Below are 72,089 nucleotides of genomic sequence, written 5' to 3' on the forward strand. Positions count from 1 at the left end.
ATGTCCCTAAGTACCACATCTACACATCTTTTAAATACCTCCAGGGATGGTGGTTCAACCACCTCCCTGGGCAGCCTGTTCCAATGCTTGACAACCCTTTCAGTGAAGAAATTTTTCCTAACATCCAATCTATAAGGAAAAATTTAATTGTGTCTTTATGATAGGCAGATCCTTCCCTAAAATTTCTATTGGATGTTGTTGCTACTTTCAAGAAGGCAGCAGCAGTAACTCCAGGAAGAAAACTGGATTGAATGATCAATCAGAGGACTATCTGAGACAAGCCTGCCTTGCATGAAACTGAAAACTCTAGGTTTCATTTTGTTCACGTATATAGAAAGGCGTTGGTCAAAAATTATCCATTGCAGCAGCTGACAGTGCTGGCAGCTTTCCACCCTCTCCCTTGTTTTCTCTTGTGTCAGCATGATTTAAAGACAGGAAGTCAGCTCACAAAGGGAGTGTCAAGACTGTATCTCCTAGAAGTTACTGAATGACTATGTAATTTCAATGAGAGATTGAGATTAAAACCAATTTCTAAATTACAAATTACCTTATTACAGCTGTTGCAAAGATTTGAAGTGTGATTTGCAATGCACACCTCCTGCATCCAGAGACTGGTGCACTCAGCAGTGCTGAAAAGAGTCTAGAAATGCTCAGCAGATGTCTCAAAAGGAAATTCCTTGCTTCTAAAGGAACAACAAAGCACAACTCTACAAATATCAAGATGAACGGGCAATGATCAATGATCATTGACAGGATAAAAGGTAAAAGATCTGTCCAACTCATTTGCCTGATTCCATCTGTGGCCCTGCAGATGGCTAGGGAAAGCATTAAGAGCAAGACAAGCACAGAATGACACTTATCCTTTGCAAAATATGTAGAAGTGTGTGTGTGTGTGCGCGCGCGTGCACACATATATGACATGTGTACACAACAGCTAGACAGAGAGACTTGGAGAAGGACATCATCATGAGTAGCATCGTGTACCTGAGCAGAATTGCAGTATGACAGCTGATCTTTTCAATAAGCAGAGGAAATTCTTCTACCTTTGATGTACTCATGAACCCATTACAGACACATGCACACAAGTAATAAAAGCAAAGCAGAATTATTTTTTTTCTAACATGCAGTTTTACGATGAAATATATACTATTCACACCTTCCCAAAGTCTGTGAGAAATAAAGCCTGTCAATGAAATTAAACAGTAACAGACTTGAAATTGGTTAATTTATAATGTATATTGTGTAAAATTGACCTCCAGAAGTCTCAATAGGTTGAGAAGTGGGATTAAAAACCTGAGACATTTATACGAATAACAAGAATATTTGCAGTTATATTAGTGCAAAATAAGCCACACAGGCATGAAGGCAGAAACTGCCCATTAACTGGCTGGGGCTAGGAAAGATATTTCCCTTCTATGTATGTTAATGTATGATTTTTAATGATAAGGATTACACCTTCCTCTGGTGCGGTTGGTACTGGCAGCTATCAAGAAGCAGGATAATGGATTAGATGGACCTTTGGTTTAATCAGTCCCCGGTTTCTTTTGCTTCAAAATCCCCCTTCCTGATCTACAAGGGTGGTCTTCTCCACATTGGGAACAAGCCTGTGCCAAGTTATTACATAGTTATTTATTTTTCAAATGGCTTTAGAGAGCAGATGTTCCCATGCGAGCATTAGAGCTCTTCCTCTATGGAGGTTTGCAGCACAAGCCGAACCCTGAATCTCATCCAGATATCACTCAAGTCCATAGCAAAACTCCCACTGAGCTGACCAAGATGAAGATTTGGCCCACTGTGATCGTCTGTTCAGCTTCTGTCCCCATTGTGTAGGTACCAAGGACCAGACAGATGTTAGCATTCATGATGCTATTATTTGGGCCACCTGATGTGTGAAATCACAGATATAATCCTTGGTTGGATTTTTTCCCTTCCTTTCTGGAAGTTACTGTTACAATGAACAAATCCCTAAATGTTGTGAGTTCAGCTTAACTTTTCAGAATTCAGAGGCTTATCCAAATTTATCTAAAACCCCCTATGTTTTAAAACTGGACACAAAGGCTCATCGGAACTTTATTTCAGAGGAGTTTCAGGATTTCAGTATTTCCTGGTGGCCCAGAAACAAGAAGATACATAAAACTTATCAAAAGGATCTTAAAGGAAAGGAAATTAAGTCATTGCCTTTTAGTAGATGGGAGCCTGGTGCTCAGGGAAATGATTCTGCCCAGCATCACACAGAAGTCAGTGGCAGAATCAGTCTGCTCACTGCTTCTCCTTGTGAGAAAAACAGCCTCTCTGCAGGGATTTCAGGTCTTCTTCCATACCCACATCCCTCTGGGAACAAGTACAGAGGCTGCAAAATTTTTTAAATATGTATTTTTCCCAAATTAGCCAAATTTTCCTGAACATCTCCAAAAGCCTGTATTTAGAACTATGGGCAGAAATCAGAGGATGTCACTGTTTTATGTGAACCTGCTCATTCACAGCATATCTGCTTTTTTGGTCCTTCCCTCTCTGTTTTTCTCAAAGACCCTGTACAAGTACTGAAGTGCTGTGTTTATGGTTTCATTTGTTTCCAGTTGGTTTATTTCCCTGGGTCTGTTTTGCAGGGTTTTGTTTGGTTGCCACGAAGGGACTTTTCTTTCCCTTCAAATCGTCGCATTGTTCATGGTCAAAGCTCTCTTGCAGATTCATACCAGAGATTTAAAAGGGACTCTTGGGAACACGGGTAACAAGATCATGATCCCTCTATTACCTGAACAATGTCAACCATCTACATCCTTGTGGCATACCATAGAAGAAAGTCACCTCTCTACAAGACCGGACGTCTGCATTATTTTAAAGGACTCATCAAGAGATGGTGCTGAAGAGTATATGGCTTGCTTTGTGTTATGTTCTGAGTACTCTGGCTATGTTGCACTGGAACCAAAAGCCAAGGAAAGAGAATAGCTGGGACATTTGTAAGGCCAAGAACAGTTAATAGTTGGGATATTTATATGAGAATATGGCTTGAGTTCACACCTCAAAATTGGCATTTCGGCATTCTGGGCATCTTTACTTTTCCTAATCCAATTCAAGTTCCTCTCCCTGGGAGCAGGTCACATTTGTGGCAAAGATCTCTCATGCCAAGAATTTTTTCTTGTATTTTATTCCACTCGGTTAGTGACGATTCACTCTCTCCTGAAATTCTCCAGCAGGAAGGCAATCCTTGCTCACACCAACGAATCCCAATGACCCAGATGGGACTCACAGCAGAAGCAGTTACAGAATAGGATCGTATATTTGTTCAAACACATGGGCCAAGACACAATACAGAGAATGTGTGTACGAGTCCAGCAAAAAAAAAAAAAAAAGAGAAGTAGCACCAAAATTTCTCAGTTGCAATGCCATAAATAAAACTTGGGATAGTCTGCCAGATAAAGACTTCACCGGGAATGATGTCTTGTCAGAGAGACTAGGAAACCTGCTGGTTACAACCTTAGAAGACAGTCAGTGATTTGTAACCAAGCAACAGATTTGCTGGTCTGCTTGAAATGAACTGGTTTATAGCAAGGCAAGAGGCTTGTTTAACTGAGGGCTTTGGGGAATGGAATATTTTCTTTAAAGAAACATTTTAACTATAAAAAAGGTAAAGAGAATTTTGTTTATAAAACCTTTTTACAGTTTATTTCCTATCATTAATTTCTTAAAATATATATATATAAAAATGAGGATCTGACTAAATGAATCAGGACGTTAAATGATAAAGTTCCGTCCATGTAAACAAATAAATAATTATTTACAATCTTTGGCAAAACAAAATGAAATTTCATTGATCTCACTCTCTCTCACACACACTTGCAAGGAAAAAAAAGAAAAAGAAATTAAAAAAACATTATAAATAATTTACATAGAATAGGAAAATTATGATACAGTCCAAATATTAACATCTTCATCCCTACACTGATGTCTCTCTCTGACAAAACAAAAAACCCTACACAGCCATTACAATCATTACATTTAATGAAGTCACCCTCCCTTCTGCTTGGGACTTGAGGATACAATTTGAAACACCAGAAGTAAGAAACGGAAACATTTAAAAACCTCATGAAGAGGACTTGGGAAAAAACCCCCAAACAACACACAACAGAAAATTGGGAAAAAAAAAAAAAAAAAAGCCAAAACCAAACAAAATAGATTTGATAATATGAACACTATAAAATGTGCAATAAAGCCAGCAACTGTGAATTCCTTTCTAATGAATGAAGCAACAAAATCTATTTCAAGGGCGAAAAAGTTGATTCAACATTTAGCTCACTGTGCCCTATAAGAAGGCAGAGGTACTGTATGATTCCATTAGTTAACCCATCTATGAATAAAATTACACCAGCGTGTGGTTTTTTTGTGAACAAAGCTCATACAACTTAAACAAAACAAAAAAAAATGTTAAACATGTTTATACTATTGGATATCTGAGTAACTGTTGTATCTGTTTAAAATAAACACTGGTATCCCTTCAGCATTATTTAAGAAGTTCTATATACAGCAGACATAGGTAACAATACAAAACATTAAAATTAGGGTAACTGGATATATATTAAGGTTCCATTTATAAATCCCTTATTATTATTCATTTAACTTTAAAGCATACATGAATATAACCCATGAAAATATACTTAAGTGTATACCATGCTTTGACAATATCTACATATTGTGATATGCTTTTAAAAATAGTTTTAAAATATCATTATTTGTGAATGTATTACTGATGCATTATATGACATGCTTTAAAATAAATTATCAGCGAAGGTAGCTCAGTGTGATAATAATAATAAATACTAACAAAATATTTATAAATGGAACCTTAAGTTCATACGTTACCAAATTAAGTAATAGTGGTGTTGCCACCTTTTCAAAAACCCACATCAGGATTCAGGATGTCAAAGTGCTTTTTGCAGCAGAGGTGGGAAAGTGGTTCAGGTTCATTTTGTTTACACACGGTCATGGTATATTCTTTATTAAAAGAGGATGCAAAATATGATGGAAACAGAACAAATGGAAATAATTTTCTTTAAGTCAGACAATAGCGATAGCTTTGGGTGTTTAAATGAATAACTATTCCCTTTCAGATGGGAGTTTGCAGTTCAATTCTATTTGGCCAGAATTCAGTCTCTACTAGACAATGCTTTATGTTGCAAATTTGACATTTCTGCCAACTGTAATTTTAATGGGTGTTATTAAGAGCATCCTTATAAGCTAAAGAACATCTTTTTGGATCAAGAAATGTTCATAATTGACCTTTACTTTATTATCCAAAGGCATTTTCATTATTATTATAGATACCGTTGGTGCGGCCCTCCATTACTTTGCTAAAATTAGACCCAGAGGCTTTGTGTTACTGAAGTCCAGTCCTGATCAGAGCAAGGAAGTGTCAACCGTACACCTAAAACGTTATTCAAATGCATTCTTCCTCACTTAAAGACAATGACTGATAATCATCACCCCCCTCTTTTTCTCCATATATATATAAATACATTAAGTAATTACATTTTTATATGTAAACGTCATTCCTTAAAAAAGACAAATAAACAAACAAACATGTTTTGCTAAGTTTTCACTCTACAAAAGTGTTGTAATGTATCAATCTGCTTTTGCTTCAGTGGTGGGTCAGACGCTCACGTTTAGGTTTCGTTAGTCCTGGCTGTGAGAAGGCACTTGGGTGGAGGGATGGCTGAGGCACTCCTGGCAGCAGGGAAGTACCTGGTGAGTGGAGCACGAGGACAGAGGACAGGAGGTACACAAAAATAGAAACTGGGAGTACCAGGATGTACTGAGGTGTCTAGGTTGCATAGCATTTACAGTACTTTGCTGGTAATGCAGCAACCATTGCTCAAGCATCTGAAAGAAATGGGAAAAAAATACATTAATTGTGGTTGTTTTACTTGGTTAGAAAGTCAATCACACAAGAACAGAGCTCCATCGTGATACAGTATAAAGATGCAGCACAATGTTTCCTGTTCTGCATTTTCCTACAAATGTGAGGACATTCATATAAAAATAGGTATCTGTCTATATAGACAGAGACACACACATATGTGTATGTGCACCTACCTATCTAAATGTATATAAAAAATCATATATAAGAAAATCTGGGAAAGCATTTTCTGTATTTCAAAACATTTTGGACAAGGCACTATTGACAGACATGCTCATTAAAAACATCCGCTCTCTCCTTCATGCCTCGTGAAATAGGGGTGATCCAGAAGTAGCTCTCTGCCCGCAGGACACACTGAAATAGTCTACAAAGGAAAGTGGATATACAGAGAGAATTCTAAGCACATATCTCACTCAGAGATTTCTATCTCATTTTTTCCAGGTGGGTAATATTAAACATCTGGGTTTTGTTATTCAAAATGAGATTACTATAGGGGAAAATGGTATTTCAATAAATCAAGGTTTACTACATGCTATGATATTACAGATTGCTTTCAGTAACTAGAGGATACTTTTCATTTCCATATTTCATGCTTCCTCCACAGGTTATCAAAGGCTTCAGCATTTTCCAGACATTTTCTGTAACTAACCTCTGCATTCATATTTGAGGTCAGAGAAATAGACCATCTCTTGAGAGAAGACAAAAAGACCTAGTCGTCCACCAGCAAAGGTTGTATCATAGATCGGTCCAGAATCCACCATGACTTGTTTCCCCTCATACACTAAAACTCTGTAAAGAAGAACATAATTTAAATTAGACAAGGAGGATAATGCGGAGTCCAGTGCTAAGGGCTGGTGACAGTTCCCAAGAACTGAAACAGAATTAATTTTAACAAGGCACCAGACAACCCAACTTCATTGTAAGGATTGCTTCTCATCTCTATCTCACGCCCACCTGGCTGGCAGCCATAACACATTAATCAGAAGCAGTGGAGCTGTTCCATAAGTAATTTTATGCACACCATCTGCAAAAGATTTCCCAATTCTTTATTTAGAACAGTCATGTCTCCTGGAATGAACCATGTCATGTACTAGCATTCATTGATAAGCCCCTGTCCCTGTGAACTCAGAGGTTAGCACAAGACCTCGCCACATCACTTAGCAAAGTCATCTTTACAGCTGTGTGAATGGCTGATTTATTTATCCTTAGGTGCAAGGGCCAACATCAGAAATTGGAAGAACCATCCCTTTAGAGTTAAACAAAACATTAACTGGAGACATGCTGAATCTCAATTTCAGACATTTTAAGAGCTTAATGAAAGCTGGAAGGATTTGGACGCAAACAGCTAGACCAATAATAAATTTGAAAAGAAGAATTTATTTTTTTTTGGGGGGAGGGTAGTTTGGGGTTTTGGGGGGGGGCGGGGTTGTAGCGTTTAAGGCATCCACCCTAAAGCCAAAACACTTGTAAAGACATCTCTTCATTTTCCTTCTCTATCAGACAGACTGCAGTTCCTTGAACTTGGATTCTCCACTTCTCATGGGAGACCTTGATATAGTCAAGGTTCTTAGGCTCTCAGTCTCTTAAAATAGGCTTTGGGCCAAATGAGGAATGACTATAGTCTGTTAATTAGAGCAGTCTCTGGAGGAAGGGATTATGGTCCTGCTTCAATTGGCAATACATTAGTTACACAAAACAGGATGGCTGCACTTGAGGATGAACACACTTGAGCAACTCCAAGGGTTAGGGACAGTTTTCTACTTAGGCAGAAAGGCATGTCCAACACTTACTCTACCTTGAAGTGTTTTCTTTTCTGAAAGGTGCCCAAAGACAAATATGAAACTGCTCACTGAAAACAGTATTTAAGGGATGGTAAAAAGAACAGCAAAAATAATGACAGGTTTTCATGTTCATGTAACCCTATTTAACATAATTCTTAAAATTTCAAGAACTCAAAATGCATGGGAAGAGTTTAATAAATTACTCATCCAACTAAAAAATTACACAGCTCTAATCATATTAATACTAAATTTCTATTTCTGTATAAATAAAATGGTTTCATTACTATATTAGTGAAATAATTGATTTTATTTATTTATTTGCTCTAAAAACACCCTAAAGAATGAAGGAATTTAATGCCCTGGACCATAGAATTTGTCATGTTTGATTAATCTAATGGGATACCAGTTGAAACATGCTTTGTCTGACACTGAGTAGATTCTGCGAAGGAAGATACAGGTAACAGCAACACGAATGCTTTGCACTGCAATACTTTGATGCATAAAGAAACTCTTTTCTTTCCAAGAAACAGGTAACAGTCTATCTAAATTTTTCTACCCTTTGTCTTTCACAGCCAAATGAAACTCCCCTGCTCATAAGCACAAACAAGACCTTAGAGGTAAGGTCAGACTCTGCCCCATGAAAAATGTCCTTTACAGTTACAATAGTTAATAGAAGATAAAATCGACCCGGACAGTTAATGCTCATTCTTTGGAACATCAGGGAAACAGCTGGGCTCTAAGGAAAGTCATATGCCTTAGCTCCTTTTTGTGTGCATTACAGATGTGCTCATGGCTACTTCTGCAATATGTCGTATAAGCCACTATGTGAGACAGGATGCTGAAGTAGACAGGCCGTTGGCCTACTTCCCCGTGGCAGTTCTGATGTTTCTAATTAATTTCATTCACTCAAATTCCAGAGGCTGGGGAGGAATCTCGTGTTCTAATCTTGATTTGAGTTTTGCTCAGGAATTTTTGTTCCTTTTACAGAAGGGCTATTGAGAATTTTATTTTTTTCTTTAATTTAAGAATACTTAGCTGATGTAAATATTGAACCATCCAGGCTAAATTAAATACATCTGAAAAGGAAAGTAACTTCTTCTAAAGATAATAAAATGTCCCCAAAATATTGGAACAAACTGTCACACAAGTATCATCATTATCAGAACTAACAAAGAAACTGATAACATAGCTCTTACATCAGAGACAGAAGTTTTGCTACTAGAAAATACAGAGGTGCAGAAACATTTCTTACTTTATTAATCCCGTTTTTGGCCTATGAATCAAATGCCACCTGTAAGCTGTATAATCTTTCCAGCCAATGTTCTTGGGATCGTGCCACAAGGTACGCACCTACAGTAGGAATACAAATGCCTTATTAGAAACAGACTGTGCTCCAGTAACTGTACATCCACCATAGTAACCGTACGTGCAGCCAAAGCTTATTTGCTGCAGAGCATGAAACTGAAAATAGTGTTTAACATTTGATGGTATGATCAGTAGACCTCTTTCATAGGGTGAGAGTAATAAAAATTTCTGTCTTAAATTATTGATCAGTTACTCATCTGTACTTTCATAGCTGGAGTCACTGAAGACCATTACAACATCGAACCTGACTTCCCTTAGGAAGTCCTGCCCCTGTTTGCACATACACACCCACGCTGCCAGAGTTGATGATACTTTTCCTATACGTACGAGTGGCTCTGCTGAAGGAGAGGGACGGCAGCTTACGCAGATGTTACTGCCTGTGCCCTGCTCCTTGAAATCCCTTGCAGTTACTCAAGGTCCTTTTCCTGCAAGGAGCTCCAAAGTGCAAAATTCCTATCCACGTGCGGAGCCCCACTAACTTAATTTCCAAAAGGCACAAGTTTCTTCCATGGCTGGGCCCTATTTGGAAAAGCAGCAGTTCTTGTCTCAGTGTTTTCTTTTCTCTTTGGCTGTCACTGGTTACTGAACTCTAAACCACGTATAATTCAAACAAGCTGGAATGCCGAAGAAGCAAGTGCCAATACAGAGGTCACAAAGGATTTGTGGATAACTGAGACCTCTCACTCCTTTTTCTTTGGACCACACCACATCTTCCCTTCTATACATGTAATTTTTTCCATTCATAATTTTTTATACGTGTAATGTTTTATTTGAAACACAACGCAAAAGTTGTTATTATTAATACGAGTAATATGGGAACTGAAGAAAAGCTGATAAACCTCTGCAAAAAATTGAGGTGTGAAAGGAAATTATTTTTGAGACACCTCCCTTCTTTTTAAAATATTAGTCGTGCATTGTTGGCCCGAAGTTTTAAATCTCTCACCTGTCCAGGGGTGTTTCCTGTGTGCCAGAGAGCATTTCTCAAGTGTTCACCAGTACCAGTGGTTGAATTCACTACTTTGAGTGACACACCAGAATAGCCGTAAGCCCTGGTGGGTTTGTCCTCCCAGTAGGTCTGAGTGACCTGCTTCCACATGAGAACATAAAAACGACTGCTGGACTGGTAGCCAAACACAAAGCCAGCATAGTCATCATCACGATCTGTGTTAACGTAGAACGTCCCACTGAAGTCAACGGAGCTGAACTCATCGTAGCCTGGGCGAGGACGAAAGAGACAAACCATCGAGTTACAATGCCGGGTCTGGCTGCCCACACCCGAGAGTCCCAGCTCTATCCTGAGTTTTGCCAGGAGTCATAAACATTCTTTTTCAGTTTTCTTCCCTATAGGAGAGGAGGTAATTGCGCTTGCCTACCTGTTGCATGGAGGCTTCTGAGAGAATTAAGTTATTTACAAGGGGTGTTGAAGACAGCAGGCACTATACTTACATCAAGTTCTTCAACTGGGTATTTTATGTGTGTTACAGTCAGTGATGAAATGAATGGTCAAAAAAGGCAAAGAGCATTGAGCTGTCCCTGTGTGTCAGTCCAAAGCTTGGAGCACCAAAAAGGTGTGTTTATCTATTTTTTTTCTTCTTCTTATCACTAGATCACTGGTTACTTTTCCAAAGATGATAGCTGACATTTGATACTCACCTACGGCTATTCCAGGATCAGAGTTGGCAGTCTGCACCAGTTCCTTGCCTTGGTGGCGAATAACCCAGTTGGGATCAATCTGAGCTGTTCCCTTGGGGTCCAGGGGGACCATCTGGAACTTTCTGAAATCGGTTTCACTGATGGCATTGTTTTCAGGGCATACATCATAAATATCCGGGACATTGTCATTGTCAAAGTCATCTTTGCAAATATCACCTCTGCCATCACCTATAAGCAACGCGAATAAGCAAATGCAATTGTTAGCAATTTATGCAGCCTTCCTAACCCCCACCAATGGAAGAAATTTATGATATATATGAGTATGTTATTCTCTCGTTTCTCAAAGAACACTCCAAACGACTCCAAAAAAGGGTTCATTCTCTGAAAGTCCATTTGAAATGTTGCTGGAAGTGACTGGAAGAAGTCATCAACTTAGATAAGGGCCAAAATTGTTAATAAAACTGTGCTGTCAGTGGTTTATGACAGTGATCAATTTGGCCCCAGTCTATATGCTGCTTTAGAATCAGGGTGGGAGAAGTTGGAAGTTTGCTATGTCGATGTAATTCACTAATGCTTGTATTACATTTTCAGTCTGATTTGTCCCAGATGTGGATACAACGCCACATTTTAATATGTGCAGTGTAAATGAATTCAAACAATAGCATTAAAATCTTAATCTTCCTGCACATTACTAAATCTTTATATACTATTGAAGATAATTTTTTTTTCAGACTCTTTTATCTCTATCTCAAGATTCCTTTGGCAACAATCCATCTAAGGTGCTTCAGATTGCAGAAGTGTCACCTCTATGGCAAAAGAAAGTGGGGACAGTATTGCAGTAAAATAGGCATATATGCTTAGTTACTTTCAATTGTAGGTAGAACAATTTGTCTCATAAAAAATGTAGCGCTTCAGAAAAATGTAAGAAAAAAGAAAGAAGCACTGTATCCAACAGGAGTAGCCTTGGAGGAATGGAAATATCAAATTTTGTTATATGAATTGCAATAAGTTTTTTAGAGAACCTAAAAATACATCCATATAGCTCAGCTACGGTTGTACTTCTGCTCAACACTTTTACTATGCTCAACATTTTTTAAAAAATAAAAAATTATTCCCTTTCCTAATTTACCCAAAATATTGGTGGAAACCAGATGTGACTTGCCTTGAATAGCAGATGGTGAAAGGAGGCATCTAAAAAAAAAATATCTCATTGCCAATGCCACTGTTATTCATACTTGAAAATAAAGTAGAAAAAAATGGCTAGACAAGTATAGCAACAAATTCACAAATGGCTCTGACTTTTACAACAGAAACCACTGGATATTATACAGGGTACTAACGTAAAACCAGAACTGCCAGCTAATTTGTTTCTATCCTCAGGTATCTGAGCATCTGCTTTTTTTTAAGCGTTTGTGACTGCTCTAAGAACATGGGAATTAATACAATGGGAAATAGCAGTAATCCAGCTCATTCAATATAGACCTACTACTAGATGCTTCACAGACACATGGAAAGCTACATTACTATGCCTAACCAGCACAGCATTATCCAAGTATGAAGCTTTCAGAGGGAAAGCAGAATGAGCTTTAGGAAACAGCCAGAAAAAAATAGTTAGCAAAAGCTGAAGCATCCAATATCTCAAAGACTTTCTGCAGTTCAGCTACGTGGTAAAATGGTCCCATTTTCCACCCGGGCAATCAGCCATGGAGAACTCCAAGTCCTGACCAGCTGTGTACCCCTGCACCTGTTTGTCTTAGTACTTATTGGAGAAAAGAGAATGAATTTCCAATTTTATTCCCTTTGCCAATATCAAAGAGGCAATTCTTGAGTCACAGGAGAATCTAATTATTCACTGAAAGTCCTGCTGACGTTCATTTGGTACTGAGCTGCTGCTGACAACATTGATTCCCTGTCAAGGAAAGTTAGAAATTGCTTGTTTACCCAGCCACGTCCAACAGCTCTCTCAAGGGCCTCATCTTCATATGCTATAGCTCACATCTTCAAGAGCGTGGGAGCATCTTTTGGCTTTATTTATCACTTTTCCAAGATTTCTGTTGGACCTGCCGCTAATGACAGTGATTAGCTGGCTAAACTGTTTAAATTTACGTTTTTTGCGAATCCTTACTCCGTACATAAGCAGTCTCCCTTGCAAGACTCTGTGACGTATGACTATAACAAACTATCCCAGTTTGGGGGCACCCTTATTCTGGAATATTTCTGAAATTAAGAGGCTATTCCAGTGATTGGCAAGTACAAAGACGTTAAGAATATATCATCGGACTGTAGGGTTAAGTAATTTAAGAACTACTACTAACTACCAACCAGAAACTTCCTACTGCCAGCAGCTGTCTTACCAGGAAATCAGTCACAGCTCAGGATTTTATCTTTCTCAATGTACATAAAACCATATTCTGTAGGTACTAAATTCTGCTTTCAATCTCACCAGCGCAACCATGGAATGACTCCAGCAAGCTGTATAACTCAGAACAGAAATTGCTCACCTGTAATTATTGCAAGGGCCATTACTTGTAGACGTACTATGGTGGTTTTCAAAGGATCATAAATGTTTTCTAAATTACATTTATGATTGTGAAACTATCATTATTTCATTACTGAAATACTGCCAAGCATAGACAAGGACTGTCTGAGAGTGACCAGCAACATTTTACCATAGAACTGTAAAGAACAATTATGCATCCATTTTTTAAACCGTAACATGTACATCATCAAGACATATTTAAAGCCACCTATAAAGCAAATTTGAGTAAAGCTGTTCAGAAATCTTTGTTACAAAAATAGTTAAAAATTAACAGAATTTTAGACTTTAGTCTGTTTTTCAAAATAAAACAGAGCAGTAAACCACAGCTTTTTCCATTTTAATTTTCAGAAGATAACTTGTTTTGAAAGCAAAGCATCTCATTTTTCGTTTTTTAAGACATTTGAAATTCAAGGTATTTGAAAGATTTCCCCAGATTTTTAATATTTCAATTCAAAGTGAAAATCAGAAGTATAAAAAAAAATCTGATTTTTTATTTTTAAATTTGTTAAAGGTGTTCTACTATAAATAAGTATGTGTGTGTCTTTCAGCCCCTGTCAAAGAGGTTTCCTAATGCTCTAACCCTGGCCCAAACTGGCCAGTTCAGTTCCACTGAAGTCCATGGTGTCTCCAATGTCAGAAGAAGCTCCGTTTGATCTGGAGTCTCCAATATCAGAATTGGATACTAAGAACTAAATGAAATTCGTAAGACATTGTTCTTACCATCAGAGTCCTCCTGCTCAGGGTTGTATCTGAGGCGACAATTGTCCCTGTCATCTGGGACACCATCATTGTCATCATCAGGATCACAGGCATCTCCTTTACCATCTTTATCATGGTCAGCCTGGTTAGCATTGGGGATGTAAGGGCAATTATCCTGGTTATTCTGGTGGCCATCTTCATCTATGTCCTCATTGTTGTCACACTGGTCACCAACAAGGTCATTATCTGCATCAGTCTACCCAAGAAAAATTTAAAAAGTAAATTTATTATTGTTACTAAACACAAAAGTATGGATAGCCTGGCACTTAATTTCTCAACACTTCTCTTCAAGGATTTCTCTGGAGACGAGTGTAACATGATGAGAACCGTGCTTAAAGCAGAAACACAACTTTCAACTAGTATGGCTACTTATTCTATCAATGCATAAGATCTGGTCCCCAAGACACTTCCAGGGCAGGTCTTTGGCCACAATCTTCATTGCTCTCATTCTAGAGATCATAGGGGAGACTCAGTCTGGGCAGTATATTTTCTGATTGCTTCTGTATACTTGATATTATTTATCTGCACATGGACCAACAAACTCGGGCGTACCAAATGCAACCCTGAGGCCGTACTCACTTGCCATGGGGGAAGAAAGCAGTTCACCAAAGTCTTGAAGATGGATTAAAGGCATCGTCACTCTACTTCCCTTTCATCTGATACAAAGGAATCTGACAACCTGAGATGTGAAAATGAGCAATACAGATCCACCTCTCTCCAGCTCTACAGTAAAGATGGACTGATAGCAATTCCTGTGTTCTTTTCTCCACCCTTGCTCTGACATTACCATTACTAAAACTGTACCTAACAATTACCTGGTCTGGATTATGCATCAACGGACAATTATCACACTGATCACCAACTCCATCACCATCTGTATCACTCTGGTCTGTGTTATAGACGTAAGGACAATTGTCTCGTTCATTAAAAATGTCTAGGAGGAAAAAAAAATAAATCACAAAAGACTGAAGAAATCAGAATGATATAGCATCCAGCACAGCCAGCCACGGATTGTAGGAGTCACCAGTAAAGAAGCAAGGCTTTTCAGAGGTTCATTGCTACAACATTATTGCTACAACATGAGACAGTGAAAAGACTAATATCAGAAAGAAAAATTATGGTATCAATTCCACTTTTCTTGCTATGATAAAGTCTTCTATATGTATTTTCCTAAAGGAATTTTGTTAGAGTAAGGGCTGACTATGTCTTAAGAATTTAGCCCTTTTTCATAGAATAACAGATAAAGAGGTGGGTATTTTTCTTTTTAAATAATTTGATTTGGATTTTCTTCCCACGCTCTAAGAAATGGCACAGAATGCACAGCTATATCACGGTGGAGTTGCTGAAGCATTTTGTATAGGAACAACTGCATTAATGTCCAGCTGCCTCAGCACTAAATAATTTCATTTTAGCAGAATATTTGCATAATTTATTGTACAGCATGCCAAATTTTCAAAAGAAACTGTTCCTCCTCAGGAAACTTTATTACACAACGAACAGTCTCCTTCAAAATCATAATATGTTGAAAAGAAATAAAATCAAGACAGGCTGGCATGTCTGTCTGGAAAGGATACAAGGACCCTTTCCTACACTATATGGTCCCTGGATATTTGCATAATCTTTCAGCCAGTAACATATGATTACATTTTTCTTCAAATGCAGAACTACCATGAGTACTACTAAGAACATGATGATGAAAAGGATAAGAGGACTTCAAAATGTTCAAAAGTTCAAGTCAGATAAGCATCTAAAAGTTTAACATGTTTCTGAAGGAAATCCAAAACTAGATTTCTTTGACCTCTAGTACGTCTCATAAATTTGAAATGCTGCATAAATTTGAAAGACATTTAAGTGCTTTTCCCCCTCCTTAACTCTGATCAAATCTGGGTCATATAGGCATGTACTGGTAGATGAAATAAACACCTTTAATAATATTTTAAGACACACAAAAATGTGTATTTGGATTATTGTGGGCTTTGCATTACGTTCATAGAAAAGCAGATTAATTTCCTACAGATATTGTCTTAACCGCACAGACATTCTGATGTTCTTTTCCCTCCCTAAAAAGGAAAAAAAAGTCAACAGAAGTGTTATATTAGACTCTGATTACTTTGGAACACAAATGAAGGAAAGAATTCTTTTTTAAGATTACACTGAATAAAGACTTGCTGTGATTTATTCTTCAATAATATCCACTGTAGTCATTTAGAGACTTTATGGACAGCTATACTACACAGGACAGACAAACCTCTGTCCTTTCTTCTCCTGCATTTTTGAGCTGCTAGACTAAATTTTATTCCACATATAAAAGCAGGTAGCCCATCTTACAGGACATAAAGCAATGTGTACTTCTAGAACAGCACTTAATTCTCAAAACTGAAAGCATACCATCTCCGTCAATATCCACAGCACATGAGTCTCCCTCCCCATTATTATCTGTGTCAATCTGAGCAGGGTTGTGCACATAGGGGCAATTATCACAGCGGTCACCAACTTCATCCTTGTCATAATCAAACTGACGAGGGTTGAACAGAAGAGGGCAATTGTCCTGGTAAGAAGAAATAGAAGATTTCAGAATATATATCACAACTTACAAGAGCTTAACTCTTCCTGTTCACCTTGGACAGACGTCAAAAATCAAAATATTAATCTTTTTTTTTTTCAATGGACAAGGTGTACCTACACTGAAGATCTTGGTGGTAATGGGACAGCATCTAGACAGCCTGGCTCACTGTCTGTTTTTGTGGTTTTGTACAAGGCATGTGAAATGTGTTCCATATCTCACTAGGAGAGCCACAAGCATTTCAAATTGGATCTGTACTCAGATATTTCAACTAAAGCGTATCACTGGTACATATGTTTTTTTAAAAAAATCAGAATGTGTTGCAAAATCAGGCTAACTTCAGCTGCATATTATATTTTTTGGAAAAAAAAAAAGAACTGTTACTCTTTTTTGGAACAAACTAGTATCAATATTCTCACTTTAAAACCATATATTTTGATTTTTCAATTTAAACAAGAATTGACTTTTTTGTGGGTTGTGTTATTCTGCATATGATAATAAAATGTAAAAAATTTCAAAAAGCAAAGTTAAAGTGAAATACTTTGGGTCAATGAGAGTATTTTTCCCCCTGAGACCATTCCTTTTAGTGGAATTTTGAAAATTTCATTCCAGTTTAGTCCCTAATTTGAAAGTCTGCTAGAACAAGAATTCTTATGTTTCACACATCCCCAAATTACACACGGACTTCTGCACAGGCACGTGAAAGTACTCAGTGTAGAAAGCAAAGAACAAAGCCAAACCAAAGCACTGGGAGTGAGGGCTACATCAGCATCATGGAATCTGAAGGGAGGTCACATGGAAAAAAAAAAATCTTTAAACTACTTTTCCTTTGCTAAAGCAAAAGACATTAACTAGGAAATAATGTTTTTAGCACAACATTTTAAATTCCTCAGAAATGCATTTTATATACTCAAGGACAAGATATAGAGACAAGTCAAAATTTTATACTGCCCATAAAACAACTTCTGGCTAAATTTTTTCAAATATGTGTACTAAATCATATTATTTTATCAAATGATTCTTTGAGTTTTGAAATATTCCAAATATAGGCTGCATAACCACAGTCCTAATCCAGCTTTAACCATCTGAAGCTCTAGAGCATCTAGGCTCCCTCTGAATGGAACAGAGGAACAGTAAATTCCTAAAACCAATTCACTCTTCCTAAACATGTTCAGAAAAGGCAGGGTGAAGCCCACTCTGGAGGTGCCTCTGTCCTTTTGCTGAATGTACATGGACAACAGTTTAGACTAACTGTCTATCTTTTAGGCTCTGCAGGTAAATAAATTTCAGTCTTGTGGGTAGATCTAAAGGAGGAAAGTATGAACCAGGCTAGGTACATTCCTCCCATCATTTCCCCTTGATGCTAGCTGTGTTTATAGTTGTTATTATTATTCATCATACTTCAGATATAATATTTACCAGCTTTTCAAATACAATTGATCTATCATTCTCCCACTGCAAAATAAAAAATCCAATACCACTTTCTATTAAACTGTTTTCATGCACACAACTGAACCTAGAACTGATACGGAGAACAGAATTCAGCCCCAGTTTCCCCAGGCTACTTTGCTCTGCACAGTGTTACTCTCCTTTGACCCAACATAGTTTTACACTGCACCAGATATCATTCAGGGAAGGCAGTGCAGAGTAACTCAGCTGAAGCTCTGAACAATAAAGCTCTCATCTATTGTAATGGTTTTCCTTAAAACCAGATGTTTAGGTCAAATGTACTGAAGACACAGAAATGCATCTTACTTTGTCATCTTCAACACCATCATTGTCATCATCCTCATCACAGGCATCTCCTTTGCCATCTTTATCAAAGTCTTCTTGGCCAGAATTAGGCAGAAGGGGGCAGTTATCCTGGCCAAAAGAAATAATCAATACATTATGTTTACATTATGTCAGAATGACTTGTCTGGGCAGAAGAGTAGATATGGTACACCAGAGGCTATAAAACAAGATCAATCACACATACTCTTTAAAGTGCCTGTTTGTTCGCTGCCAAATATAGTAGTTCATTTGCTGCTTTCATATTATAAAGTAAGTGAAATGCATCTGCAAATCATTCTGTTTCCCAGCTCTCCTTCTGTTAAAGGGATGTTTCCAGTAAATTTTAGATGAAACTATCTAGCAGAGAACATACCACATGCACACACATGCACTCTTACATCAACTTTTTTACAGGCAGCTCATGAAGTATGTTTGAAAATTACATATAAAATGACCAGGTTTGGTTGCCAGAAAAACAAAGATACAAGCCAGGAGATGGTCTTCAGAAATAGTTGATCATGTGGAAAGTTACTGGAATGAAGTAGTACACAGCAAAGAAGGGGAACACTAAGAAAGGGGTTTGAGAAACGGTCTTTATACTGTTCTGCAAAACAGTATCTTTGCACTCCCATGCTCCCATGGCTTTGAAAATAAAAGGCAAATGTATCTCTTTATTTTGTATAACAGCTTTGTAAAGAATGATTATTTTGAATGAGCAAGTTGTAGGTTACACTGAAAAAATAAGAAGTTAAATAGTTTGCCAAACTTTTAACATGTATTCCTTTTTAAAATACTAAAATCAGCTAAAAATGGGTTGCAGTTCTACCACTGGCTAAGAATAAATACATCTATAAAAACCCACTGTGTTATTCTCACTTTTTCCTCACATTCCGTATCTACCTCAGACCAAAACTGTATCTGCCAACAGAGTGCAAAAATATCTTTTTTGTAACACATACCCTAAGAAAATGAATATTATGGTAAGATTCCTAGCCCTGTTTTTAATCTCAATAGTTCTAATGGTAGAGATAATTTAAGAAAAAGAGAACTGGAAAATTTGTGATAAATATCAAAACCCCAATGCAACCCCAAATTTTTTATGGCATTTTTTAGCTAAATAACAGCCTTGACTGTTCAACTGAACACTGGTTACCAGCGATACAAAAGAAATTTTTTTTAAACAACCAAAGAAATTAGTCAAAGCTTGCTCAACTGCTTTGTATGTTTGTATCTATACGTTTTTCTGTCTGTCTGTATTCTCTATAGATTTGAGTCCAGTTTCATACAAATCAATGAGTAAGGTCGAGACCTCATAGGTAGCATGTTCCTACAAACTTTGCAAAAAGAGGTAATGGAGTAGAGGAAAGAGATCCTACCAGCGCACTCTAAAAGTTTCTTACTAGATATTAGAAAGAGAACTTATTAGACGTCATAGCTTCAACCTGGGAACTCAACCTTGAGGCATAACCCACTGGAAACTAGGCTTCTTTGGTTCACCTACTGACAAAGTTGCGTGTTGGTATGATAATTCTTATGGAAAAAATGCTACTTAATGAATACAATGACCTGAAAATACCTGATATTTTTAAGCGTGGTTTTTTTTTTTGGAGGGGGGGGTTCCCCTTAAATGAAGTATTTGTGCCTATTATATCAACACATATATTATAGAAACCATGAATCAACCTTCAGAAACAGTTTTTTCTGAATGGGTTCAGCATGTTGGGTCTTTAATGAAAACTAATCATTTGTGTTGCATCTTGAGTCAACATGTTGCAAATTCTGATGACAGGAACAGAAAAAGAATATATGAACTTCAATTGCTGAATTGGCTGCATCCACAATGAACAGACATCAGCTACAGTGAGGAAGATCAACATTTGAGGCTCAAATTTCCATCAATGTCTGAAACTCTTCTGCTGATGAGGCCCAGATTCACAACTTCAAGTGGATTACATCTGAGTGACTTCAGATTCTCTCAAACAGCCTGACTTCAAATTTTCCTAGTCTCTTGATCTCTATTTGTTTTTTTACCACTGTAGTGGTCTAGAATTTTTTAATTTCTTTCCTCATTTTTTTAAGCAGAAGTTATTGTGCTAGAACTTCCTAAGAGTTTAGAGGTAGATCACTTTATCATGGAGAAAGAGAAACCAAAATGCTTCAGGTCTGAGGGGAAAAAAATAATTTAAAAACCTCAGACAAGAAAGTATTGCCCTTGTAGCCACGACAGATTCAGCAAAATACTTGAGCACCTGCCCCAGTGAAAGCATGTAGGTAATCAATCCAGTGTTGTCAGTGGTCCCACGGGTACGTGTTTAAAACTGAGCACTTGCCTATGCCTTCTGCTCAGATAAAGCTCACTTCATCCCAGTTGCTTAATTTACTGCTGCAAACAGTGTATGCCCCTCTGTACTGTGCCTGTCATTCAACCGTCAGTGAGGCCACCACTCAGAACTGGGAACCAGGGAATTACCTGTCAGGGAGTGCCTTCACCCCTCAGTTATTTGGGCCATTGTTAAACTGGTGGACCTGGAACGACTTTCAGCCTGGTTTTGCACAGCAGTGTAACTGCATCAGGATGAGACATCCAAGCAGGCTCACCATTTTTGAACAATTTCCACTGGAAGAAACCTCAGACCATGGAGCCGAGGACTTACAGCGCACTTCAGATGACTACAGAACCAGGTCCCAGGGAACATACCATGGTAGGCACCACTGCTAAACCTACATACCACCATTTTTAGGGTCCCTGATGTTTATTTTCTCCTTGGTGTAGTAATGTTTCATTTTTCACTACAATGGCACAGCTGTAGCAGCAAGAGAGGAGAACAGTCCCCTGTCAGGTCTAGAGCCAATGGTGGCAGGCAGGTCATTCCCCTCGGGAGGGTGAGAGCTGGGACTCCACATCTCCGAAGGGTAAGAGAGGCTGAATCTCCCATCCTCTCCCATCGAGCTTTTACAAAAAGAACTCCTCTGTCTGATTACTCGTATTCATTCCTCTCTTAGGTTCCTATTGCCAAAAATTATCTCGGGCTCTGAATCCAGTTTTCACTGAGTGTGACCTGCTTAACTCTTTAAAAGGGAGGGGTAGTTCAAGAAAGGATTTAGAACTGTAGACCTCACGTGGCTGTCTGTCTTGTTACAAGCCTCGCAGGTAGGATTTTATACTCACCTGTGCCCAGAGACTCCTGTTTAGTTCTCACTAGCTGTGTGCTCCACACCCATGCTTTATGCAGCTCCTGCTCAGTGTGCTAACTCTATTCACAAGCATCCCAACCTTCTGTGTAAACTGAGTAGGAAGAAATCCAAAGCAGAGGACTCTCGATTTTATTTTTAGAACCCCTTCTTAGATCAAGTATTAAATGAATACACTTTTCACAGCATCTCCTAGAAAATGAGCATGCTCTAACAGTCAAACCTTAAATGAAAGCAATCACCAGCTTGATGCTGAAAAGTGTTATTCTCAACTACTTCGGAAAAAAGAGAGAAAATTTGATTATGATGTGGCGCTTTTATCAACCTTTGTTACTTACCTTCACACAATGGTATGTTGCATTAGCAGCACAGACCAAGTTATTATTAGGCCAGCCATCCAAATCCGAATCCTCACCACAGATGCGTCCATCGCCAGCGTAACCTGTCCTACATTCACATTTGTACATAGGATCGCTGAAATGGCCCAGATAGATGCACTCTGCAGACTTATGGCAGCTGTGTGTCTTGTCCTTGCATGGATTCTCAGGTTCGCAGACCTGTAACAGATAGAGCGTAGTCACTGAAATCTGGCAATATTCACAGTCAGCTGTGTGTGCCTCAACTTCACCAAAACCAGGCCAATTATTTAGATGCCTAAAGACAGGAACTTTGTTTTAATTGTGGTTAGTAAGTCATACTGCTCTGTCAGTTCACAACTCCAGACCATGTGTACAATGAAAATAATTAAAACAAACCACAGAAAAAAATTGGACATTATTCAAAAAGCAATTAAAGTGATTAACATTTTCAGAACTCTATCTACTTTCTTCCAGATGTCATTAATTACCAGAAATTAACTGCAATAGAAAATAGACTGTACTCACCCCTTTCCTTTAGTGTTCTGCCTGTCAGTATGGAAGGACTATCTTATTTTCTTAAATCAAAGAGACCCTAATGAATTCTCACATTCCCCTCAAGTAAGTTTTTGTTATATCTTTCTTATCACTTTGCTTATTTTCATTGATAGTATCTGATAATCTTACACAGATGTTTTACATTTAGACTTCACATGTTGAACTAACCACAGATCTATTCAATGACAACAAAGAGTAGGCATCCCATGACATCTGTTTTAACATTTTTGTCTTGTCTATCAAACCTCAGTCTTCAATATCACTTCCACTTTCTTCTGTCCTTCACCACCACTAGGTGTGGGCCCAATGGAATTTAGGGATTGAGAACTTCTGACATATTTCTGATGACACCTACATTAACAGCGTTATATTTATAGAGAGAATGATTGGGATTCTTCAGTTTCCAATCCCCAGAGTAGGTTTATACACCTAAGAGAAAGGAATGCAAAGCAGGGGAATGCCTGCTCCTGGCAGGTGTAACTGTGCAGATGCCTAGAGAAAACAAAACCCTTAAAAACCAAACCAACCCCAAATTGAGTATTTTGTCACTCAAACCAAAAATATCCTGGAACAGCAGTTATCTATTTCAGTTTATCTTTGTTTGGTACCCAAGTTTATCACGTGCTTTCATTCACAGATATTTTCAGGTGAGAATTACTCAGTTGCAAAGCCATCAAATTCTCAACATCACCTACTTGCTTCTCTGCCTTGGCAACTTCCAACCCCACACCATAGGGCTGACTTCCTTTATAGCGTGGAGGACAAGGCAAGCAGTGGAAACCCGGATTTGTGTTCACACAGCGATGGACCTGATTCACCTTAAAGCAAACATCTGACACAGCTATACACTGCAGGAAAAGAAAGAAAGAAGAAACCAATCAGATGGCCATGTAATTTCCAAATAATGACAATTTCACAGACTTTCCTGATGTTAATGGAAACAAAATCAATACCTCATCAAGATCCTCACAAACAGTACCATTGCCAAGGTAACCTGCTGGGCACGGCCCACATGACCAGGACCCATCGGGGTAACTGTTGCATTCTGCTCCAGGAAAGCAAGGATTTGACAAACACCCATCTGGCAAAGACACATAAAAGTGTAAATTAAGTTAGAAGCATAAAAGGCAAGTAACACCTCATTTAATAAACAGGCATTCTCTGCTCATTAGCTTAAATCACATCTGATGCAACAGACTCTTGTAAAAACCCGTAGAATTAGGGTTATTGAATGCATTTAATATACTATTGTTTTAATATGAATATATTATATATTGCTACATCTAATTGACTACTTTACAGCATATTGAGGCCCTGTTTAAGAAACACATCCTTGTTTAGAAGTCAGTATTAAGAATATATATAAAATCCCACTGAGCTAAACAGCACCCAAAAAATTTAAAAGTGCTTTCCTGAAACAAACATGTAATTAGTAGTTTTCTGTAGCGTCAATTTGTAATTATCCATTAAAGAAATAACAGTAATAATTATTCAGACTGAATAATGTATAACTAAATACCAACCAATTGGGCAATCCTTCTTATTGCACATATCATGTTGCTTGGTATCTCCCACACATGGCTTTCCTCCATACTGTGGCTCTGGACTGTTACAGAGACGAGACCTCTCACGAATTCCTCCTCCACAGGTAACAGTGCAGGCAGACCATGGAGACCAAGGACCCCACTGGCCATTCACTAGGATATGCAGAAGAGAGAAGAGCATCACAGGCAATATACTGGGGACAAGATTTGGTGCCAATGACAAATAGCCTTTCTTCAGATCCCTGGCTGGAGACAGTTTCTCACTACACACATAGGAAGAAAGATGCTGGCAAAGCCTTACACCGAGATAGCAATATTTCAGAAACAAATAAAAAATACCCAACTGTTTTATAGGCATTTTTTGGGTAATAATTCTAAACAATATGCCGTGCCCACTGGCATGGTGTATGTCCACTAAGTTGATCAGAGCAAGTACAGTGCCTTCAAAGCACCCTACTAAACTTTCATTTTGTACAGTAGGCAGGGTGTGACCACAGGATACAAACTTCTGCTGAGCCAAACCTGAGCTCTTTGACTTTTTTAATGGCAATAGTATGCTCAATAAGGTTATAGCTATTATACTTGTTTGGTATTCCATTCATCAGTGTATCTTCAATAGCATTGCTTGAGTCAGTATAAATAACTTATGTCAATGATTCTTCTGCATATTTTACATTGGTACAACTCTACTGATTCTGTTGTCATCAATTCTGAATTTTCTTGAAATACAAACATCTTTGAACCACAGAAATTCTTTCTGCCATAGAAATTCACTGTAATTTAGACCTGTATGAAGAGAAGAAATTCAGCTGGAATATTATTGCATCACCTCGGATTCAGGACCACAGACATACCTGGGCATGGAACCTTCTCACACTTCTCTGTTTCACGTCCATTTCCCACACAGTTTTTCCCACCCATCTGGGGAATAGGGGAATTGCAGAGGCGGATGCGGGTGATATTTCCTACTCCACAGGTAACTGAACAGGAAGACCAGGGAGACCAGTGACTCCAGCCACCATCTTGACGTACTGCCAGAGAAAAGTGCAAAACTCAAGGAAATAGCCCACCTGAAGCAGTAATACAAACTCACTTGTGAAGTTAATCTTCTACTTAAGCCTCTCACCACATCTGATGAATGTCCCATCTCTTTCCTACCACTGTCGCTTACAAGGCCCAGTATGTCAGCTCAGACATTCAAGTACAGCTTTCTTAGGAATCTCAATGACCAATGTAGGACTAACATGGACATTAGAAACTTTACTTAAAAATCAACTTGTTCCAATGGAACAAATACTTGTTTAAAATGCACTTTTGGACAACTAGCAGCATCAGCAATAGCCTTAGGTATTATAGCAGCCTGGATGTAACAGCTACCTGCAATAGAACTACAGTTCTGGGGAAAGCATGATCCTTTTAAGTGCCTTAAATACGAAGGCAGTTTGATATGCTGCAAAAGTCTTCTATGATTACTGTATTCCTAAACACTACTAAGCTAATGGAATGGGCTAATCGTGAATGAATGGCAGATCAAAACACGGCCCCATGTATCATGAACGTCAACTGAGTGTTGTCTCCAAACTGATTTCAAAAATAAGACTCCAGTTCATAATGTGAAAGATCACCCACTATCTTTTTCTTTAATAGATCTGAGACCAGAGTGCATACACCTATTAAATTGTCAGGAAAAAGAGAAATATTTGAAAGGGGGCAGATGGCAAAGAATCTAATGATAGCTACTTTAATGATGCATATATGAGTGTTCAAATGCATACTGTTCTGACTAGCCAGTGTTCACAGGAAATCCAGACTAAGCTTGGTTTTGCTAAGAGAAATCCAAAGAAGCTTTAAAAGGGGAGACATTTTATTACTTACTGCGATGGTCGCATTTCTTAAAGCTGCACATCCTTGTCTGGATGTGCGGGCCTGTACAAGCACTCCTGGTGACATCACATGACCTTCCTCGCATCTGAGTCCCAGAGCCACAGGTAACTGAGCACTTTGTCCAGTCTGACCATGGTGACCAGCCTTCCTCACTGTCATCAGCTGCAGAGTAAAAGGTAAGAAAAAGTGCTTAGCATTGAAAGTTCCTCCGTTATCCTATTCAGAAGATTTTTACTTCTCTTTCTCTGTAAACATATGCTTTGACCTCTAGATCTCTCTTTTTCTGATTTTGCTGTCCCAAGCTGCCACTGAAGTTAGGGAATTATGGTTTAACGCAATGAGAGGTTAGCCCAGATAAGAATCCTGGATCTTCATGAACTTCCTCACGTGCAGTGTGCTTGCACAAGGCACAGACCTTTGGAGGAAGATCCACATCTTATCTCTAGAATGGACTGAGCCAAAAACTCGAGTCCCAACTGCCTTTGACTTCAGAATATAGGTCAGTATGATAAGATGTGGCCTCACCTCTGAACACAACATAACGATGAACGTGATCAAGAACACATTGTAAGAATATGCCCTATGCTCTGAATAGGCAAAATACTCTGAGTATATTCCAATGCATTTTCATTTAGAAGATCTAAGTAACCACTTTCTTCTGTAACAGATCTGTCCAGTACAGAATGAAATGTACCAAACCCACACTGAAGTCACTTCATTAGTGAAATTACTAAAATTATTGTGACTCCAAAGTCTAGTTCACAGCCTGCAATGTTGTCCTAAATGAACCTTGACAATCTGTTCCATGTAAGTAAAGCATTATACCAAAAGAGGATGTATGACTGAAAAGAAATAAAACAGATGAACGGGATGACAATATCAGACACCAAAAATAACTTACATTCTTAATAAATATTTCAAACTGCATGAAACTTTTTATCTGGAACTTAAACATTCCCCACAAGGAGACAAGATGACATCCCAGCCTCTGCTAGTCTGTTTTAACCAGGCAGTATGGAAAAGAAATAATAGTGCACAGTGCTATAGCAAACCAACAAAAATCAGAATGTCCAGCCTGGGAAAACATGACTGGGTAGGAGTATGCATCTAACCTTTAGTGTCCAACTTGGCTAGGCGAGTTATCAGCTTACTTCTAAGCAACCAGCATAATCATTGAAGAGAGACCAACTCCTCCATAAGGTAACTTCAAGCAGCCAAGTTACTTCATATGATCCTTGTATACATAGAAGTTTCACATTTGATCTTACCTGCCTTGACCTCTTACTTGTTTTGACCTCTACAGCACAGTAGTAGTTACTTTAATATTGCCAAAGACTATCTTCGTTTTTGGCTGAATACTCACAGTGAGAGCAGACTGGACAGCATTCACCTTCAACAAAAGATGGATCGGCACAGGAGACTGCTGGGCAGGTGATTTGATGGCACACAATTTTAGAATCCTACAGGCAAAGAAATCAACTTACTGACTTATGCTCACATGCAGAGGCAAATAAAGGTGGGCATCTGGGGAAGTTTCGTGTGTGGAAATTCTTGGATTTGTTCTAACTGTCATGGACATGGGGGCTACTTTTTATAAATATCAGTAAGTCTAGGCCAAGCTCTGAGTAAATGTGACCTAACCTGGAAAGCTGGGCTGGATTAAACCCACTATTCATTTCTGCAGAGGAGAAGAACATTTCCAAAACCTTACCTGGCAGGTGCACTTGGTGCAGCTATCTACAATCCAGCTTTCATTATCTGCAAAGACACGGCCATCCTGCCAGCAAACTGACTGGTTCTTCAGCGTTTTGTTGGGACCAATCAATTCCCACATAATTTGGTTCTCTTCAGACTAGAAGACGAAGTAAATGAAAACAAATTGTGTACTTTGTAAGCAAACCATTTTAAATAAGACAAAACTGAGACACTACTGGATTTAATTCTTCCATTTAATTTTTTTTTCATATTTATGTAGATAAAGAAGATGATCTCAGGTACCACAATACTGCATAGCAATTCTTCAGATAATAGTACAAATACAGTCACACAATACTAAGGGAAACCTGTTCTTAGCAGTTTTGCTTTCCTTTAGTACAGCTCATTTCAGTCCTGAGACAGATGGCATAGTAACAAAATTCCTTCAGAAAGAATTAACTGATTCACAGTAAGAAGGGTGGACTGCTAATCAGAAAAACATCACCATCGTACTTCAACTATGAGAATCCCATACATTTACTTACAGTTTAAGTACCCTGTGTAGCCACTTGCTGATGTATTCACAAATGGTAGAAGCTTGGTAACAACACTTTAACAGTACGCAGGCAAGTTTGGGTTTGTTAGCTTTCTATTTCCAAATCTGCAGTAACCTTTAAGAGGATTAATTTTCCCTGTGTATGAGTGCACATGTGTGAGCCCTTTTAAACCCAGTCTGTGAAAATCAAGCCTTCAGTAAAGTGTTATACTCAAGAACTACCTAACTAGTCACTTTGAAAATGCAGGTCACCTCTACAGTATGTAGATTTATCAACAGGTATACACATGTACATATAGAAATCTCTATTAACTGCCTCTGGTATAAAACAAAGAAAGAAAGAGCACTGCACAGCAGACCTCTTTCGGTTCTTCGAACTTACAGGTACCTACCACTTTTTGGAGGTTATCAGCTAAGTTGTTCACCACAATGCGCAGGCCGGTGAGCTCCGTGAACATTGTTCCCAGCTCTTCACAGGAGCGGTCACAGAACTCAGCCTTCTTCTCTGGTTTCTCGCCCACGTACTCGGTTGTGACAGCAGGGCTCAAGTGAAGGATTTCAGTACTCTCATTGATGGTGTTCACTTCAGCTGGTAGCAAGAAAGGAAAAAAAGAAGAGCTGTATATGCAAAGCTTTTCCACAGATTACAGATTCCTGCTGAAATCACACATTGGCACCCATGGGTAGAGTTTAAACACGTCTATTTTGGCACAGCTTCACACTAGATTATACACATGAATAAAAGAGAGGAGTTAGATGTCAGCTGGTTCCAATTATAGGCTTTCCCTTTTCAAAATTAAGAGCCAAGCTGTGTCTCACACAGCCCTCACTTTAAAACATTGTTGGCACTGCAACACATTAATTTATGAAGAAGACATAACAAACAGTATCAAAAAAGCAAACCCATTTTATCCACTCAGAGCCATGAAAGGTTTCAGATCTTTTCATGACCTATCACATTTTCCCAATGCAGAGAAAAAGGCAGGAGACAGAACTTTTCCTTGCAGAAAGTCATTGTCCTTGTTCTGCCCATAAATCCCATGGTTACTTGGATCAAATTTGGACCATTCCGCAGTTTATACCGGACTCTGGGCTGCTCTATTTTGCACTGCCTGGTGTTAAACTCAGAGAAGCTGTTATAATGATAGTTTAATTCTGAAATTAAATGGAGGTCAAGCTAAGATCAGGCTGAATATTTGATGTGTCACTCCTCCATCAGGCAGATCGTAATTAAAACAGAACTTTGCATGTATTATTCAGGGAGAACTGGACACGTTCTAATATCAGTTTGAAAGACATTCCTGTCTATAGCAAATTCTTGAAAAAGAATGTAACAGAAAGCATCAGTCTGTGTTCTGTTAAGCATTTAAATCTCCACCAGGTAAACATCTCGTGGATTCCATGGAAGCTTTCTCTAAGGACTCCATGGTACACTCTAATTTGGTATCAGCTATACAGAAATCGATACTGCCCTGTCTCTCAATAAAGACATGTTTACCAGATTTAATAATGTTGTAATAACACGAGGTTACCAGACAGAAAGGAGAAACAAAGGATACAGCAATTCAAGAAGAAACCAGCACAGGAACATGTACTGCAAAACATATGCTTCAAAACACCCCAATACCATTTGGTGCTGACGAGTCACAGAAGGTGGCAACGCTTCAAAAACTTTGCGGGCTTGATTTGATGCTTGCCTATACAATGTAAACTGTTATATTTAAATGTACAAGTAATGAAAATGGGAGCAAAGTATTTTTCATTCATTCAGAAGGCTAAAAATAAAAGAACAAAGAACCAACCCATAAGATGACATTAAATAATTGCTTCTCAACCATACTTAAAATGATTGGCTTGATGTGCTTTTAAATTAGCTATGAAGTATCTGCCACCAGCCAAGGTCTACAAAAAATTGTTTGCAGTATTCCAAAGTTGCAGTAATTGTCCAGCTTCACTTACAGTATGGGAGAAAACCGATATACCACATAGCAGATCAGAACTCTCTGTGTCATAACTGTTTACTTCAGCTGCTTTTTGATTCCATGGAAAGAATGCAATTTTCCTACCACATTGAAACACTAGGTTTCTCAGATTCCCCCATAGCACTTCTCAGGACATTAATTTCATATTTTTCAAGCCAACATGGAGTGTGCCTTGACCGGAACATTCTGAGGACATTAATAAAGCTGCAATCTCAGCAGGAAACATAAACCAAAACTATGTTAGAAGAACTAAATCCACACTTCCTACTGGTACTTGGCAGCAACTGAAAGAAGATGCCTGGGGATCACTGGGAAATCAGTTCTCTGCTGCTGGCTTCCTGCTAATTTCCTAAGGATCACATGATTACCTTTAAAATGAGAAATGAGAAGAGCAGAATGTGCATCCTTTCACGTATGCAAATGTCATTCTGTTGATCTAGCTGAAGAAGGGATTTTACTGATGTGTCTATTTAGGCATGTTTTTGTCATCTCTCCTACTCAGCGTGGTGTGTAAGTCCTGCTTAAAGTATTTGCAACCACCACGCTAGAGAGATACTTTCCTACCCTCAATCCAACAGCAACCCCAAGCTACCATTTCACCATACCTCATACTAGAATTAAAGATACAGTAGGAAAACATTGCCCTGTCTCTGAAAAAGTGGCAGGCTTTTTGTGTTCTCAGAGTTGAAGACACTCCATTGGTAACATTTGCCATGTGGGAAACTCACACGTAAATTTGGTAGTGCCTGTACGTCAGCTCAAAGGGTTGGCCACCAAAATGGGAAAATACTTATGTACTTTGTGGTCAGTAACATATCACCCATTGCTTTTCAACTGCGGTAATTAGGCTGGATAGGCAACGCCAGAAACTCAGTTATGCATGTAACAAGTCTCTCAAGTAATTTTGATGGCCTCAAGCCACAGTGTGCCATTAGCCCTCTTCTGTTGTTGCACAAGTAATTTCCATTTTGTAATGTTCTCTTGGTGTTGCAAAGTAAAACTAAAAATATTGTGAATTGATCTATTTACTAACACTTCCCAAGAAGGGAACAAAAAACCCACGAATCTGTATAATTTATCAGCCCTGAAAATTTGGCAGTTGACAGATGTGATAAAAAAATACATTAAGAAAATATCACCTCTTGGCTATTAGCTGCAACAGCTGAAGGGTACAGAAATTCTTCCTAAGGTACGTATCAGCATGCAGAACCCAATTATACCTTTAGGCTCCCACTGGCTTCCCCTTTAGAGTAGAAGTACAGTAACCTACCATTTCTACTTGGCGATATTTCAAAACATTTAGCTAAACTATTTCGCTTTGCAGTGATCAACCAATAACAATATAAAAGATTTGAAGACGCCCTCTTTCGTTGGTTTTGCCGGTTCAATCTGTCTACACCTAGGGACCCTGGCCTCTTGACTGAGACTGTTCTGCCTCTGACCTCTGAATGTGCCCTCAAGGTTCTACCTCTCTTCTGGGAATTTTGTTTCCACTGGTAAATGAAACAGGATAGCTGAACTGCATCCTTCCTGAAACCATTCTTCTCTTTTGTTCAGATTACAATTAGACCTAAATACACGTTCTGTTTTCCCACAGCAGTTCTGCTCCTCAAGCATTGTCCTCCACTAACAAAGCTGAAAACCAGTAATAAGTAGTTCTGAGTAGCTTCTCAGTAGTTTGAGTACAGAAAACAGCTCGGCTGGGGTAGATGACAACCAACAAACGAGGGCACGTCTGCTTGCCTGTGCTATCTAAGGCCACTTCCATTCTAGCCCACGTGACTCATTCTTCAACACATCGTCACACTTGAACCTGAGGTCCTGCAGCAGGGCACACCTCTGAAACATGTGAAATAACCAACCAATATCCTTTATCAAGATTTAAAAACAGACTAGCGACCTTAATTAATTTTTTTGTGCATATACATATACACACTGCTATATAGATATATACATGCACACATTTATATATCTTATAGAGACTTTTCATTACAAAATCTCAATACCCTGGCCCCCTGTTCAAGACCTGCTACTGCTTAATTTCTGAGTTTTGCAGAAACAAGGAAAAAACTTGTGCGTAGTCTGCTTAACTGATTTGCTATGTCATATGTTTTAGCTAAGTGACAGAATAATGGCATTTCAGATGGCAGGAGTTTCAAATAAAACCCTGGAGTTCTGGCTGCCTTGTACACCCACCACATTCCTCTGATGGACTCAGTTGTCTCGGATTCTTGACTGAGCTCCTGCCAGTTACAAACACTGGAAAGTAAAATAGTCAGCACCTCCCATGAGCTCAAGTATAAAACCTTAGTGCATACTTGACAAATTTTCATAACTCTGTCATGATGAATCGAATATACTCCCACACACAGAGGGCTCCCCTCCTGGTGAGGTCAGCATGAACACGTCAGCCTGTCACATACATGCCTTCCATACCTCTTCTTTTTTTTTTTCTTATTTTCCTTAGGTTCTTTTCATTAACAATGCATTGGGATTCAAACCCAAAGTCTCTTTCAGTCAACAAACTTATTGCTGAGGAATTCAGTGTCTTTAAGACTTGCAGACTTGATCATGGGCCCACTGAGAGTCAGGAGCAGAATTCAGAAGCCACATTCCCAGTCTTGTGCTCAAAGAATCATGGCTAAAATAGTAGGCTAAAGAGTAGAAATGGCATCTCAAGATGGTTAAAATATACGTTCCTATTACCACGAAAAAGGAACTCATTTTCTTTTTCATTTCAAAGGGATCTGTTACATGGTTTTAGGATAATATGTCATCATTGACATTTCTCATTTTCAGAGTCAACTGAATGATATTAATGAGGTAAAAAAAGCCTTACTTGACTGGCTTCTCTGGCATCCTTTTTTACGCAGAACATCCTCTATTGAAGTATCAAAGATTAACTGAATATTTTGCAAAAGACCCTGTAATAATAATAATAAAAAATAATTAAAAAACAGTTAGATCAATTTGAGAGTAACTAATAACTGATCTGCTTCAATCCCATGCTACTGACTGGATTCAGCCAGAAGTAAATATGTGAAAAACAATCTACAAGGCATTAAACCTGACAGATAATGAAAAAAATGTGTTTCTAGTTTTGTTATATACTATTTCAATACTATAAGCAATAAAATTAGGTATGTTCTGAAATAAGTCATAATAAAAGTTATTAATCAGCTACGAGCTCAAATCTCCATTTTCATACAGTGAATTTCAGATTGTAGTTCTACAAGACATTCGTCACGAGGTCAAAGCCAACTTTTGAAGTTCCTGCCCCATCACACTTCCATCCTTAGCCAGTCATTCCTATGCGCCATATTTTGCTGTCTCCTCAATTGTGCTGACACTACCCTGAGACAACACTATAAAACCAGACTGGTATCTCTTTCACTTTAAAAAAAAAAAAAAAACCTTGAAGAAAAAAATTACTTTAAAAATAGATTATTTCAGTGACCCACTTAACAATACACCTCCAGAACCAGTTCTATGAGCACAACTGATGGAGAAACTTAGTCATGCAGGCAGGAATGGAGAGGCTGTGGGCAAGAACTGCTAGCTTCCCTGCCAAATCTGGTCATCCCACGGAACCACACTCCAGCATGTCATGCTCTGGCTGACAACTAGATGGCACAACAGGATGAGAAAGAAAGGGCTCTTCAAATTTTTGAAGCCATGAGTTCAAGTTTGATTTCAGCTGTGAGTGAAAAGAAGCCGTCCTTAAAGCACATCGCTATATGAGGCAAAAGGTAATTTTCATTTTATAGGAAAACCAGGAAGTTTGTAATTGCTTCATTTTAAAACAACAAAAGAAACAATAAATTTTTTTCTACAAAAAAAAAAAAAATCTCATTTACAGGACTGACAAAAACATTTTGCTCTATTTTTTTTTCTTTTTTATTTTTAAATTGAAACAAAAGGTTATTCAGAATGGTAAACCAAAATATTCTGTTAGGGGATGGTCCAACACCGCATGCTTCAGCTCCATTAAAATTTTTTTTTTCCTTCCTCTTTCAAATAAAATTTAAAAATATTGACAGTCTTTTATGACTTTAATAGATATATTTCAATGGAAAAATAGCTCTTCAAGAAATTTCCAAAGAACGCTACAAATCACCACAAAAATGCAACATGTTTAGAATTCTTACATCTGGAAAAGAAAGTGGATGGTTGCATAGGAAAGCCCATAAATTGGTTTTGTGCACTCTTCCTGGACGTAGACTTTGCTTTACCATCCCTTTGCTTCCAGGAACTCCAAACTCACACAACACAAATCCAGCAATGCGTAAAAACACACTCTGGAGAAATTCTGCTTGGGAACACCTGTGACATCATCAAATCCAAGAGAACAAAACTGCGCCTATTGCATCTTCTCAAACTACTTGCAGTTACTTCCTTACCTCACCAGAGACCCGAGCTTCTCCAGGTTACCTACCCTGAAATGATTCTCCCGAATGGACCCTTTCGCCACGTACATTCTGCTGTTCTCCGCTTTCAGCTGCTCATAGAAAGGCTCCTCCAGGATGAAGCTGTCAATAAGGTCACAGCCAACATAAAGGTTGTAGTTCTCCCCTGTTATTTGCACAGTGATGTTCTTCCACTGCGAGTCGGCGAGGTCCACGTCTTCTAGGGAAATCACGTTCTGGAAGCCATCCACCCAATAGATAAGGTCCAGGGTGTTGGCGCGGCCATTGGAAATGATCTCAAACTGCCTCTCACTGATGCCAGGACCCTCTAAAGCAAGGATAGTGCCTCTGGATTGCCTGTCCTGTCTCAGGGTGGCTGAAAGGATAAAGCCCTCATTTTGCCGTATGAGTTTGACAATCTTTTTTAATTTCTCTGGTTTACATGGAGGTATATGGTCAAACCGAATGAAACGATACGCTGGGATAGCGGGGTCTGGACCTCGAAACAATTTTGCTCCAACTGTCTTTCGGTTTATGTTACTGATTTGAAGTAAATCAAAGGCAGTCTCCTCTTCCTTGTCACCATCTGAAAAAGTTAACAGTGTGTGACAATGTGTCTACAAAAAGTCTTACAAGAAACAACTCTGCACGCTATACTTAGTAACTGCAGTTACATGACAGATGTGAAGATCAGCAGAGTAAACACAGTACTTTCCTACCTCCACAAGCAGAACTGTTCTTACTAGCATGTAAGTGAATTGTATTTTCCACCTGTCATTTCAATTTACATGATGACTCTCTCCTATGTGTGTAGGTATAAACAAGTTTGATTATATAACTGAACATAGGGCTATGTATTTTATAGCACTGTATATACACTTGTATACATATACACATGCCATGTCATGTATATGCCTACACATAGATGCATGTAACGATGTATTCATTAAATATTTTAAATATATATATGAATGAATAAGAAAGTTGAGCCAATTTCTATATTTTGACTATCAGCTAATAAAAACCAAATTATGTGAAGCCATGTGGCCACATGACAACAGGAAGAAAGAGATTTGCTTTTTAAAGATTCAGGCCATTAAATCAGATGTAAATGAGCACCTGGCACTGTGCCAATTTACATTCTACTTATACTTGGTCTGTAGAGGTCTATTTCTCTATCTTGTTAGAAGTGTTCACCCCACTCAGTGATTCTGCTTATGTTACTTTCATCATACATTTCCACTGCAGAGGAAAGTATAATAGCAATTATTTCTGATATTGCATACATTTTGATCAACAATTTCTAAAGAAAACAATTTTTCAATATTTATTGGGGAATCTTCATTTAACTGCAGTAAGATGTACCTACCAAAAAAAAAACCCAGCAACTACTATTCCAGGCACTTCTAAAAAAATCACGTATCATTACTTTGCCCACTGTAGCTCAGGTAAACCAACGCTTTACACCAACTTTTAGCTTTGGGAGTAAAACTATATCTAGTTAAGAAGTGTCAGAACTTACCCTGAGCATTTGAGGAAACCCACAGGGTTATCAACACAGCAAGCCACAACAGCCCACTCCTCTGCAGCATAACTCCTATGAATAAACCAAAAAGTAGTAAGTACTATGGAAATAATATTTATCAACTACAAATATTTTAATTTACCTTATGAAATGCCATAAATGGAACTCTCATTATAAGCAACTATACATATAAAACTAGAATTTCTATCTTTACTGATTCTTGTAATACCTATTCTGGGGTTACTCTTGATGTCAGAAGTAAAACATGACATCAAGTGAAGGGAAGAGGAACGCTTGACAACAGTAAACCTCCTTTTTATGCAAATATCCCTAATAATAAAAAGGAAAGACATACAGAAAATACATGCTACTATTTTCTCCATGATTTTTCAGCAGTTGGCATAAGGACCACAATACACTACGTGAGATACAGCATCTCTGTAGTTGCATCTTTACTTTGGAACACAACGTTCACCTGAAATTCCTTGCAGGATAATGGGATCTCAGTACTAGGGATACCTTTTAGTATCTTTTTCAGTGTCATCACACAAACAACTCTCTCTCATATGTATAGAATTTACCCAGTCTTACAATCCTCTGTACCCAATCATAGCTGGACAAAGTGACTTTTAACATGATGCTATTTTTTGCCCTGCAGCACTATACAGCTATAAGCCACATAATTGCATTTCCATATGCGTGTGCACTCGCAATGAATGGAGCAGGCGGCGTTCACTGGAACGTGTAGGCAGGCATTCCTTTCTCAGGATACAGCCACATCACTTCAACACTGTGCTAACTCCACACGGTTTTGCATGGACTCGGGGATGCTACCTTTTACTGTCTATATTTCCTTTTTCCGTCAGAGAACTCTTATTATCTGTCACGCCGAGGTATCACCTCTAACACCGATTACCGGCAAACGCCAGGAAGCCTCTTTCACCTCAAATCCAGCGCCTCCCCCGTGGGACCCTGCCCGCACGGCTCCGGCACAGCCCCCGCCGGCGCGGCATGCGGGGCTGCGGGCAGGGCCGCTGGCAGCGCCCGGCGCAGCGGGCAGGTACCGCACGCCGCCTCCGGTGAGCATTCCCGGGGGCAGGTCCCTTCATCTTTCACCCCGAGTACCCGCGGGGGACGGTAGCGCGGAGTGACCACCCGGCTGCCCACGGCGAACTCCGGCCGGGCGGTGGGCAGCCGGAGCGGCCCCCGACGCTTCCCCCGACGCTGCCGGACGGCAGCCGCTCCCCACGGGGGGGGGGCTTCACGGCGGGGCACGGCGCCTTCCCGCCTTGCGCCTCACCTGGCATGGGGGGAGCCGACGGCGCGCTGAGGCTCTGCCGGGGCGATGCCGATGGGGAGTGGAGCGCGGTGCCCTGCCGCCGTCGCAAGTCCCTCCGCGGCCCCGCGCCCCGCGCCGCCGCCTTTATGGGCTGCGGGCCGGGCCCCGCTGTCAATCAGCGGCGCGGGGGCGCGCCCCCGGCTCGCCCCTCCGCGGCGGTGACATAACCCCCCCGCCGCCCCCTCCCCACCGGGCAGCCCGCGCTCGACTACCTGCGAGGCCATCCCGAGCCCGGGCCCTCCCCTGCACCGCCCCGCGACCGCCCGACCGCCCTCCGCCGGCGGCGCAGGGGCGGTGCGGGAGGCGGGCCGGGCTGCGGGGACCTGCCCCCGGGGAGCAGAGCGGCGCGGAGGGGCGGGGAGAGGCGGCCGAGAGCGGCCGTCGTGCCCTTCCCTTGCGCACAGTTTCGCGGGGGGGGACATGAGCGCGGCCGCCCCGGCGCAGCAGAGCCCCCGGGAGGCGGCGCCAGGCCCCGGCCGCGGAGCTGCATGCGCGGCCGGGACCAGCCGCCCGGGCCTCCCCAGCCCGGTCCACGCGGACGGGGACCGCGGCACCGGCCCCTCCGGCCCCGCCCGGTCCGGTCCGGCCGGGGGCTTCGCGAAACCTCGCCGGCTGGAAGCTCGGTTCTTACTGCCACTGCGGCGAAATTCGGCTTTCCTGAGGACCGAATCCTCTCATTTTTATGCTTTTTATTTTTAAGCGATATATGCCCCAGTCACTAACCACCACCACCCCACGCTCCCCCGCACCCGGATGTAAAGTGCTTATCGGAGCAGCTCAAGTGATCCGCAGCACCCCGGCCCGCCTTTCATCCATGGGACGCAGCTCCATCCCCTTTTGATTCAATGAAGGCGCAGGGCGCTTGCTCGGGCATGCTCCTGGTGGAGGGAGCCTTGCCTCGGGCTAATGAAAGCAGCACACAAGAAACCTCACTCTTACGCTGCTGCCAGTCTCGTTGGGAGGACTGGAAAGTATCTCCACAAGCAAGGGCTCCAGTCCCAGCACTTGGGCTAGTGCGTCGCCCTGCTGAGGAGCAGGGCTGGAGGCACCATGCTCCATATGGAGCAGGAGAACTGAACCCTGTGGTGGGTGCACAGAACCTGCCCTGACATGCAGAAACGTTTCAGAAATCAAACGGGAAGACCAGGATCCCTGCTGCTGAGGCCCAAACTGGGGTTGCAGAATATCTGTGGAAAGATCCTGCCACTGATGTGAAGAGGCATGGATTTGGCTGAGTTGTCTGCAGAATCCAAGAAATGGAGCCCTGTCAAATGTATAGGTAGATAAACACCACAAATGTTAAAAAAAAAAAAAGTAAAGAAAAAACAGCATAGGAAGTCATCAACTTTGCTCATCACAATTCGAAATTCCAGTAGAAAAAGGTGTTGATGTTTCAGAACTCAGAAAAGTTCGAAAAGCTCAATCTGTCACTACTGCAGAAAACGCCAACGCAAGCATGGCTGCCTTTCCTTTTGCCATGGAAGCTCCTTCCAACTTGGCTGGCCTTGGCCTTGCAGGGTAGCGGGAGCCAAGGAGCCTTCCCCTTTCTCACAGGGTCCAGGGGACTGAGCCAAGCTAGGAGGGAGAGGGCTTTTTTGTCTTCCTAAGACATTTGGTTTTCAGTTTTGCGAAACCTCAAGAATTTTAAAAAATAGCTAATGAAGTTCACAAAACCTCAAATTCTACTGAGTTTACTCATTCCCCTCACTATATTAAGACTTAGGCTTTATATCTATATATGTAGCTGTATGGTGCATTTTCCACAAGACTTTGAACAGCAGTGGCACAACTCTCGTCAGGAAGCTGCTCTGGGTTTACGGTTGGAGAAGAGAGGGGAGCAAAGTGTTCAGGAGACCTAGAAGGCATCTTTGAGATAGTGCAGTTTACTACTGGTACATTCATATACGAACACTTTTTACAGTGGAAATTTTTAAGTCAGTAAAAGTAGAAAGACAAATTTTATTATGATTACTTTTAACCAGCTACCTCATAACAAAACTCTTCTTTCCATCTCTGTGGGCGTTGCAGGAATGAAGGATTGATAGCATATTGTTTCAAGCTGAGTGATTTATATATAGGATGATGATCTCTGAGAAGACAGATTTGGTTCTGTTCTTTCCACAACTGTGAAAATGCTCACTGCTTACTTTCCCCGGGCCACCTTGGAAGAGGTAAACATCCTCTTCTTTCCAAGCTTCCTGACAGAAAGGCTCACAGGAACGAATGCGCACTCTGCTTTCCCCAGCTGGCCAACGTACACTTGCAAACATTGGAATTATGCTCACGTTTCTCAAGCTACCTGCTTTTTTAGTATGAGGTGAAAGTGAGCAATGGTAATTAGACAATAAAGTCAGATTTACTAACATTTAGGAACACTAGTGAGGCAATAGTTCTCATACTAATAGTTTTCTGTAGTGTTTTACCTTTCATTGCGTTTTGCTTCAGACTGGCATATCAGACATGAGCACAGGTCCTTAACTTCTCTTTTCTTTATGCACCTCCCTTTGCCTTTTTCAGCCTACTGTTTGGGGTTTTGCTTTTTTTTCCAGGGCACCAGCCCTAGGGGACTTCCACTTTGGATCATGTGAGCATCATGCAAGGTAACATGTATTACTGAAAATCAGTGGGGAATGGCAGGATTCTGGTCCCGCACCGTCTCAGAAAGAATTGTGATTTGATGGATCTCCACCAAATATTCCTTGTTCTTGCCTAGGAGTTTATCACTCACATTCTGACTTGGCTTAGGTTGGGGCAAGACTTGAACTCTCCTACATTAGAAGAAATCCCACGAAAGAAGTGGAATACGCTATACATACTAGAATGTTTTTTCTGGTTTTGACTGCTTTTCTGACAAAATTGAAGCTATTGTGGCATGATGCCAGAAAACAAATTCCATGAGTTTTGCTGGGTGAAATCCTGATTCACTTTTATTTTCTTTTTTCACAAAAGCATCCCCACTAATTGAAATGGATCTAACTGCACAAATATGATGAGGAGTCTTTCAGGTCTTATCTTGGTGTCCTGGATGCTCACCTGATGCTGATAAACATTCTTTCTGAAATGTTGTCCCACAGCCATGAAGAATTTTTCATTTTTTAATTCCTATGGGGAATTTTGATTTTCATAATTCACTATATCTGCGTTCCAAAACTGAAACAGATTCCTTCAGATTAGCATGTGACTCAGCCATTCAGTTTTTTGAATGAGCTTGTAGTGATAGGGAGAGAGACCTGGGTGGTTCCTCAGACAACATGCCATAAGTACTCCAGCTAAATGCAGATTTTGAATACTGGAATAGATTACACAAGGGACAGTGAATTCATCTATAATGAAGGAGAAACTTATTTCTGACAAAGTTTTATGTATGCTTTACTTTAAGTTCTGGTGCATAAGCAGTCAGACAAAATGGGCAACATAGTCAAGTATTTAGTTTTCTATTCTTTGGTTCAGAGGGAGAAGTGTTTTATTTCCAACCTTCCTCAAATAATTTCCAGATATAAAATGTATCCAGATACAAACCCTAACACATTTTGTCAGAACAAGGGGCCATGGGCTGTACAAGTACCAGCTGATATACTTTTACAATAATCTTGTCAAAGAGAGAAAGCTTGCTACCACCCATTTACAAACCTTGCCTTTATTCAGCAAAGTGCTTATACATAAAGGCTTGCTCAGTGGTGTCGGCAGGAGAACTTTGAGTTTAAAGCTAAGCACATGTTTAAGTGTTTTGCTAAATTGGTTCCTACATGATTTAATGGGTTTCACACAATAACTTCATAAAGAGCTGTAAGTGGAGCTCTAGACTTCTAACTCATGGTCAGAAAGTTTAATCTGGAAACTGTTTTTTTCCCTGTCCTTATAGGACATATGACAAAACAAATATCCATCCATCTACAGTTAAATGGGTTTTTTTACATTTTACAGAATGTTTGTATTCTTTCCCCACATGTAAGCTGCTGAACATGTTAGGACTGCCAAATATTTTCAATGTCCAAAAAGGAACATTCCCCTACCAAGTGCAATGCAAATGAGCACTGAAAATGTTCAGTAAATCCCACGTTGTTTCTCTGGGTTCCAAAAAAATCCTTTTACTAGATTCAGAACAAATTTCCTACCCAAAGACCTGCTTTTGTTACAACTTTGTTCCATAGTTTCGCATTCTATCACAAAGGTATTGATATTTTCACTTATAACAGGAAAAGAATGCATCACTACAGTGCTGACTTTTAAACAGCTAAGACTATCCTTATTATCCAGGCTGTAATATTATAATTTTTATTTTATTTGCAGTACTGTACTGTCTGTATGTCAAATGGAATTTGGTCTGCTGTATTTACATATGTTCAAAGACAGCCTGAATCTCAAAGCTTTTAGATGGTTTGGATTCAATCCTTATTTAGAAATAAAACATACTGAAGTTGATAGTAGTTTTAGCTAAGGAGCAAGTGAATACAACTAAAATGATAACTTCAGCCAGATCATAAAAGTCGTTCAGGTGACCAGACGCCATTCATTTCAGCAGGAGGTAAGGCATTTTTCTATAGGTACGGCAGGGTGGCTGGCCAACAGCAAAGCATGGTCTCACCAGGTACTGCGTGTCCCTGAAAGACGGGATTCACGGAGTCGGAAGAGATCAAGAGGCACAACTGGCATGAGAAACCAAATGGATGAAAGCCCCAACAGGGCAAGAAAAAAAACATACTCCAAAGAATTAAATTGATTGCAAAAAATTTGAAAGGCCACAGAGAACAGTCTGGGGGTTTGATATCTCTCCATATGTTCCAAACTCCCACAGATGGAGTTGTGGGTCCCACAGGATGAAGTGAAAAGATGAAAGCAAGCAATTCATGAAACTACTACAGCTGGCTGTGGGTCTCTAACTGGGAGAAAGAGCATCATTCAACTCTGGTCTGATAATGATTATGATGATTAAAGCTGAACAAATAATTCTTTCTTTTTTTTTTTTTAAACTCTTATATGTGTTTTGCCTCTTTTTCTCTTTGTAAGAACATCCACAGACAGAGTACAGCTTCCCTTAGCACATTAATTACTTGGGTGTGCTCATATAGCCGTTACCTGCATTGTTAATGAATACTTAAAATCCAGATCATCTTGCTTAGCTGTGAATGGTCAGAGGAGTCAGATGACAGCATTTCAGCTCCCCAGTCAGCGCACCACCACTTCCCCAATAAATGCTTGGGCATACGTATTAAAAGTGGGGCCTCTCATACTACTCATGCTTATAAGTATCCATTTTGCTCTGAAATGTCTCCGAAAGCCATCATCCACATAGAATTAAATAATTTCAAAAACCCCTCTGACATAGTTCAAAGGTGAAGAAAATCACTTTTGCTGTTATGTTGCTAGTTCCACTGTGGCTGTCTCTGGTGCTCTTGAAAAGTGAACAGGGAGAAATTTACTCTGACGATAACCATGGACTACTCAATTCGATACAGTCATATAATGAAATGCTGGGGAAACTAGAGCAATGGAGAAAATACCTATTACAGCATACACCAGAAATGAAACAATGTATCTCCGCACGCATTTGTTGCAGACTTGCCAGTTCTTGCAAGTTATTAGCTATTTATTTATTTATTTATTTATTTGTAATTAGTTCTATGTTTCACTCTATTCAAAGAACCAGTTGGCTTCACATCAGTCAAAGGACTACGAGGAAACTGAAATTTGTTCCCCTTCCTACAGAACATACCCTTCCTATTTCTATCCATGTTCTCCGGCAATAAAAATTATAAGCTAATATAATTCAACCTATGCATGGTTTACTGATATTAATATTCTTGCTTGTTTACTTACCTTACAGCAATTAACTGCATTTCTCTCTAATGATATTATTTTCTTCACATTGCTTCATGCTTGCAATGATGGGCTGGAAATGGGGGCACAGGAATGGACTGATATTCATCAAAGGAAGAGGGACATTAATAATTATTATTGTCTTGCATTTAGTTAGTTAGTCAGTTATGTTTTGAGAATATTCACTTCTAGGAAACCACACAAGAACAAAGCTGGTTCTACTTCAAGAAAAGTTCTGCTGACCAGAAACTGTCTCATTTTTCTCTCAGCTAACCACATAAAGCATCTTAAATTTGCATGGTTCACAACATTAAGGAAAAGAGAAGTAAAGTTGATAGTTGTGGCATTTTTACAACTGGGTGAATGTTTTTGCAGAGGTGGGGATGAGCCTGTGTTCATGTCACTGGTGGTGGATGCTTACATGTTGGTGAGGTTTGCATAGTATTCTATTAATGCATTTGTGTAAGCACAAGTGTGTGACTCTTCAAAGATGTATCCCCCACTACAGTGTCCCTGGAAGCTTCCTATGTTATGCTAGTTCAGACCCAGCTTGGGTGAAAATGTGTGCCTTTACTTCTGTTTATTTTGGATAATCATATACTATGTCTTAATCCTGGCATCAGACAACCCTTGTTCAAATACAGCAGAATGTCTTTTCGTTTGGATTTAATGATTTTTTTTCTCAAAACTAAAACAGCAAATAAGCAATTCTTCACTTAATTTGAATTGTGCTTACTGTTATTCCTCATTCTTCTGCCCCCAAGTCTTTAATGAAGGTTACATTTAATAGTCGCTAAAAAAATACAGAAAATCTGGATTCAAGTATAGATATCCACTTACAGGTCTAATCCCTTGCATATTTATCAAATTCCATCCAGAAACCATCTAGAAACCACGTCAACAGCAACCTTCTGACAATGTCATGTCTAAGGCAGCTTGCTAGCGACTTATCTGCCAGCCTGGATGAATCTTCATTCAGAAGTCCAGCTCTTGTAGCACTCTTCATTTCCTGCAGTTAAATTATACAAATACTTTCTTAGATTATCTTTTGTTCAGCTTCTGCCTTTCTTTGGGCCCCAGAATTACTGTGGCAGTTTGATGTACTTAAGGATAGCAGAGGGAGGTACCCAACTACCACCCTGTGCATCCCAGCAGAATTGAAGACCTTTTTACATAAAGCTGGCTATATATCTTTATTTAGTCTTTCAGACGTCCCAAATCACACGAAAATGCCACTGGCTCCTACATTCAGAAGCAACTAGTAATTGGGCTTCTGTTTTATAATCAACTCAACACACCTTCAGAGTGACTAGTTCCTACAGAATAAGTTTATGGAGATGTCATTTTATAATTTGTTAAAAATAGTATTCTATGTGGGGTTATTTTTTAATTTCTTTATAAAACTTGGGAGGCAAAGTGATATTCCTGCCACTGAATTTTGGATACTAGGTGAAAAATTAGATGGCTGTTTGGAGTGACTCCTTTTAAAGGCTTTTAGACTTAGTTTAAAATTTCAGTTTTCTGTATGGCTTGCATAATATTACTGTAATAAGAAGATGTTAGTAGATAGTCTATAGCCCTGTTCAGGTTTGGTCTTGAAGAAACATTCTTGATCAGCTGTAATGCATTTCTCTTCAGACAGAAAGTAGGCAGTAGGCATATTCCCTGCATCAGCCTCTTTGACTAAGAACTGTAGCTATAACTTTCAATAAGTTATACCCATGTGAGTCCCCTTGAGGCCACATTCTTACATGTAATGAGAAGCCTTTTTCAATATAATAAACAAAGTCTGTGTTTTCAAATTTACTGAAAGGTTATTAGATATTTAAAAGTTGTTTATTTTTCACACCATCACAGATAGTTAACTAAGTCCTGATTTGTGTGCTTTATTAAATTTCTCAGTGCTCTCTTGTTGTTATGATTTTCTCAGATTCATTTCCAGTATATGTAAATTAGTGGAATATTTGGAGCATGAATAGTTGTGCGCATTTTCTGTGCCAAAATTAGATTGAGGTTCTTTGTTGAAAATCAAGTTTTTAGTAATTAATAAAAACCTAACTGCCTGGCCTTTGTTTAGAATTACTATTTCAGCCTCTTGGAGTATAAAGTAAAGCTAGACACCACCTATAAGAGTGGACTTCACTCTGTAAATGGAAATGGTGCAATTTCTTTAGCCAACCTGGGGTTCCTTGTAGGGATATACGGATTATGGAGTAGAATATGTTCAACTAAATACTGCTTCCAGTCTCTTAAATCACCTTCTGAAGGGAGCTGATGAGTGGCACATAACCAGAGGATGATGTTGATTGCACCACGTGGCCTCAGTGGCTCTTACAGAGCTGCTTTTCGATGCTGAAGCGTCAGCTTGCCTTTTCACCCGGCTTTCTCCTCAAAGGTGTGCATCAGCTCAGCGTGAACAGGATGTATATTTGAGTTATGTGTATCTCTGTTGTTGTATGTCACTTAAAAGACTGCTCTGAGGTGATCAGCAGAGTGACAGCTTTAACACATCCCAGAGAAATAGTAACAATTAAGCTTACAGGGGCTGTAGTTCAAACAAGCTTGAAAAACATCTGGCTAATTATGCCAGTGGTCTGTAGCCACAGGTATACAAGTTGTTCATTGACCATTGCTACTATCTCAGTTAAGAGAGTGTCTATCATCTTTATTTGAAGCATTCAATAGTGGCTTCTGCTCCTGGTAGGACACAGTCTGACCTTATCATATAAATCTGCAGTGATTAGTTCTGCCAGGAAAATCAGTAGCTTCCAACTGCCTTAGACATATGGCCTCCAAAAGTCAGATCTATGGAAGAACGGCTGTGGTACCGCAAAAGAAAATGATCTCAGATTATTGTTGGAAAAAAGACAATGAAAGCTGTCTTTTGAGGTTTGGCCTGGTTAGAATGCTGATTTTCTTAGAAATTCAGTCCCAGATATAATTAAAACGTCATCAGATTTCTGCATCATAGAAGTCTGTGTAAGGTTGAACACACAGCCAAAAGGAAATGTGTTTAAGAGCTTTCATAACACATAGTTAGCCCAAGATCTTCTTTGATCTTTACTGGATTGTTTTATAGACAACCTATTTCACAACTGCATGTAGTCATCTGCCTTCATGATAGAAAGCAGATTTGGTATAGAATCATAGAATCATAGGATGGTTTGGGTTGGAAGGGACCTCAAAGACCATCTAGTTCCAATCCCCCTGCCATGGGCAGGGACACCCTCCACTAGACCACGTTGCCCAAAGCCCCATCCAACCTGGCCTTGAACACTGCCAGGGAGGGGGCATCCACAGCCTCTCTGGGCAACCTGTTCCAGTGCCTCACCACCCTCACAGGGAAGAATTTCTTCCTTATATCTACCCTTTTTCAGTTGAAAGCCAATACCCCTTGTCCTATCACTACCTGCCCTTGTAAACAGTCCCTCTCCAGCTTTTGTGTAGGCCCCCTTTACCTACTGGAAGACTACAATAAGGACTCCCCGAAGCCTTCTCTTCTCCAGGTTGAACAAACCCAACTCTCTCAGCCTGTCCTCATAGGAGAGGTGCTCCAGTCCTCTAATCATCTTTGTGACCCTCCTCTGGACTCTCTCCAACAGCTCCATGTCCTTCTTATGTTGGGGCCCCCAGAGCTGGATGTGGTATTCCAGGTGGGGTCTCACAAGAGCGGAGTAGAGGGGCAGGATCACCTCCCTCGACCTGCTGGTCACACTTCTTCTGATGCAGCCCAGGATACAGGTGGCTTTCTGGGCTGCAAGCTCACACTGTTGGCTCACTTTGAGCTTCTTGTCCACCAACACCCCCAAGTCCTTCTCAGGGCTGCTCTTAATCCATTCTGTGCCTAGCCTCTGTGCCCAAGTTGTGCTTGGGATTGCCCCAACCCATGTGCAGGACCTTGCCACTTGGCCTTGTTGAATTTCATGCAGTTTGCAGAGGCCCACCTCTCAAGCCTGTCAAGGTTCCTCTGGATGGCTTCCCTTCCCTACAGTGTGTTCATCACATCACACAGCTTGGTGTTGTCAGCAAACTTGCTGAGGGTGCACTTGATCCCACTGTCCAAGTTACTGACAAAGATGTTAAACAGTGCCAATCCGAATACTGACCCCTGAGGAATGCCACTCATCACTGGTCTCCACTTAGATATCGAGCCATCGACCGCAACTCTTTGAGTTGCCAATTCCTTATCCACCAAGTGGTCCATCCCTCAAATCCACATCTCTCCAATTTAGACACAAGGATGTTGTGTGGGACAGTGTCAAATACTTTGTACAAGTCCAGGTAGATGACGTCAGTTGCTCTTCCCTTATCCACCAACGCTGTAACCTCGTCATAGAAGGTCATATATGCTTGTGCATTTTAAAAGTGGTAAGCAGGTCATGGCACAGGATCTTGGAACAGTGTCATCTTATGGATATTCCCTGCTTAGGTCCGTTCTGCAACTTCATGACAATTTACAAAGATGTCAAAGAGCATCTTTTCCCAGGTAAATAAAAAAAAAAAAGTTGGGGGGGGCGGTTCTTATTTGCATGAGGAAAAGAAGAAGGTTCATAAGGAGAGTTTTAAAACTAATGGGATTGCGTTTGCTAAGGAAGAAAAAATGTCAAATAAGAAAGTGAGATTTTGGAAAATTCCAATTGTGGTGGGTCGAGAGCTGCCCTAACTATAAAAATACCTTTTTTCTCACTTAACTCAGAAGCTAGCTATACAAGTCTTAGCTAGTCTTAGACTGACTCTATCTGTGGTCAACACGGAGACACAGGCATTTCCAGAGGATGACTCTTCCCCTGCTAAAAGCAAGTCTAAAATGAACAAGATCCAGAGGTGCTTACCAAAGACCAAAATGAACAAAACATGCCTTTAAAGGTTACAGTGACAGTAAATGAGGTGTCAGAGTTCACACATTGTTCTGATAAGCCTAGATCGATATTTGTTTCCTTAAGTATTACCAGTTATCTAACCTTTCCAAGGTCTCTTTGGCCTTTCCTGCTTAAAGTCTCTATGAGTTCATAACTTGTTCTTTGACTAGCAAGTTGTTACCTGGCTTCACAATGCAGCATGTAGCCAAAAAAACAAATGTGGAAAATGCAGATACTGAAAAGTAACAGTGAAGACGAAGAATGAGTACTTGAAACCCCAGAGTGAATGAATGAGGACATTAAGCCCGTCACCCAGAAACAGGGGAAGGTTGAATGTGCTAAATTCGGGTATAGATCTGGATATTTAAGTCAGCGCTGGACTCATAAAAAACAGATTCTGAAGGGGAGTTAATTTCTCATTGACCTTCCAAGCTCTATAACAGCAATACAACCCATGAGACAGTCAGGCTGGTAGGTTATAGAGAACAAATTATTTCAGCTCTTGTACCACACCTCATTATTTAGAAGTTCACAAAGTGATATAAGACCCATTGAAAAAACCCAGAAATTCCTTCATGTCAAACCATGTTTACCCACAGGTTGGATCATCAGTTCAGACTTCTGCCAGACATTGCAGAGACAGTGGGAAAAGCAGCGGCTGAGTAATGACTCAGGCTTTGGACAAGGATGGTCCTACACTTTCCTACAGGTTTCACACATACCTCTTGGGAGCCATGGACTCGGACATTTAAAAGTTTGATTCTGCAGTGAGGGTGCTAGAACTATCTGCAAGTATTCTCTACCAAGCCAGCTTCTCTCTTGGACATATTTCTTTTTCTCTTGCAACTCTACTCTGCCGTTCTTCTATCTAACCCTCTCCCCTTATCTGTCCCCCATATGTGAAACCAATCACAAGATGTCTTTCCTGCCTTCATCTCTTGTATAGTCTCCAGATTTGCTGTCTATCTACTGTCTCCTGACCAACGCTGCTTTCCCACACTCCTGACTCACCTGATCTGCTCTTCAAAGTAACTCCCAAACTGCATTCTTGACATTTCCAAATAAGGCTACTTCCTTTTTAAATTGAATTTTGAATTTTTATTCCAAAAATGGTGACACAAAGCTTCCTCTAAATGACTTATACGTATGAGTTGGGGATATCAGATGTAAGATGGGGTCATTCCAACGTCAGAAACAACCTTCCCAACTATTTTTTTATGAAACTTCCTAAAAATGAGCTCTGAGACAGCCTCAAAAGCAGAAAATTTTCATTTAGAGTATTAGCATGGGAAAAATGTAAAAGTTAATAAAAAGATAATCAGATAGCCTTAAAGTAGAGAAGTTGTTATCTGCACTGTCTGTAACATTCCTAGCACACTTGGAATAATCCACAAGTATCAGGTTAACTACATTACCAAATACTAAGCAAACAGAAGAGATTTATGTCAGTAGGAAATAGAAGTTGACCCTCACTGTGTAGGAATGTTCTTAGGAAGGGAGGATCAAGGAATTTTTCCTAGTCAGATCATGACCTGTTGAGTGATTATTCTAATAAGAAATTTCTCTCTAAATCTCTGACTACTCAAAAAGGTTGAAGTTATGTATGGTTGAACAAAGAAAAAAATCCTTTCATTTTGTACTTATTAAAAAATTAATTTGGACTTACTTTATGGATAGATACGAACTGAAATGGCATCAGTACAGTTTTCTGAAGCTTAAAGCATGAAAGAAAAACCTCAGTAAATACACAGTTCATGTGTCAAGCAGGCAACATGAAGATAAAATGTGATGCTCATTGTATAAGCCTCTGGAAGTAGAAAAGATTCTTGCAGGAAAACTTAGATCTTCCAGAGAAGTGGCATGCATAATAAAAAAACTTCTTACAAAATGTAGCTGATCCTTTATATTTTTCAGGAAAATTTTGCATGTCTGACATATTTTCATGTCAGTTTATGTATCCAATTTATGTAACAATGCTCAGCTAAGAGTAAAATCAGCTGGGGAAATGCCTGATGCTTCTTGCACCACAAACATATAAGGTTTTTTTGTTAGTTCTTTCACTTACGAAACTGGAGGAATCTGCTAAATTGTTTCCTAGAGACAGGCATGAAAAGAACTCCTCAACTTCAATAGAAGGCCATAAGTAACTCCTCATTACAGCTGCGTTTGGAAGGGAGTGTGAAGAGGTCACTGAACTATACATCAAACTGGAAAGTCTTGCCAGGAAAGCATGCATTTCTGGAGCTGACATGGCAGCACGCAGTGTCACAGCATTATAGTATGTGGAACAAATTCTGATGTCCATACTCAGTTTTTAATCATTCTTTACTCAGAAATGTCAATTAAATGGGGACAGTGCCAGAATAAAGATTGAGTTATAGTTGGAATTGACAGTGGTTTACTGTTTCAAAGATGACTATTCCAAGTACTCCAAAATTCACATATAACCCTGACTATTTGGAAAATTGTTGGTCTCCTGAGGTTGCAAGGCAGGGTTAGTGTCCCAGGTTCAAGGTTATTCAAGAAATCCATTCCAAAGCTGCCCCCCTCCCATACCCACAAAGCAGAACACAAAGCCACTTGATCCTTTGTTTTATATGTACAGCTAAGGCTCAAACCTTGGCTCAACCTTTCCCAAAATGAACCAAGACCTTTTGGATATGTCTCAAGCACATAACAGTCATGGTCTTTTAGGCAAACAGGTAGTGGGAGGGGATTCACATACAAAATTTCTCAAGGTTTAATTTAGAAGCTCAAAGCCAGACAAGAAAATGAGCTGAAAGAAGCATCATGTGAATGTTGAGGCTTAGTGTCTGCTGAGGAGCAAAGGAGCTCCACACCTGCACTGATGTAGTGCCTGGGAGGCTCAAAGAGACACGCTGCTCCCTGTAAAGCTGAGCTAAACGTCGTGTTTGGGGCCTCTGGAGAACAGTGCAAGAGGGTGCTCCAGAGGCAGAAGAGGGTGGGTAGCTCAATTGCATTTCCTTGTTTTCAGAAGGTGAAGTTTGTATTACACTGAGTAGTAGCTTTTGTGTTCCCCTAAGCTCTTTATTAACAAAGTCCAGAGAAATTTCATGGAAATGTAGTTAAGACCGTGAAAATTTAACTCTGTATCTGCTCCAAGTTTTTTTAGAAGTCTCTTGTAGGAAGCTTGATATTCTAAGACATTTCAAGAAAGCGTATCGTTTGTTTCTGAGTTCTAACCAGTCACACAGTCACTGAAGAAAATTCATATTCAAACTCCCATGCCTCTTTCAAGTCCATCTAGTTTAAAAATGACAAAAAATGGAAAGTTAAAAGTCTGCAAATAGCGACAATATGGCAATCCTCTGGGTGTTATGTAATGCATATTTTAATTGGAAAAAATGGTATTGATATTTATCATAACTGTATGTTTATATATTGTGGTTAGCCAACTGTGAAAAATATCTCCATCAGCTATTTCCTTTCTCTGTCATGGTTTGTAAAAAGTCGCCTGGAATATTTTAGACAAGAAATATAAAACTACTTTTTTACATACTCCATTAGAACTATTTCCCCAGTCCAAGAAAGTGGTGGAGAATAAGTTGAATGGGGAGCAGGCTTAGCTAGTCAAATGTTGGTTGGCTTGTGTCAGATATCTTGGACAAAATCTTGACAACTTTGCAGAAAAAATCCATGTACATATGAAAAAATAGACTGGTGGAGGAATTAAAGATGTGAAGCATTCTCCATCATACATAGGAGTTCTACTACCGGTGGTGCAGCCATCTTTGGCTGCTGAAGCAGAAAGTGCACAGTGCAAGCAGATTTTTTTTCATTGACTAGCTTTTTGGATTTGGCACAAAGAACAGTCTTTACTGACATGCGGTGATTGATACTGTACAGGATGGCAATAAAACTCCCTTCACTTTCTCTCTGCATGAGTGATGACTCTTTGTTCTTTTGTTCACTCCTTGAATTGCTACTTGCAGTTGCCAAGTTGCTTCGCACCTGATTTGTCAAAAGAAAATCTTCTCCTCTACCACTCAAACTTAGCAAAGGAAATTACCTGAGGTTGGTTCAGTGGTTTCCAGAGGAACACAGAGGCCCATAGGTTATGTGTTATTTCCTTGGCCTCTTCCCTTACCTGTTATATTTTTCTGATTGCTCCTGATTCCATTTCCTCTCCCAGTTCACCATGTCATGGTAGTGGACCTAATTAAATGTTTGGAATGAGAGGGGTGTGCCTTTCATGAAATAAAATAATGCTTTTGGACCTGCACATCTGCAACATAACATTTATTTTACTTCTCATTAAACATGTCAGAGTCTGTAAAGTGAATTGTTTGACTTTGAGAGGACTCCCCTGCTGGGAAAATGATGATATGCTGAAATGACACTTGCAGCTTCTCATCTCTCCCCAGATGAGATCCTTCTCTCAGTAACGTGAGAGGCAGGGTTTCCAGATGTCACTGTCTCCAAAGGAAATAAGAGCTTCCGCTTTACATGACCCACACAATGCGTTTCACTTCAGTGCACACGACTATGCCAGGAGTGCAGTATCACATACTGTATCCCACAGCCTTAGGGATGACAAAATATAGGACTATAAAGAAAATCTGTAGTGGGTGAAGTACGGTTTAGTGGTTCAATTCATGTTACATTGAATCTCAGCATTTGAAATCAATTAAGGAGTGACTGATTATATCTAAACCCTGGATACCCTTTCCAAGAAAAAAACAAAATAGTTCATTAAAAAAAATACCTGTGCTCTCTGAAGCTGGCAAATGAAGAAATGTTCCCTGCTACAGCAAATGCAAGATATATGACTGCCACCTACTAGATGACCTGAAGAGTGTACAGAAAAAGCACAATTTGTGCTCAGGATGAGCTCAGCTAAAACTTACCGTGCTAACTTACATGTCAAATGGGGCATTTGCACATTCAGGTGCTATATTTGGTTCTAAAATTACGGTAAATACATGCAGTCATTTTTTGTTCAAGTCACTGAATTTACAAACACCTAGGAGAAGGTGAATCTTCCTGTTTCAAGCCTGCAGTTCAACTTCTTTTGTTTTTTCTCTAGTGACTGTGTTGGTTTACTGCAACTGAGGAACAGACCTGATGTGCATTTCAGAAAAAAATACAGATTTGTTTCCTACAAAGCAGTACACAGTTTCAATTAAGGCACCATTGAATCTCCATAATCCTCTCACAATGATCTAAATATTTACTCAGCACATCCCTGTGAGCCCATTTTGAGAGTTAGCCCACAAGCATGGTCTTCAGAGGGCAGATTTTCTCCATTCCCTACACAAATTCAAGGGTACTTTGGTGACTTTACAAAAGATTTCCTGGCTTTTGAAAAGGCTGAAGGTTTAAATGTGTCCCAAACTCATTTTGCTCACCTTTTGGGTCAGATGCTGAAATGATATTGAACCCATGATGTTGGCATACACTTGCATAGTGAATATTGAGACCCCTGTGGGACACGAACAGGAACCAACAGTTATTGATATATAAACCAGCATGCTGTAGGTGCATGGCCTAGTGTAACTGTAGTCTTCTCTGATATTAGATATTTACCTCTCTATTTCCAGCTCTTTACTCTGACCAAGTTTTGTGCGTAGAATAATTTTAAAGGATATACAGAGATGAGGAAAGTACATTAAGAAAGTAGCGGCTCCTTAACTACCTCCCCTGCCTATGCACTAGTTGCAATACTTTCCTCCATTTTCCTTTCTTCATCTGCTCTTGGTTCTTCTATCTATAGTTACCACATTGCCCTGCATGTGATTTACACTCAAATCCTACCTTTTCCAGACTGGGACTGGGATTCCTCAATAGTGTTGATGGGGACTGAGACGGAAGGTGAGTTATAGAAACTTCTCTTTTTATATAATTGTAAGATTTGCAGCACAAAAACCGCAGGGCTCTCTGAGCGGATTGAATTCAGCACAAAGAGCATGTGATGTTTCTCCAAAGTGATGATCTACACCAGAAATCCAACAAGATGGGCAGAAAAGGAAAGATTGAGGAACTGGAGAAAGAAAAATGTATTGAGGAGAGAAAAAGTAAGCCACTAGAAGTGGAAAAAAACATTAATAAAATAAATGCTATAAAGAGATTTCTTTTGCTATGCATTACTCAAGAAACATATTTCTCTGGGTTACTGGAAAAGCAGTGTCATTTTTGAATGGTGGTGACGTTCTACCTGAGTCAACCTGGTATGTATTATAACCCCATATTTTGAGAAATGCCATATGAGGAAGTGAAGACTTCATTTATGTAGACTTGGAAAGGAAGTCATAAAACCCATTCTTTCTACTCAGATTTTTGTTGAATGGAATAAGGCTTCCTGTGTCTTAGTGGCTCAGTCAGATAAGCATTCAGCTGAAATCATTATTTCACAGACCTGACTCTCAACAGAAACCAATCTCCTGATGGGCCATTTGCCACACTGTTGACCGTATAATCCAAATAAGCCCCAAGCACCAAACAATGATGAAACAGAGAAAGAGGATTCAATGGAAGACAGCGAACTAAGTAGCCATATCCTATCTGAGCAATTATCAGCATGGTGCTAGGGACATTACTATGGTACAGAACATATTTTCTACCAGGTCAAGAGCCTAGCCTGCTATTTTAGTAATTAAATGGTAGCAGCACTTTTTATCAATTTCAGTAGAAAGGGCAGAAGAAAATCATGGATCCATTTTTCCACTTAGATGTAGAAGGGTGGATTTACAGAGGTCCTCCAGTTCTAGGCATGACAGACAGACACAATCTTTACTGTCATAATAGGAAATGCCTCTAGAACCAAAAGAGTCTTTCAAGCAAAAGAAATGGTCATTATATGCCAACTTAAATTTCCCCACAGATATATGTAACTTACTAGTTTGCTTTTTTCTGTGCTTTATTAAGAGATCCAGTTCCTGGGCCTTTGGAGAAGAGAGGACATAGATTCTTATTTCTTCTTTTCCTACTGTTTCTCTTCTTCAGCAGTTCATGAGGGAATAGAAAATAGCTACTTCAGCGGGAAGCAGGGGGCAGTAGCTGTTTCTGAGAACATTTCTGTGTGTTATATGAATCAATAAACGAAACAGCTCAATAGAATAAACAAACATGCTTAAAGGGGATGCAGGGCTCTCCCCCACAACTATGCTAGATTATACTGAGTGGCAGTTTTGCAGAGGGTAAGTGCGTGTCTTTGTAAAAGGCTTAGTCTTTTGTAAAATATTTTTCTTAAAAATGTTAGCCTAGCCTGAACATGAGGCAGACTGGGAGGAAAAGAGGTTTTGTGCATGTATGCATGTATATATAATAAAAGATAAAATAAATACAAATTAATTGGGGCCTACTTGTGGAATTTGTTATTGTTTAAAAAATAAAAATAAAGTCCTTATGCTTGAGGGAAAAAAAGTAATTAAATGCAGCTTTTCACAGCAATAGCCACAGATCAAATACCCATATAGATCGGGGCCGCTACACATTGCTAGAATGGTCAAGTCAGCAGTACAGTGCCTGTGGCTTCCCTCGTGTGTCTACCAAGAAATAGGGGGAACACGAATGGTGTCATAAAGTGAGTAAAATGAAGAAATAATAAGCAAGTATTTCCAGTTTTGAGAACTAAATTTTGGAAAGACAAAATAAAGATTTCTTGCACAACTGTAATATGTCTTGGGGAAAAAATCCTCTTGAAACCACAAGGTTTTTTCCCCTTAGAAACCTTTTACTAAAAATAAAAAAAAGAACATTCCTAAGTCTGGAAAAAAACATTTAACCTTTCTAAACATAAATCATCATCTCCCCCCACCTCGTTCCTCCAGCACAGAGCACCTGCTTTTGCTTTGTCCGGCTCTGGCTGCATATTAAAGCTACTGAGTTTTCCTAGAGAAGGAATGTGTCTTCTCTGCAAACTGCCCTGCAGTCAGCACTGGGTTTGGAAGAGAAACCTAATCTCTGAGAATCTCCAGAGGGCAAACCGATTTCCTAAATCGCATACATCTAAGTAGTGGAATTGCTTTAAAATTCAAGTTGGTTTTTGTGTTTGGTTTGGTTGGGTTTTTTTAACTCTACTGTAAGTTGCATTGAAGAACCTCCTCACCCCCTCACTGTGAGCTTGCAGAAGGGACGCACCACTGGAAGCGGCGCAGCAGTGGTGAGGCCAGTGGGGTGAGCAGTGCTGTGATAAAATTTCGCGCTGCCATGTAGCTGCCTCTCTCTCCATCTAAGCCAAGCACGGTGACAGGCGAGAAAGGCAAAAGTACAAACCAGAGAAGCATCTCAGAGTGGTGACTGAAAACTGCCCACTCCTCTCTCAGGGCATTGAAACTTCAGATGCAGCCTGCATCCACAGCAGTCCTCTCCCAGCCCTGCTTTTAAAGAAACTGTAAAATGGGAGCATGCTGCCATCAACAATGGCACATCGTTGCTGCCTATAAGACCAGAGGGGAGCTCGATGAATTTTGTTGTTCCTATAGCTCTACACTGTCTCTAAAATCTGTCTGCATCCACGCTAAAGGTGCTTTTTTGTGTAACTATTCCAGAATAGCTATGGTGCTTGAATGTCACAGGTTTTCTCATGCCCCGTCCCCTACAGACAAGCATGAGACACCACATCTTTCCAGTCCGTCTGTCTTCCAGAGAGGAAGATATGGCAACAAACACAGAGCCCAGGCAGTAGAGTTTGCTCTTTTTTTTCTTGCTGTTTATGAAGATCTGCTCATAAATTTCTCCAGTACTTTTTATTTTGTAGTATTTAATTACACAAAGGAAAAACACCAGCTGTTTTTCACTCTGCTGTATTGTGTGCCCTTGTGTACACACAATTTCGTTATTCAAAGCAAGAGCAGAGCTCTGGAGCACAACTCTTTGCATCCTCCTTCAGCTTTGTAATGGGCCTTTTTTTTCTTTTCCTCTTCGCTTCCTAAGCCTCTCATCTTTAACATGAGTGTCATGCTCTACCCCAGAGTTGCATGTTAGCAATACACGGAGTGCACTGCCCCAATATGAAAAATACTTCACACTTTTGGCTATGAAGTTTGTATTTAAGTGACATGATAGACTACAGTAACTTTAAAAGTGATGAATTTCTGTTACTTTAATTACACTAGATCGCCTTTTTTTTTTTTCCTTTTTTTTCCCCACCTTATATTCCACTTCAGGAAAGCACATAAGCCAATAAATAACAACCTGACTAGATTTATTGTTTTCAACAGGGCTACACACGTGCATGAAATTTAACATATGCCCAAGCACTTAGCTAAAGCAGCTTTAATGGCAAAATTATAATTACTGTCAAAACCCTGTGTTTCATTGAGAAGTGTGTATTTTAAACTGTGATTCTTTTACTTGAGGGCTAGCATTTTCTAGGGGAAAGGACAAATATCTGTGTAATTTCTAAACACATTTCATGTCTGCCCACCAACAAAAAAACAGAGTTTGGTTGGAGAAAATTCTTTTAAGTCGGTATTTCCTCACCTCCAACCCTCAAATTGCTGCTGTGCAAGATAGGCAGAGAGCTGCCGGCTCAGCACGTTCATGCATCCACCTTTGTCCACTGCTTTGTAGTATCAAGATACGTTGTCCCATCAGATGTGCACCTGCTGAGTCAGATACAACACCCCAATGCCAACTGATATTGTGATCAAGGAAAGGTCTACAAAAAATGCAGATTGACAAAAAATACCAAAAATGTATAGTGGCAGATAAGATACCTCTGAACAGGTACAGGAGCACACACCCCTGTAGGTCACTACTGTTTACTTAAAAAAAAAAAAGTTAAAGTTGTAAGAAAATCCCTTGTTCTGTGTGTCTTTTTCTTTGTGACACTATTCAGTGTATTGGTGCTCAGTTTTCCTTATGTGTATAAAATAAATACAAAAGAGGGGAGAAACTGGCCCAGCTAAAGTTAGTAAGAGAAGTGCCAAACTGGCATGCATTTTAGTACAACTAGGAATGCAAACAATGTTTATAATATGAATGCAAAACAATTTCCAAAGTGGATAGTGCTATTCTACTGTTACAAGTTAAAAGGCATAAGCTACGTCATGTCAAAAGCTTCATCGCTTTTAAACAATAGTGTTAAAAAAGAGAATTCCTAAAACCAAAAAGAAGATTAAAGGCATCTGACTGAACTTTTTTGTCATTTACCTTCATTAATGCATATACTTTATCAAGCCTCAAGGTCAAGTATGTTCATTTACACTGTACTTTGTATTACATTTATACTACCTGAACGTTAGTTCTCACATTCTGCAAACTAATAGCAATTATGTCATTACACATTTCCCTTGTGCTCTTATGTACAGATTGCAAAAAAAGTTCTGCTGTATTCTTCTGTTTCAGTTGGTGACATAATTATCTCATCACATAGTTGCTTTATATACTTAGTAATTGAAATAATAGCAGATTAAGATTTCTCATGCTGTAAGGTCTTCTGAGTCTTATTTACCTTGAGCATTTTCAAGAAAAGAAAGAAAGGGAAAACAAACTCTTGTTTGATCTTTTCCCCAGACGTATTTTTCCCAACCAGACTCCAAATGTTTTATGGCTATTGTGTCAGCCCATCACTTTGTTTTGTGGGTAATTAAGTCATTACAATAACACGTTATGTTACCATACACCAAGGCAAAAATGCCTGCCTTCTATCAGAAAATTGTAAAAGACCAGATGTTTCTAAGAGTTCAAGCAGAATCACAGAGCTATCACTAATCACTGGGTTTGTTTGTGTAGGAGAAAGTGAACCCATGAAGTCAACGTGAAACTTCCTATATAGTTACTCCAACTCCATAAATTAAACTACAGCTTATCTTTCAAACCTAAAGTGACAGGTTTGGGGTTTTTTTGAAGAAAAAAACAAAAAGCTAAACAGAGGTCAGAAGTATCTGTGGCTTTCAAGTCACTCACATCAGATCTGTGTACTGCCAGATCACTGAGACATATATATTCAATGAAAAGTCAATCCTGGGCACACAATCAATTGTATTTCAGCCCAAGTACTCAGGACACAGGATATAGATTGCATGCCAGCTTTGTGCTTTTAAGCCAATAGTGTGCCAGCTGTGGCAGACAGATGGTGTTTGTTTTGGCATAAAACTTGAATGATTTAGACAGGCAGCGGTTGATTCAACGTTAAACTTGGAAGGACAAAGTTAACAGACTGAAAGTTTTGATTCATTTGAATCAGAAAAATGAACCCATACAAGGTTATTACTTTTCATCCTGTGGTGTCAGCATTTATTAATTAGAAACCCTTGAGGCAGCTTATCACTGGCCAGAGAGCTCATGAATTCTAAAGGGACCAAGGAGTGAAACAGCTGAGCTTTGGAGCACTGGCTGCTTACCACCTAGGAGGCAGAACTCAGCAAGGCTTTTTGGAAGCTCTCACTCATTTCCACTGTAGTTTAGGATTAATATTACAACACAGACTCCAACTTGGAACCAACATTTTCATTCCTATTTATTTAATTTATCTTTTAAATGATACCTTGTGAAGTTGGGCAAAGAACATCAAGGATATAGTGACATGAATTCTAAGTATCATAGCAAAATATCACCAAAAAATTGTTTTCTACATTGTTGTTAACAGATTTGTGTGTTTACAATAGGGAAACAATTTACTTTAGATCCTCAAGTACTTTGGATTAAGTTCCGTAGGACTTATAAACCAAACTAACAAGATACACGGTGATAAGTAAATATCCTAAATATACAGGTTTATCAGGAGAAAGGAGGGGCAGGGCAGGGAGGAGGAGAAGAGAAGAGAAGAGAAGAGAAGAGAAGAGAAGAGAAGAGAAGAGAAGAGAAGAGAAGAGAAGAGAAGAGAAGAGAAGAGGTGATGCTCTGAAAGCAGCTGCTTCTCAAAAAGGTGCAAGATAGTTCCTAAGCCAGAGCTCCAAAATAGTTTTTCAGAAGTCATTTCTCTTCATATATGTGTATCTTGTTCCTAATGCACACTATTTTCCTATGACTAAAAAATATTTATTACTTTATTTTATGCAGTAAATAATTCAATGTGAACCAAAATATTAAATTTCCAAACATACAGTTGAGTCAATCTACTGTAATTAATTCAAGAATACAGGATGACAAAGTTATGAACATTCTCATTTTTCCTTTTTTTTTTTTTTTGTTGATTAGTGGAGGAGATGTTTCGCTTTCACTCAGATAATGTGAAAATGACAGTGACACCTGGATTGCAGTAGCTCCTCTGATTTCAGGTAGAAGAGTGTTTTTCAGTCTGTCAATTGCTGCTCTTCTCAGTCGCAAACTAAGTTTTGATGATAGGCAAGAGTTCTTGAATGACAGCTGCTTTGGCATATGAATGTAGCAGAAACTGGTAGTCACTGCTACCCATGGCGAAAATGTCTTTTTCCTAGCAGCTGGATTGCTCTTTCTGATTTCTGACCAAATCACGGACTCCTGTAATCTAGTAGTAGGTGCCAGTAGAGGAGCTCAGATTTTGTCTTCCTGTGTGGTATGATGTCCCAGTTTCAGAGACATTAGACTGGAGCAGGAACTCTGAATTCTGAGCCCAGTTCCTGCTGAGCTCAGAAGCATACCTTCACTTTTTTCCTTTCTTGTGTTATACACTGGATGCAACAATAACATTAGTGGAACCATAATGCTCAAGAAAGGGAGTTGGGCTTTGCTTTGCAAATGATTTCATTGGTGAGATGTCCCCCTTGTTCCTACTTCACCTGTGTTGTCATCTTCCCCTTAATACCTGAAAACTTGTCCAAATAGTTGCCGATGCTGCGAGGCAGTTAGCAATGGCTGGAGTAGGAAGCTAAGGACCAAGCAGCAATGAGGTCCTGCAGTGCACAGGGGCCAGAAGCCTTGGGCAGCATTTAGGGAGAAAATTGAAAGGCACATGGGGGGGGTGTTACCTCCAGCCTCCTCTGTCCATCAGAATGAGATGTTCCCAGGTTTTCCTGCATGCCCACATACCCTATCTCTCCAGCTAGCGTCTTAGGAGTAGGAAGACAGAGTACGTTCGCAAATCGGGATCAGATTCAGATGAGCCAATAGCACAGGAACTTCCTGAGTGTTGACCTTAAGTGGCCAGTGGCTTTTGCCTTACCATGCTCATTTGGTGGCTACTGTGGCGTGGTGCTACTTGGCTGTGCCTTGCGGATGGAGCCTGGCCACAGACCACTGCTTGAGGAGCCCTGCCCATAGTGCTCAGCTATGTGAAACCACCTGCCTTGCACATCATACCTAAATTTATCTCTCTCTTTGCCAATAAAATGCCTCACATACCTGAAGCATTGTAGAAGCAGTAATACTATATATGTTCCTGTTGATAGAAACATTGCTATTAGCTGTTCAAGGAGTCCTTGCCGGGACTTGTCCTGAGCACACCCCTATCAGGGGTTCAGCTGGCAGCAGACAGGGCTGGCTTGCCCACAGCAGGAACTGCTGCGAGGGAAGAGCTGGAAAACACCTCGGCCAGGGCCACACCACCTTCCTTTGGGGGCTGCCTCAGCTGAGGCTCCCATCCTCCGCCTTGCTGGGTCTTCCTGCAGCCATGTCTGATCCTGGTTCCCCTCACCAGGCCCAAATCCTGACCCGCCCTACCCACAGGCCCACGTCCTGGCCCAGCCTCAGCCCATCCCCGTCCCCAGGGAGGTGCCTGATGCCCGGGGCTGGGTCTGCCCAGTGTCCCTGGCTGCCTGCTTCTGGCTGGGGGAGGGACAGGCTGTGGCTGCCAGACCCTGCCCCGACGGACCCCCATGGGCAGCCCCCCCGCCCCCGGGGAGCCCCTGGGCCCAGCAGGGCCCTGAGCGTCCTCTGTCTGCACTTCTGCTTCGGCTCAGGCTGTTGCCTAGTCCCTTACTGGCAATTTCAGACCATTTTTCACTGGTGTCCGCTATAAAATTCTGCCAGGCAGTATTAAATACCACATACTAGCCCCATTCTCCCAAAGGAAACAATAGCATTACATATTCATCTTTATATAGAGATATCTTTAAGGACAGAAACACAAAACCAAAAATGATCAGAAGTGAAATACTTGGCAGTGACAGAGATAACTCTGTACTTATCAGAGAGTTCTTTCAAGATGTGATTTACAAAGCAGAGGCAGCCAGCAGAAGTCAGGAAGGGGAATGCCATGTTTCTCAGCAGATAAATGACAAGTGGACCTGGACGGGGCTCAGAAAACGAGAAGTGTTGACTGCTTACAAAGCACGCTTCGTTCGCTGTGACTGATTGCACAGTGTCATCATTTGGATTAGGTGAGCAGGAATGCAAGACTGGCCTAAAAGCTTTTTAGTCATGTTGGAAAAAATGCACATAACGATGAATATTAACCACACATCTCTGGAAACTTTTTTCAGCGTCCTCAGATTACTTGAATTGCAGGCTTTTGAGCAACTTGTGGTCCTCCCATGATTCTTCTAAAACATTCCAGGCAATACTTGTGTTTATAATTTATTGTTAGATAAAAAGGCAGCTACAGCTTCAGATCAACTGTCTTGAAATCCTGTAACAGTAGGGAAGAAGGACTTCAGAAAACAGAATTGGTGTCCCAGGTCTCACTGCTTAAACACTAGCAGTATCCACACTTACTCCGAGTTAGCCTAAAATGGGACATTAATCCAAAACTGTGATCTCAAAAACCACTGTTCCAGCTGCTACCCAACCTTGTAGGCAGGCAAACTACAGAAGCTGACTCCAAAACTCCCTAGGTATCTCAGATGTCCCTGAGGAACTGTGGAAAAGTCTCAAGGTAGATCAGTGTCTGGGTCACCATGATCAGAATAAAAATAATGGGTGTTTCTTTGTTTAAAAAGCTTAAGTACCTTAAGGGCTCAACTCTCTTAGTTTGCTAGAGCATGCATCACACATACCTAGAGGCTCCTTAAAATACGCAGCAGTGGCTGCTACTTTCTTTTAAAACCAAGCTGGAGGAAAAATCTCTTTTATATAATGCCCTGGGTATTAAAAAAAAAAAAAATCACACAGTATGTGGAAGATCTGGTTTTAGTCCCCTCCACTGCCTACAAAGATTGAAGTCCTACAGCGAGCATCCTCGCCACTGACATAGGGCGGTAGGTCTGCAAGAGGTGGAGTGCGGTGGCTGTGGAGGAGAGAGGAATCCTCCACTACCCATCACCATCCTTTCCTTCAGAAACTGTTCCCTCAGCAATTTGAATCTTCATGCCAGAAACAAGGCATACAGAAGGGACATGGTTCTGCACCCCAGTGAATGGGGAACTGATCAATGGAAAAGGACTAGTGGTCCAGTTCTTACTGCAATAACTGTTTATTAGGCATTTGAGAAGATAAAGATTGGATGACATGAACAAATAAATGGCTCTCAGCAATTCAGGGTCTAAAAGAAGACTGTGGATTACACTGTGGGACAATGTGACATTTTGACACTTAACTTTTGGGTGAGAGTCCCTCTTTAAGGCTGGTTAGAGATTTACCTTTTAAAAAAGAGCTGCTGTCACATTCCAGGCCAAAGAATATGGAAGCTTCTGTAAGTATAAACGTCCAGGACCTCAACCCATCTCCTGGTACAGTAGTATTGGTGCAGTAGGAGCTGAGAGGATACCACACTGACTTGTTCTTGGAATGATATCAAGTAATGAAATGCTCACAGATCTATGAGGCATAAAAGTGAGACTGTTTCATCTATTTTCATTGCCCAAACTATGAAAATTCCATGGAGTGAACAACTAGCATAATGGAGCAAGTGATAAATGGAACAATAAGGCTGACGTCAATGCTCTTACCACAGTTTATATATTCAACTTCATAAGCAATGTTGTGGTACTGTTCTTTTCTAGTGGGAAAAATTAATAATAATAATAATAAATTTGAAAATAAAATTAAATAGCAGAAAGCAGAGACAAACAAGCAAGGAAGCCTTATGTTCTTTCTCACACAGCATGCCAACATGACAAGTGCAATGTGTCATGCAGCACCTAACAGCTGTATTTTAGAGTTCAAGAAAAAAGGGGTAATGGTTTCCTTAGAACAAGGTCTTGCAGAGAAGGTATATGAATAAGAAAATTATAAAACTGAATTCTTAGCCTACTTGTTCAACTTGTCTGAAGCTATTGTGCAAACTCTTTCTAATGAAGTTTGTGGCTTGCTGAGTGATTTCCCAACATTGCTTTTTTATTGCTGTTACTGAACGATTCAGAAAAGAAAAGTTAAAAACATTGTATTTGGTCTGTGATCATAGCAAATCTGTAACAGATACTGACAACCGCACAAATCTTTCACTTAAGGAAAGATGAGTGTTATAAGGTCTGTTAATGTAGACTGAGACAGTGCAATTTATCTCCTGACTTAACTGTCTAAAAGTGAATGCGTAGTGTCTGCCTATATGATAAACAGTGACACCTCCAAAGGATAACTGACCTCACTTATCTTAGACATCAAACTCAGAGCAGATTGAATCTTGCCCTAGAGATATTTGTCTGTTGCACTGATAGTATGGAGAGCCTATACAAGTAGTTTGGGCCAGATGTTTAATTTTTAAATGGATAAAGCCTTCTAGTACCTAAAGAGGGCCTACAGGAAAGATGGAGAGGGACTGTTTATCAGGGAGTGTAGTGACAGGACAAGGGGTAATGGGTTTAAGCTGAAGGAGGGTAGATTTAGATTAGATACTAGGAAGAAATTCTTCCCTGCGAGGGTGGTGAGGCACTGGAACAGGTTGCCCAGAGAGGTTGTGGATGCCCCATCCCTGGCAGTGTTCAAGGCCTGGTTGGATGGGGCTTTGGGCAACGTGGTCTAGTGGAGGGTGTCCCTGCCCATGGCAGGGGGGTTGGAACTAGATCGTCTTTGAGGTCCCTTCCAACCTAAACCATTCTATGATTCTATGAAAGTTATATTCAACTAATACCATCCAGAACGTCTATCAGTTTTATTTGGCATCAGGTTAGGGTCATGTTAGTATGTCTGTAAAAACAATATCTATACAATGTCTATACAATATATCTATACAATATATCTAGCACACAAAAACCTTTTATTTATTAAAACTAAAGTGAAATACTTCTCCAAGTAATTTAAGCATTCCAGTCTCACCTCTTTTTTTACTATCTCTACCATGACTTCCACTATGAACCAAACTCAAAGAACACAAGCCAGGAGAGTTCTCTGTCGATTTCAAAACAATATCAGTCAAAGGTCACCTCAAGTTTTCAGTGTTGTTCTGATTTTTTTTTCCCTAGAAACCTTTTTGCTCTTGACTTCCTCTGCCATATCTAGGTACGTTCATTTCATATATTCTGTGTGTTGTCCTCTCCTGTTGAATCATAGTTGAATATTCTACCCCATCTTCAGCTTTTCCTTTCTTCAAGGATCTTAAATCATAAAGTCAGCGCAGTAGCTTCTTACTCAACAGCTCTGATCCCTATGCGTATCCAAAATTATATTTGCTTACTTTACTGAAAAATACATGTTTTACTACTCTGGGAAAGATTACTTAAATGTTTTATAGGTCTATAAGAGTAGTGAACCAATTTTCCAGTAGTAATTCATGTAGTTGCTATAAAAGACAGTATGAAAGGAGTTCTTTAAAGACCTTTTTTCTCCAGAAACTATGAAACAGAAATTAAGAGAAGCCAAAGAGGAATAAAGAGATGTAAAGCAGCAATTTGAAATGCATTTTTTCTCTCATGAACAGCACAGGGACTGAAAAAGGAGCATACAAGTGTTCTTCAATGTTGTTCATATATTTTGTCTTATTTGGACCCCAGCACAAGTTTGCATGTCTTTAAGAACCTACATACCCTCCTTGAGGTCAATTAAGGTACTCATGTTCCTGCATTTAAACACACTGTGGAGTGGGTGCTTTCATTCTGTGTTTTCATTAATGCCCAGCACAAGTTGCTCTGATCTTTTCAAGGATTGGCACGTGATGGGATAATGAGTGTAACATTCACAAATATTATTTTGTTAGAAGGGTAAGTAATTTCCTTCTGTGATAACTGCTTGATAGATTTAATTTGCATATTTGACATGCAGTGGTTATCATTTTGGAAAACATCACAGACATATGAAGGCTCTTGGTAGTACATACTTGGAAAGCTAGAGGCACAAGCCAGCTAGTGTCAGAAAGAAGTGAAAGGACATTTCAAATGGTACCAGTCACAGATAGATAACCAAATTTTTTCCTTGTAACTTTTCAATCCACTAATCCGCGACAGATGTCAGATACACTGCTTAATTTTGCTGTCAGCCAAAATAAATATTTTTGGGATGACCTTCTCAGAACAGAGGAACAGAAAATTGTTTGGAAATATTATGAAACTAGAAAATAAAAGATGATTAAACAAATCTCAAGCCTTTGTAATGTGTTCAAGGATAAGATCCAAAAAAAAAAAAAAAAGCATGTAAGCACACAAATTATCATTGATGTTCTTAACTCCAAAATAAAGACACAAACATCCTCTCTGGCTTCCTTGGGTGCCTAAAGGCCACAGATGTCTATTTTTTTTTTTTTTTTTTTACAGAACTTCCTTAAGTACCTCAAGGGGTGCTGCTTTCCCTGTGCAGAAGGGCTGCCGCCTTTGCCAGGGCTGAGCATCGAGGCAGCTCACCCACTGTAGGGACCACGGCACACTGGCAAAGTGTCCCCAGAGCTTCCTCATCCAATGCACAATAACAGAACCAAATCCACAGAAACACATGGGAGATGGGGGTGTATCCATGGACACTTTGACTATAAAACATGGCGGGAAGAGGAGAGGACGAATATTCTTATAGTTAGGATACTTCCCAAGGTATGGGGAGGCCCAGCCTAAGTTCCCTCCCCAGGGATTCAGATTAACATCTCCCACTGGAAAGGGGAGTGCTGTACCTAGCTGGGCACTCAGTCCTTGGGATGTTTGAGGGGCCGTTCCTCAGAGCTACTGTTGAAACCTGTGAGCACAAGAGTTATGGGACCAGAAGGAGAACGTTCAGAAGGGAATGCTACCCCAAAGCCTAGCATGGCCAGAGTACCCAGCTGGGACAGGGACACTGGAGGGAAAATATGTGTTTGTGAGTTTTGAAAGGAAAAGCAGGGAGGACAGACAAAATTCTACCTTTAGCTAGAATGTTGTAAAGACAGATTGTTACTGGCGTGCCTGATATTTTTTTTTTCCCCACTGCATTTAGCCCAGACAATCATTTTCAAAGGTGAAGAACACAAATAAGTAAAATTAATGTAATCATAAAGTAACATCACATAATTTCCAGTGAAAACTGGGAGGAAGCTGATAGTGTGAGGATCTACGTTTAACATGTGCAGTGACGCAGAACAAATGCTTGGTTGACATGTTACAAATAATAAATGTAGTCTGCGTTACTGGTCTGGCTTTGAAGAATTTTTCCTGAATATATTTTGGCCTAAGAGTATCAGCTGACATATCACCTATTTTCTTTGGCTCTCTAATGATGCTGTCAATTACATCATGGTGGAACTTAGACTATATTATGCTTATGAAGTTGAATGTTACGGCACTTGGGTGCATTGGCTTAGTATTTGATCTGCCTACACATACAACTGCTCTTTGAGGGAATGGTTACGAGGCATGACTGAAGTGCCAGCACTAAATAAAAATACTTTACTTTAGTAATAAGTGATAGGAAAAGAAAACTGTATGCTTAAAATGAAGGCTTACTCATATCTGTAAAGAACTATTATTCTATCTTGATTATTAGTTCCTTGTATTTCTCCTACTTCTATCCTATATGATCTGGCAAATTCTTTACTTGCAAAAGCAAATAATTTAAATCAAAGTTTCACAAACCTTCCATTTCAAATTTGCAAAGCTGATATTTCTGGGTACATTCTCAGCATCGAAATTTCTTAGGCCCCATTTGAACCCAAACCAAAGCTTGGAGAAATACTGAAAAATTCCTATGTGGAAAAAAGAATGTGTGTGTTTCAGCATTTCATTCATGTTTTATAATTTCCTTGCTTATTTCTGTCTGTTTTTGAAATGATAAAGAGTCTTGATCATAGCCAGCTAACCAGAAACAGAATAAGACAAATCCTATGCCAAGGAAAGATATGTAATATTTAATATTGCAATGAAAGATAAGATAGATGTAGGAGAGCTTAAGAGAAGAACAGGATGATATTAATCACCCTGATGGCTGAGGAGTTGTCAAGTTTTCTGCAGCTATTATCACAAAGCAGAATCCCAAGGAGATGCTTAAAGGAAAGCAATTATTTCACTTTTAGGGAGGTCCTCCTAAGGAAAAACATGAGCATGAAAAAAGGAAGAATTAACATCCTGTTTGAAATAAATCTAACAGGTGATGAGGCCATGTCTCATTAGAAGCAGGCACAGGACTTTCCAGCAATGAAGAAAAAAATGACAATTGGAATACGGATAGGTAGGTAGATACATAGGCTACATTTGATAGAATATAGAAACTGAAGCCAGTAAAGGGGTGCAAAGAGAGATAACTTACAGTGGTTTAAGAAATGGGGAATTTGTAATAGTTGTCCTGGAGCAGTATTAATGAGGAAAAATTCCATTTTTCTTGGTTGGAAAAGAAAAAGATATTGTATTAATTTAGGTGAGAAGTGAAGTTTTAATTTGAGGGGAGGGGAGTTCATAAAAGAGCCATATCTTAGAAAAGATAAGAAGAACGAACCTGCCAGTCTGAGATGTAATCCAGGTAACAAGGAGCCAATAAGCGGTCTGAACGAAGGTGATGCGCTGGCTGCATACCCCAGTAATGTGGGTAAAGCAGTGTCGTGGTGCTGTCCACAGGCTACGGAAGAGGCAGAGGGAGAGGTTAGAGTGCACGACTGACTCCCTCGCCTTGTAACAGTTTTATTCAGTCATTCTTTCCATTCTTCTATTATAAGAACTAGGTAGATTTTAGTAGATTAAAATCTGATGTTTGGGAGCCAGCAAGAAAGGTATAGCTTTTATATGAATCATTCCAATTAAATGGTTCTATTTCTGTTTTCTGAAAACTCACAGGTATGTGTTTAATGAAAGTTAGAAAATGTATAGTCCTGGAAATACTTTTCTACTAAAACAACAAATGGCAAGAGGATATCTTACAATATTAATCAAAATAAAATCTTGCATAATTTTCGTTTACAGTCTGATCATTCCAAACCTATTAATTTCCTGTTCTGTTGTTAAATACAATTATTATCTGAGGAGAAGTAATTTGAACAAAATGTTCTGACAGATGTCTGCTAATCATGTCCAGAAATCCCACAATGTTCCAAAAAGGTGTTTTCCATAACACTGGTGAAAATGTCATGTGTTCTTCAATGTTCTTATCATTTTGTTTCACAGTCACCTTCTCTGACGTGGCCTGCAGGAGAATTCTTTTGTGTCTGATCTAATCTGCATTTCTGTACAGGTGTTTTTGAACCCAGTAAGCACATTGCCAATGTTTGGATCATGAACATAAAATGCTATATTTAAACCTTGAACTCTGTCTTGTGCTACAGGACATTTCAGAACATGTGTTTAGCCTAATCATAAACCCAAATATCCAAACACTTCCGAAGTCTTTTGAGATCAAGTCCAGTATTTTGCCTCACTTTCTAAATCAGTGCAAGCAAGACATTGCACATTTTTGCTTTCCTCTTTCAGTAGTATCTCTTCAATAAGATATTGAGATAAAATATAATTGACTGACTTATTTGTCAGCCTTCCTACTGGTGTGCTCAAGGTGAAAATGGATTATTTTCCCCGAAGCTGCTTCAGAGTGCCAGATAGCTACAGTCTTGAGGCTACATCCCAGCCCCAAGTGTTGCACATGAAGAAGTGTTGACCTCCTGAATTAGCCTAAGCCTGAGACAAACTTATGACAGGGCAATCAACATAATATGCTTTGTAATGCTCAGACTCACTGCTTTGTATAGCACCTGCCACATTTCTCACATGGGGAAAAAAAAAAAAAAGCAAAATATGTCACCTCAGGAAAACCCTCTAATCCATGTATTGAATATTCAAAGGCATTAATGCATCTTAATTCAGTCAAACTGAAACTGTAGATAAATATGAGGAATGCCCCTAGATAACTTAAAACTTAAGAAAGCCACAGTTGTTTCTTATACTGAATTGTGAATTTTTATGTGAACAAACTATTCTTGGATTACTATTACTTTAGAAGGAACCTGGCAAAAATATATACAGTTTTTACTCATTAACTGTGATACTGAATAACAGGTTCTAAAGATAAGAATAAAAACTAACTGATGGAGTTACTTTTGAGTTAGACATGTATTGTATACTTTTAAGTTAAATATGTATTATATGCCACAGAATTTTGGGGGTATGTATACCCCTAAATATAAAAGTTTATAATGGATTTACATTTTGAATTAGCCAAGAGATAAATAATCTAAAGACTAACAAATATTTCAGTGCTGGTGCCAGTCATTATAAAAACGTTATTTTGCCAGGAAGGAGTAAAAATGAAGGAGTCTTTACTTTTGGTCTAAATTAATGTAAGAATAACATCTTTGCTTCAAGCCAAGGGTAGTTCAGCCCACAATCCTGGTTCCAACAGTGGCCATCAGCAAGCAAGCAAGAGTAAGAGCAAGCCAGGCATATGTAACAGTTCCCCCTAATACTTTCCAGGTCTCCAGTGAGGGTCAGATCATTGACTTCTTAACCAAATGTAATTGCGCATGTTTAGTAACTGTCAGTGGATATATCTCTCAAATATGTGTTCTGTCTCTCCCTAAGCTGAAGTAAATTTTTAACATTCACAGCATAATTTATCAGAGAGTTCTACAGGTCTGTTACCTGCTCCATGAAGAACTGTCTCCTCCTGTTCATTTTAAAGACGGCAGCACGTACTTCATCTAAGATCCCTCCCTGTTAGAGTGGAAAAGACGGTGAAACCGTTGATCCTCCATCCATCCTCTATAAGCTATTCATGATTTTTAGACTTTTATAGCGCGTCTCAAAGTTGTCTCTTTTTTAAGTTGAAGAGACTAAATTTACCTTCTTGGGCCTCATATGGATGCTATTCCTTACCTTTCATCATAGAATCATTAAAGTTGCAAGGGACCTTTAGATGTCTTAGGGTCCACCCTCCTCTTCAAAGCACGGCCACCTGCAATGTTAGATTCCATTGACATTTGAGTATCTTCAACTCTGGAGTTTCCACAGCTTCTCTGTGCAATCTTGTTACCCTTTTTCAACCTTCCCCATTCTAACATGTCCTCTTTGATGAAGGCACCAGAACTTCACACCATGTTCAGAATACAAATGAACTGTAAATTTACAGAGTGGCATGATGATATTCTCTACTTTGTTCTCTCTTCCACTCCTGAGTACTCACAACGTCTGATGTGCTTCTCTCTTTTTTTCTGCTACTACAGAGTGATGATTTGATGTTTCCGTGGGAATATCTGTCATAACCTCAAGACCATATTCCTGAGAAGGAAGCTGAGGTCTGTCAGAGCCCATCTGTGCCTGATCCAAGGTGCAGGTTCTGACCTGATACCTAACTGGTGGGATTGGTCTAAAAGTAGTGTCTGCCCAAAAATGAAATGACTTGACAGAGGTAGTTCTCAAGCATTCCCCTGTAGCCAGGAGAGAAATTAGGAAGTGATTTATCCTACATTGAGATCTCTTGTCACAAGTGCTGAATTGCCCTCTGTGCCTCCCTGTTGATTTCTAGGAGGACCCTAGTCTCACAGTTTTTCAAAAGAAAGTATCAGGTGCAAAAGATCCCAACAAAAATCCTCAGCTAGGAACACCTACTTAGTTGCGGATAAATCGAAGGCAGTGTACAACTACTGAAAAATCCACACCAATCTCTTCTTCAGAAATTTTATTTCCACCATGTTCAGTGTGAACTGAACTGCCAAAGTTGTACATGCACTTTGAAAGGATGCTGTGAAAAAAATTATGTAATGATGTGATATGTCTAGCATGAGGTAGGGAAAAATATGGCATAGGAAAATTATAGAAGCCAGGGTCTTCAAGCATCTGGCCAGTTTGCTATTCTGCATTCTCTGGGAATGAGCTGAGTATTTTCCATTTTTAAAATGTTAAGTCTACAAGTTAATTGAATAAGTAACTTTCAAGTACTATAAAACAAAATTAATAATTCCACCT

At 39.7% G+C, this 72,089-nt stretch overlaps 1 protein-coding gene across 1 annotated transcript; it reads right to left on the reverse strand.

Annotated features, from left to right (window-relative positions):
- Positions 1–2,661: 2,661 nt before the first annotated feature.
- Positions 2,662–37,428, reverse strand: THBS2 (thrombospondin 2). The gene is made up of 22 exons (XM_054822247.1): positions 37,343–37,428; positions 36,040–36,114; positions 34,547–35,103; positions 32,951–33,035; positions 28,522–28,718; positions 27,590–27,730; positions 27,242–27,338; positions 25,870–26,040; positions 24,849–25,025; positions 23,974–24,147; positions 23,404–23,531; positions 23,146–23,298; positions 21,875–22,093; positions 18,327–18,434; positions 16,397–16,556; positions 14,824–14,942; positions 13,970–14,204; positions 10,711–10,938; positions 10,001–10,272; positions 8,945–9,042; positions 6,561–6,700; positions 2,662–5,874 (listed from the first exon to the last, which is right to left on the reverse strand). The coding sequence occupies exons 1-22, from the start codon at positions 37,347–37,349 to the stop codon at positions 5,867–5,869; spliced, it is 3,549 nt and encodes a 1,182-aa protein (XP_054678222.1). The 5' UTR covers positions 37,350–37,428; the 3' UTR covers positions 2,662–5,866.
- Positions 37,429–72,089: the final 34,661 nt, after the last annotated feature.

This window comes from Grus americana, chromosome 3, assembly GCF_028858705.1.
Source record: "Grus americana isolate bGruAme1 chromosome 3, bGruAme1.mat, whole genome shotgun sequence".
Lineage (NCBI taxonomy): Eukaryota > Metazoa > Chordata > Aves > Gruiformes > Gruidae > Grus > Grus americana.

What these genes read in the sequence shown, in the direction of transcription:
- THBS2 (XM_054822247.1), bottom strand. An exon ending in CTGTCCAGTCTGCTCTCACT is followed by an intron (nt 26,041 to 27,241) that starts GTGAGTATTCAG and finishes TTTACTCTGCAG; the next exon opens with CTGATGACAGTGAGGAAGGC. An exon ending in TGAGAAGGTTCCATGCCCAG is followed by an intron (nt 24,148 to 24,848) that starts GTATGTCTGTGG and finishes TGCATATCCTAG; the next exon opens with TGAATGGCCAGTGGGGTCCT.